The 72,089-nt window shown below is 45.1% G+C and overlaps 1 long non-coding RNA gene across 13 annotated transcripts; it reads left to right on the top strand.

Annotated features, from left to right (window-relative positions):
• Positions 1–36,517: 36,517 nt before the first annotated feature.
• On the top strand, positions 36,518–61,597 carry LOC137208758 (uncharacterized). 13 transcript variants are annotated; one of them, XR_010935752.1, is made up of 6 exons: positions 36,518–37,384; positions 39,477–39,721; positions 49,410–53,258; positions 54,137–54,178; positions 54,649–54,823; positions 55,861–57,997. It is a non-coding gene; the product is annotated as an uncharacterized lncRNA (long non-coding RNA). The 13 variants fall into 13 exon arrangements; XR_010935746.1 differs by adding an exon at positions 61,156–61,597 and having other exon boundaries at positions 49,410–54,823; positions 55,861–57,240; XR_010935755.1 differs by having other exon boundaries at positions 49,512–49,584; positions 51,024–54,823.
• The last annotated feature ends 10,492 nt before the right edge of the window (positions 61,598–72,089 follow it).

Here is a 72,089-nt window from a genome sequence, read left to right as displayed (position 1 = left end):
GACCTCTCACTGTTGTGGCCTCTCTTGTTGCGGAGCACAGGCTCTGGACGTGCAGGCTCAGCGGCCATGGCTCACGGGCCCAGCCGCTCCGCGGCATGTGGGATCCTCCCGGACTGGGGCATGAACCCGTGTCCCCTGCATCGGCAGGTGGACTCCCAACCACTGCGCCACCAGGGAAGCCCCCAGCATACTCTTATTTTGCATCTGCTCTTTGTTAGAAAGTCTTTGTGGAAGAAAGGAGGGATGGGGGCTAGGACAAATAATGGATATGACTTAGACCATCAGGAGGACGGGGGAAGAAGCTAAAGGGGGAGGGTAGTATCATGCCAGCAGAAGCAAGAAGTGGGGAAGGGCAATGTGGGATGGGGTTAGAGTGGTCACCAAGTTTGGCTGGAAGTGGGGAGGAGAGCCAGAAGGTAGGCCTTGAATGCCAAGAAGTACCTTAGACTTTGACTTTCCTTGCTTCTCCCAAAGCATGTGCAGTGGTACTCTGGTTAACTGGCATGTAAGAGGGGGTCTGGGGAGGAGAGAAATCTACTCACATAACTTTTGGGAACACTGGGTTAACCTAAATGCTTTTCTTTTTTGCAGGATTTGTCAGAGCCTTTATTATAAAAATGTGCACTGTGAATCTTCACTAGGGGAGGGTAACATGTGCAGCATTTCCCAGATTTATTCTACCAATGAACCCATTTTTTCCAGGTGGAGTTTGTGAGCACTCTAGTAAACGCTTTTCCATATGAAAGGCTTATGGGGTGATGGGGAAGCGAACCAGTGCAAAAGCAGTTCAACTCTTGGTTCACCATGAGGCCCACATAAGTGCCTTCCCTCCTCAAAGCCAATTACGATAGCTCTCCTTTACCCCTGCTGCTTGAGGGCTGAGTCCTATGCTTAGAACTCTGTGTGAACTGCAGTAGGACCCCAAGCCTTGACATGTGGGTCCTTGCAGGAAGCAGGCTACTGACTCTCACTGCAGTTTTGAAATGATCATACCAGTCAATGGTTCTAAAACGCTGAGGTCAGCAATCCATTTGGAAATGTTCTGGAAGCTAAGTAATCTGTTCCTGGGCTGGGCGGGGGGGTGGGCGGCAGGCAGACTCTCAACCACTGCGCCACCAGGGAAGCCCAGTTTGGGGTATTTTTTAAATCCAGTCTAAAAGTCTTTATCCTTTAATATGATAGCTTTGATCCATTCAGATTTATTGTGATTTCTCAGCAGCTTGGATTTATTCAAACCATTTTCTTTTGTGTTTTTTCATCAACTAAATCTTTCTATCCTCCCAACTTGCTTTGTATTGAGCATAAGGGATGAGAGAAAACGTTCTGTTGCTTTTTTATCCCACACGAAGTTTACACACGGGTGCTTCCCTGACCTCTGCAGGAAATTCTGTCCTTTGTGTCCTGAGTCTCCCAATCTGTTTGTTTCCCTGAGGCCTGGAGATCTAGTACAGGAAGAGAAAAACTGGGTGCTGAGCCAAGAAGAGAATGGGGTGCTGCTCCCTTGGTCTTTCTGTTGACATAATAATAGGGGAAAAGGACAAGGGATGAGAACAGAGAGAACAAGAAGCTGAGAAGGTGGCAGCAAGTGGCTTAGAAATCTACCAGGTAGAGCCAGATAAAATTTTACAACCTCAATGGTAGAACTTGCTTCACCTGTTGGGGACTCTGCTTGGTGACAGAGGGATTTCAGCCTTCTGAATCCTTAGGACCAGCAAGAAGGGAGTGGGCTTTCTCTCTGCCCTTGCCCTCACTATCAGCTTTTCTCTCCCATGACTGTGGAATGGCCCAGCGCTTGGAACCTAATCCCATGGCATCCCGATGTCAGCAATAGCTTTTTGTTTCCAGAAGACTCAGCCAGTCTATTGCTAGCTTATCCAATGGCTGTCCCAATAAACCAGTGGCCACACACTTGCTCCAAATTTGGCTGGGTTCTGGGGATAAGTGGTCAGGGCTGTGTGAAGCAGACTGTGTGTATATCTATGGCCCAGCAGAAAGCTCTTAAAGCATGCCCTGCAAGACACAACCTATAATAAGGAGTTGTAAATTGTCCTATTCTTGCACCACCAGCTGGAGGTCAAAAGTTTTCAAGGTTCTTTTAATGGAGGAGGAAGAGTCCAGTGCCCTGGTGCTCTCTGAAAGCCTGGGGGCTCCTCCCTAGCCTGGTAGAGCTATGTTTACAAAGACAAATACTTTAATGGACAGCATGAGGCAGAGAAACAGCAGGGCCCGGGGGGATCCAGGGTCCCCGAGCTTGCTTGTGTTGAAGAGAACAGAGCCAAGCCAGTCAGCCTGGGGCCCCATGGCTGACTTCATGCTTTAGTCAGATGGATACTGAGCTCCACTCTTGAGTGATTGTCTGAGGCAGTGGCCTGCTTCAAGCTGGCTTGGCCAAGACATAGAATACACACAGGCTGGGCCAGGGGAGGCCCCGGCAGTCTGCACACATGGGCTGCAGTTGGGACATCTACGCCTGGATACAATTCAATTCAAATGACATCTACTCAAGACAGGGATCTCTGCTGAGTGTAGGGGGCCCAGCAGTATAAAAACACAGCCCTTCCAGCCTTCAGAGCATAACGTGGTGTGGGAGAAGTGAGAATGACACATGGACATTAGGAAACAACAGGGGAGCATAGGCCAAGAGAGCAGCCCTGGAGGAAGGAGTGTTCCGTGGGCTTCTGAAGCCTGGGAGGACATCCAGAGAGTGGTTAGGACATCAGGCTTCGGTGCCCCTCGGGGCTAGACTCTCTCTCCTGTTTCTGTTTATAGATTAGGTGGCCCTTGGTAAGGCATTTTATTCACCTATAAGCCCACCTTATAAAATTTTGTGAACATTCAATGAGGTAATATCTGTGACGCGCCTAGCACCTGGCAGGACATATAGTCAGTGCTCAATAAACGAATGAAAGCTATTATTATTCCTAGAGGAAGGGGTCATTTCCGGGCCACTGAGGCCTTTAAGAGAGAAGGAGAGAGAACATTTAGGGTAAGAGGAACGGAGCTTGAATACAAGTTAATAAAAAGGACTTTGGGAGGGCGGCATTTATGCATTCAATAAATATCGATTGTTACTATTGGCCAGGCAGTGTGGACACAACGATGAATGAGGCAGAAGTAATCCCTGTTCCCACTGGTCATTATGGAGGAAGCCCTGGGAGAGGGTATTGAAATATTCTGTCTAATCCAAGACAATATTTGGGTCAAAGCTGAGGGCTTTTGTGTGGAGAGGATACACAGTGTACCTCATGTTCACCATGACATATCTTTAAAAATATCATCTTCAGAACTCCATTCCTAGCAATCCCATCATGCAGAGTGTTCTACAGAATTAACTGACATCATAGAACTTTCTGGAACTCCTGGAAAGTCATGCAACCTTGAACATTAATTACCATCTAATATGGGGGCACCAAATGGCAGAATGGTGGACGATGAGGCTGATTCCCCAGTGTCCGTCTGCTCCTCCCCTAACTGAGTAATTGTAGTGCTGTTTGTGATTTGACCACAGCTCTGGGCCTAGTCCTATCCTCCCAGCCAATGACTTCGAGCATGCAGCAGTTGAAGACCACGCAATATGAGAAGAAGTGGGTAGGGGGCTTCCAGAGAGTGTCTCCCTATGTTACCTCTTGATGGACATGACAGAGAAACACTTCAGCCAATGGCCATTGCCAGTCATATTATCAATATAATCATGAGGGAAGCCTGCCTTTGGATGCGACAACTCCATGGATGCCCATGGAGAGACAGAACGAACACAGGTCCTTCAAGATCTAGTTCATGGGCCAGAACCAGCTTGGGAGCCCAGCTACCTCTTAACATCCTGCACTTGGAGTATAATACATTCCTTAGTGGTTAGGCTCGTTTGAATATAGAGTTTTCTATTATTTGTGGCCTAACACATCCTAATGGACACACTTGATAAAACAGAACCAGGAATTTATTTAAATGATTATACCTCCAACTAGCTTCATCAGGGCTTTGGTCTTTCCCAGAGGAAACACACTCAGCTAAGCCCAATCCCTGCTCACGTACAATGCTCCTAGGAACTCTCATTCTTGTGTGAATGGAGGCTTGTTGGAAACACAGATTGTGGTGATACCAACCTTCTGGATTAAGTCAGATTTGATAACAGCAAGCTCTTTTCCAGAGTGTGCTGTGCATCAAGGCCACGTCTGAACAGTTTATAGACTTTCTTGACTCTTCTCAAAAACCTATGAAGTTGGTCCTACCATTATATACATTTTATGATTGAGGAAACTGAGATACAGAGACATTAAGTAACTTGTCCAGAGATGCACAGCTAATAAGTGGCTGAAGTTAGACTCAAGTTCAAGTAGTTGCTTGGCTTCAGTGTCTGTGCCCTTAGCTGAATTGTTGCTCACTTGAGGTGGTCCTATGATCCACAGATAAAAATATATAAAGGAAGAGGTAGAAATGATCAATTAAAATAGAGCTCACTTGAAATATAAAATGGGAAAAACACATCTTTTGGATTTCGTCAGTCTCCAGGGAAGCTTTGGGGAACAGAGTATTAGTTTTAGGCAAATGCCCATGTTTCTCGTGCTCTCTGTTCCTAACCTCATCTCTCCATCATTTCTCTAGGACTGTCTCTCTTTTATTCTCTTCATCTGTGTTAAGAACCAGTGAAACAGCCACCTACTGTATCAGACAAATTCTGCAACCTCTAAGCACAGTCACTTGGATAAGAATTCTATATTTTGACCTACTATGCAGGCAAAAAGAAAGTTCTGATGTGAAAAGAAGCCCCATGTGAGCATTCCACATTCTCTGCCAAATGGCTTGAGCTCACCCCACCTTTTTAATTTTGCAAAACGTTTGTGTTGTGGCTCCAATTCTCCATGGTGCGCAGGCGGGCCGGGTGATGGGAGGAGGGCCTGCGGGGTTGAGGTGCCTGGAGGGGGCACTGCACCGGGCTGCAGGTGCTCGGCAAGACTGGCCAATGGGAGCGACATCTTGGAACCAGCATGACAAGTTCCCGCTGGCCCACGCCTGGGGCCTCATCTCCCTCTAGCTTGGCCCCAGGTCACCAAAAGGAAATGTATTTAATTTTCAAATCCCTCCTGGAGCCGAAGAGAATTCCAACAAAACAGCCATAAACATTGAAAGAGTCTTGTTTGATTTGGGAAAACATTCCATTGGATTTAAAATGAAATATCCTGTGACTAATCTCATGTAAGACTGGGAACAGGTCTAATTGTTCAATTTGGTGGTCAGCAAGGGGACTCCAGGAAGAGACCTGGTCCCTCCCCAAGGCCACTTTGGGATGGGCAATAAATCAGCCAGGACGGAGTTTTCAAACAAGGATTGTGAAGGGTTTGCTGTTTGATCCTCAAGCCCCCTTCTTCTCAATTTGTCATTGATTTCCCATGAAGAGAGTCTGTGCAGCTGAATCCCCCATGCAATTCTGGCACTTTGTGAGCCAGTAAATAAAACCCAAATGTTAATTCTTATGAGCACAGCATTCCCGGCCAGGAAATGAATAAAGCACTGTGAAAACAACGGCATTGTGCATCGTTGGGTGAGGCAACAAGAAACAGTGGGGCAGAGCTGGGGACCAGGGACTCGTGAGGGCAGTAAAACCAGGAAGAGAGATGCAAAGGGAAGAAGAAGGAACAAAACTACCTTAGAGTGTATTCGTCTTGACTTGAGTGTAAGCTTCTATGGCCAGCACCAGGCAATGACAATAACTAAGGATTATTTGGTTCCATGTGCCTGTTCTGTATGGAGAACTTTCCAGACTTGTTTTCTCCTCACAATGATCTATGAGGCAGGTTCTGCTGTTCTCCCCATTAACAGATGGAGAAACCAAGGCTCACAGAAGTTAAACACCTTTGCCCACATGAGAGAGAAGGGATGAGGCACTTGCTGGACACCAGAGCTGACGCAGCCCCACTGTGCTGTCTGCCCCAGAGGGGAAAAGTGTGGGTGAGTGACTGACTGTCCCAAGGTGCCCAGAATTGTAGGGGCTCCCAGGAAGCAGGACTTGCATCGCTAAAACCAGGAATGTCCCAGGCAAACTGGGACGAGTTGTTCTCCTTTGGTATGGGAGTTAGACGCTTAATTCCAAGTAACCTCCTCGGGTGTTTATGTCAAAAGCTTTTTCAGAAAAGCAGGCATTGCTCTGTCTCTGTAAGGTGAGCAGGCGAGTTGGTCTAGTAAAGACAATCCTACTTCTTGCCTATAGGGCGCCCCCTAAAATACCCTTCTGATATATGACAAATGAAGAAGGAAATAATAATGATGACACATGCTACTGTTGTTTAACAAGACTGAAAGTTTCCCCTGGAATGATCTAGGCAACGACAGGAGGAAATCATCTTAAATTCCAGTTCCAGAAAGTCTGTAAGTAAATTATGATTTTTGTTTATTATTTATTAGCCAGTAGGTCATTTTCAAGGCCCAGAAGACTCTTTCTGCTTCTGTAAGGCGGAAGAAAGAATTCCTAAGCAGAGGTCTCATTCCCATTCCTGGGCCCTGCTTTATAAACGGAGATTTTTTGCTTGTGAGTTATGCTACAGTCAAGCCTCTGACTCTGGGAGGGGTAAAGTCAATCTCGGATTTCATCCAATAATAATAGTTTCTACAACAAACAAAGCTGTGTGTTGGTAAACAGAGTTTTCACATATGTTACCTGATTTGCGCTCCTGGCGACCCCGTGAAACGGGGGATGAGCTGAGCTCCATGCTCCGTGTTCCATGATGGGGGGCAGGTGATGTATGGAAGATTGCACATTTAAGGAGGGAAGAAGCTCTTCGTGGCATCTTGCTAGTATGCCATCAGGATAGCCTAATTGTTTTAATACCAAAAAAAGACTTACGGGAGCTCCTTGAAGTCAAGGGATAGGTAAAAAGTAAATATACCTTTCTATTGCCCAGACTGATCTGGGAAAGGGGCACACAGCAGGTAGCCAATTACCCACCACGTGGCCGAGGAGGCAAATGAAAGATTTGGCTCCAACAGTAACCAGGCTGAAGTTGGAATCCTAGCTCAGCTGCCTACCCGTGAATCTCCGGGTGCGTCACGTAACCTCTTTGAGCCAACCGACACCTCCCGGCAGAAGGGCAGGTGAAAATACCCTCAGAGCTGTTGTGAGAGCTGAGGAGGGCTCGGCACACAGGAAGTGCTCCGTAAGAGGCAGCTATGGTTGTTTTCAGGCCCCAGGATCCTGGGCAGGATTCCTTATGCCCAGACCGGTGATGGAAACGGACGGCCCAGGGCACAAAGCTCTAATCTCTGGAGGCAGGCACCGGGCCAGATGCTTTTGACCTCCTGTCATGTTTAACTCACCTTTTCTACCAAAATGAGAGGGAATACTCTCAACTCAGGCAACACAATCTCAGTGCCGTGGGTGACCCCTTCCATATGTGCCTGGGGCCAAGCTACAGGTGATAATTAGCTCTCAGAAAGCGGAAGGACATTAACTCCAGTATCTTGACTCCATTCCAATTGCGATAATTAAATAAATGCCCACAGGTGGATCTGGTTAATGAGGCATCAGCTAGGTTGTGCCTGAGCCGTCCAGGCAGCAGGGGTGGAGCTGGATGTGAGCTTGGCACGGCCGGCTAAGCCGTGGGCATACACAGAAGCACGGAGCATCCTCCCTTCTCCCTTCTCAGTTGGTTCCTGCTCTTCATCCCCTGGGCATTTGGGTGTCCTCAGGAGTGCTCTGCTGGGGGTGAGGGATTTATGCTCCGGGCTCTTCCATGAGCTTAATCTTAACCTTGAGCAAGTGTCTCCAGTCTCCCTGGCTCAGTTTCCGGAATTGTATAAAGAAGGAAGCAGCTCAGAAAAACGGAAAGAGGAGCTTGGAGACAAGTGAGTTCAGTCTCACTCTCTCCCGGTTTCCTTTTTTCAAATCCTAGGGAAGGACCTGATTGGTCCAGCGTAAGTTACAGGTTCACCTTGTGGACCAATCATTGTGGCCGGGAGGTGACAAGCACTCCCATTAGTCCAGAGGCAGATTATTGATCTGTCACCAGAAGCCACTCATGTTTGCATCTTTCACAGTGACGCAAGTGTCACACACATTGACTTTTCCCTCCACTAAGAAGCAGGAGCAGGTTGTGGTCCCCATGTGTGCGTGTGTGTGTGCACGTGTGTGCGTGTGTGTGCGCGCCTGTGCGCACGTGTGTTGGTCCTTTGGAGTAGGAATACAGTTGACCCTTAAACAACATAGGTTTGAACTGCACGGGTCCACTTCTGTGTGGATTCTTTTCAATAAACATACTGGAAAGATTTTTGGCGACTTGCAACAATTTGAAAAACTCACAGGTGAACTACGTAGCCTAGAAATATAGAAAAAAATTAAGAAAAAGCTAGGTATGTCATGATACATAAAATTTATGTAGATATACATGTAACATACAAAATATTTGTGCCTCGACTGTTTATATTATTGGTAAGTCTTCTGGTCACTAGTAGGCTATTAGTAGTTAAGTTTGGGAGAGTCAAATGTTGTACAAGGATTTTCAACAACACGGGAGGTGGGAGAAATTCCCTAACACCTGCATCATTCAAGGGTCAACTGTATATTTCTTCGTAGAAATAATGCTATGAATGGTGGTTATTATTCTAGATGAGCCTAAGAATAGGTTAACTGGATGACTGGGCAAGTTTCTTACTCTCTCTGAGTTTCCTCATCTGGAAGATGGGGAATAATAGTAGTCCTAGCTCGTGGGTTTTTGAAGTAACTAAATAATTCAGGTAGACTCAGTCCTTAGCATACTGCCAGGGCATCGGTGAGAGTTCAGTGAGCAGTAGCCATTGCTATTACAAAGTGAAATACTACATGCGTGTGTTTTTTTTAAAAAAAGAGTGGAGAACCTCACTTATAACAAAAGAGACCAGCAACACCCCAGACAAAAACACTTGTTTTCTTTATCTCAAGCGCTGGTGGGTGCGGAAAGGCAGGTTTAATTAAAGAACAGTGAGAAGAGTCTGAAGTGAACCTTGGGCACTTTCAAGGACCTCACACAGTGAATGTGCTCTCTTAGCTAATCCTGCTAGTCACTTTCTTTTTCCTTTTCTGTCACTGACATGACTCATTTGCTTTTTAGCAGTGTTTGAGAGTTTTAAGGGGAAGGAGAGTGCTCAAAAATAGGACAGAGGGAGAGAAAAGAGACAAGAAGAAAGAAATAGAAACAAAGGTTATCTTGATGTGCCTGGGAAAGAGTGACACAAAATGGGGATGAAGAATAGAATAGAATAACTATTAGAATAGTTAACTGATAGTGACTGATAGAATAGTTGCTGCTTGGTCCGGTACATGAGACAAGGAACCGGCTGAGATGCAGTCAAGCGAGTTCCATGTGGTGGAAAACCGCAGAGCAGGGTCATCATTCGCCTAAAGATGGGTGGGGAGGACACGTGTGGGGTTTCTGGTGCTGAGCCCCAACTGATGCAAGAGGAAGAGCAGTTTTCTTGGCTGTTGAAGATCTCAAGGGGAGTGTGTGTCAAGGGGAAGCAGTGGCATGTGTAACTGACTCTTTCTTTGTGCTCTGGGCTAGAGTTCCCTTCTTTGATCTGATGGATGCCCTGTCCTGCAATCTACTCTGTCTGGGTGAGTGTTGCCTCCTTGGCCACCATTGCTCTTGGTACCATGCTGAGCCCAGTAGGCAATCTACAGCCATTGGAGGCAAAGAGTGTTTGCAAATCAAAGTTGCCCCTAACACTCCTCTCTGTGGATCAACTAAGGTGCTCCTAATACTGATGCTGCAGAACGTCCTAGATGACACAGTAGAAGGTAAAGGGAATTCCCTCTGAGTGGTTTCATTCATTCATCAAATATTTCCCGAGGGCCTGCTGTCTCTAAGGCTGTGGTAAGTGCTGGGGACACATCAGTGAACAAGACTGGCAAAATCCCTGCCCTCCTGTAGTCTACATTCTGTTGGAGAAGAGAGAGGAGAGACCACCAACTACATATAATGCGTGGTAAGTGGTACCAAGGAAAATACAGGCTCATGTGTGAGAGGGTATAAGGGTGCTGGGTGTAACAACAAGAAGTGCATATCTTGGTCCCCGTTTCAAAATTAAGTTCTTTTCAGAACTTCGAATATTTTTATAAACGTGAAGGAAATATAGACTCATTATAGAAAACCTGGAAAATATAAAAAGCGTAAAGATACAAAAATCTCCCATAAACCGCTGTTAAAACCACACTTATTTTATGCCTCCGTGGGATCATATTGCATATAGTGTTGGAACCTGCTTTTTCACTTCAAATTACATGTTGAACTTCTCCTCCAGTTGTAAAAATTTAATTTAAAACATCATTTTAAATAACTGCATCATATGCCGTTATATAGATGTGCCGTAAATTATTTAATCATTCCCTATTGTTGAACACTTGGTTTGTTTCCACTCTTATAAATAAGCTTCAGTAACTCTCCTTGTTCCTAAGTCTTTGAGATTCTGTTGTTTTCTTAGAAGAGACTCCTAGCCTGTCAGTCTACAAATATTCATGGAGTGACTCTTCTGTCCCAAGCAGATTTCCTTTTGCTTTTCTAACCTGATCCTGGGGGTGCTGTTAGGAGTACTTGAATAATGCTACCCTTAATTTTGTTCACCTGACAAGGGGGCCCTGTTTATCCCCATCTGGTCTTGGCTTCAGTTGTACCTCTGGGCCCATGGCAGGCAGAAGCCTCTGTATTATCATTCGGTCTCTTCTCAGTATCAAGTCTGTTTTTCTCTTTGAAATTTCCTCTCCAGCTACCCAATCTTTCTGGGACTATGTGCTGTGTTCTCACACCTAAACTTTGTGTCTTACTCATTCTTATAATGTCTGGGGACTGTGGCAGGAAGTGTCCGCAGAAATTGGACCAGGGTCTGTCCCGAGTGTGTATGTGTATGGGGCTTGGGGGGAGCAGGTAATCCCAAAGTGTCCTTATAGGAAGATGGAAGATGGAAGTCCAGGTGGAGATAGCAGAAACTGGCCTGACTGCCTTCTGACCATTCATTTCTTCAGATGGACTGAAAGAGGACTTGAGTTTCTAGGGCATGTCATTAACCTGTTCCATTGACTATTCCTAATCTCTGGACTTGAAAACCTCTGGAAAAGGCCAAAGATACTGTAGTAGTGTGATTGCATGGATGGTCCCAATTATGGTCTCCCTTTGCCTTGTAACTTTGTAGTCCCTTCCCACTCAGATTGAGGCTTGGCTAAGACACCTTCTTGGCCAATGGGATGCTAGCAAATGTGATGCAAGTGGAAGTTGGTAAGTGCATGCTTATTTCCGTGAACCCTCTTGTCACAACTCTGACGCTCCCAGAAGAACATAGCAGGGCTAGACTGTTGGGGGACTGTAAGAGCTGTGAGGACCTAAGGCCATCCTAGACCAGCCAGTCCCCTGCCCCAGTCTGCCAACTGACAGCAGACACATGAGCAAGCCCAGACAAGACAACAAATTGAAGGTTGAGGCCCCTCAGATCAACCAAACTGACCCATAGGCTTGTGAGAAGAAATAAAGCATGTGTTAAGTTTTGGGTTTGTTTGTTACTCAGCAATAACTAACTGGTAAATACATTAGTATTGAAGAGTAGAGATAAGGAGGGCAATGGAGGAAGAAGACAGGCAGAGGGTACAGTAACCAATCAAAGCACTCAGAAAAACCCCAGCTCTGAATTCACATTAAGCACCACTATACAGCCAGGATTCCACTCTGTGGCTGCCCTTTGACCTCCAGGGTCGAGCTTGGCTACCCCTTCACTGTAGGCATACTCCCTTCTGGGTCTCCTATTTAGCAGTCCCAGGAACAAGAGTTGTGAACTCTTGGGAAGCAGATGTCTCCAGAGACCAGCTTGTCCTAATTTTGAGAACGTTCTGGAAACGTACAACCATCAGGAGAGAGCCCTGGAGTCCCTGCCTGAGAATACTGGGGACCTGCCCAGCAGCAGCCTGATTTTCTCCTTACGTTGTCTACACTTTTGTCTTCCCCCTCCCACGTGGCTGACCTCCCGAGCTCAGGCTTCACTGGTCATCCCTCACCTGAAGCAGCCTGCAAGAGTGTATCCCATGAGCTTCCCTGATGGCGCAGTGGTTGAGAGTCTGCCTGCCGATTCAGAGGACACGGGTTCGTGCCCCAGTCCGGGAAGATCCCACATGCCGCGGAGCGGCTGTGCCCGTGAGCCATGGCCGCTGAGCCTGCGCATCCGGAGCCTGTGCAAAAAAAAAAAGAGTGTATCCCATTATGATCCCATTACAGTCCCCCAAAGCTGGCAGCACCAGGTTGCGGGGAGGGGCAGGTGGTCATCAAGCTGCATCAGTCTGCCTCCAGCACAAATCATCCCCCTTCCCACTCCGTTTGCCTCTCACATCCTGGGTATGCACAGGGCTGCGAGAGGCACCCCTTGTGGAATTTGAAACACATAGATACAGCTCATTCAGTGCAAATAGATGGCCATCCTCTCTAGTTTCTTTTTCCTTCAAACTAGAGAAATGCAAGTCACCCTCCACTCTTCCCTCGATATCACATGGTGGTTTCAGTCTCATTATTATTGCATTATGTGTAGCACATCTGTTACTGGTCAGGAGCCAACTATTTAATTCTATTAGATACATCTATACAGTGAAGTGATAATCTACACCAGGTTTGTGGAACAAGCACTTAATACTTGGCAGCAAGCAGCCAAAGGCTGGATACTCAAGTAAGAGAGTGTAGGAGGCCCATCATAGCCGAGGGTCTCAGGCGGCCAGAAATCTCTGCGGCATTCTTCCCCAGGCCAACATTCCATTTGGGAAAGGAGTCCGTCATCAGCTTGTTCCAACATCTGCAAGATATTGACGAGGGAGGTGAGGAGGGGAGGGAGAGGGGAAACGTTTACCTAACCAAATGCTAACTCTTCCAAGGGGATTCATGTCAACGCAGACTAAATGATGTGAGAGTTTCAGGCACATGTGGTTGTATTTACCCCTCAAGAAATGGACACAGATTCGTGTCTTGTTCAGTAACTGCAGCGCCTTAGACGTGCCTTCTGCAGTTGCCCCCGAGTTCCTACACGTGTTTCCTGGCTTCATCTCTGCACATCGGGGAATGGGTTTGCTCTCAGCCCTGGGTCACGCAAATACACGCTGTGCACGGGAATCTGGCCAGGGCCCTGAACCCCTGGAAATGCCGGCTGGAACAGCGCCCCTCTCTCCCAAATACCCCATCTTGCCCAGGACCAGTCCACAGCCACACTTGTTGCCTTGTGCCCTAACTGGCCACTTTTTGTCAGCAATGTCTTTTCCTGCATTTTCACCTAGAGGGCTGGAGGGAAGGAGACGGAATGATGATAGGATCTACGTCTAGTTTCCCCTCCATCCAAGGGGAAGAATCACTTTTAAATCTCAAAATTGATGAAGGGAAGCGGGGAGGGGTGGATCGAGAAGAAATCAGGTCTCACATTTCATCGATTCTAAGTAAGATGTCATCAATTTTAAGAAGCACCATCATTTTATATACCACTAGGAAAGAAAAATGCTGACTCCTCAGGTATGATACGCCATCAATTAAAAACACATCCCAATTTCAGAGATGTTAAAGTGTGGGGAGAAAAATGTGCAACTGAGGATGCCCAGCCCCAGGGCTCCCCCAAGACTGGCCACTTATGTGCTGTGTGATGGTGAGCAAATTATTTAACCTCTCTGTGCTTCAATTTCCTTACTGTGAAATGGGAATAGTGAAAGCCCCTGCCTCATACAGTTGTTGCAAGGATTAAATATTAATGTATGTAAGTGCTTAAAGGAGATGTGTGTTTACTTATTGTGTGACCTTGAACGTGTTGTTTGTTTCCTCAGCTACAAAATGCAGGTAGCAATCCTATTGCATTTACTTCCCTTTCATGTGGATCGATGTTTAGACCTGCGCTAACCAGGTAACTAGGAAGGCGGGTGGGTAGGGGAGCCATTTAAAGGAAAGAATCCATTGTGATGAGTGCACACACATGCCAGCAAGATGGCCTGTCCCTCCCCAGTCCTCCCAGCTGTCTAGGCTACATCTGTGGGCACTGCCTTGCTGAAACCACTGACCACACTAAGCTGCCCTCCTATCCAGGAGCTCAGGGGAAAGACCTCGTGTGTCACTGGCTACCTGTCTTTGCAGTTGACATGAACTGCAATTTACATTCTAAATATGGTAAATTTATGCCCTTTGTCCCTGGGGTGCTTTAAGAATCAATCACCAGGGCTTCCCTGGTGGCGCAGTGGTTGAGAGTCCACCTGCCAATGCAGGGGACATGGGTTCGTGCCCCGGTCCGGGAAGATCCCACATGCCGCGGAGCGGCTGGGCCCGTGAGCCATGGCCGCTGGGCCTGCGCGTCCGGAGCCTGTGCTCCGCAACGGGAGAGGCCACAACAGTGAGAGGTCCGCGTACCGCAAAAAAAAAAAAAAAAAAAAAAAAGAATCCATCACCAAGCAATTTCATATTTAGCTTCATGGTTAATTTTCTCAATGGCCCTGTAAGGAAGAAAGAGTAAGTATTACGATTCCCATTTACTAAACGAAAAGGCTGAGGGCTAGAGAAATAGAATGACCACCCGGCGTCACACAAAGCTGGTTCTCTCAGAAATACGTCCGGGCGCTTATATTCATGTGGTGGGTTGGACTCTGATTGCCCGTATTCAGTGCCCCTTCCTGCAATGGCCCTCCCTGCAGGAGGATTATATACTCCTGCCTCAACTTCAGACTTGGCCAGGTGACTTCGCTGGGCCAGTGAAGCGTAAGCTCTATCCAAGAAGAAGCTCTAAGAGCTCTGCGCGATTTGCCATATGTCTTTTCCTTCTGCCATAAAGTTGGCCAAGTTCCAGCTGGAGGCTACTTCATCGGCTGGGCTCCCTGGGGCGGCCAGCGTGGAGCAGAGTAGCAGTGGGCCCACAGTAGACATGTAGCCTGAGGAAGAAGCAAACCTTCGTGGCTGCAAGCCATTGGGATTGTGGGGCTGTACATCCCCACAGCAAAGCCTAGCCTCTTCTAACTGATACGATGTATTTTCTTTTTCGTTTTTTTAAATTTTTATTGGAGTAGAGTTGATTTACAATGTTGTGTTAGTTTCTGCTGTACAGCAAAGTGAATCAGTTATACATATATCCACTCTTTTTAAAGACTTTTTTCCATATAGGTCATTACAGAGTATTGAGTAGAGTTCCCTGTGCTGTACAGTAGGTCCTTATTAGTTACCTATTTTATATACAGTAGTGTGTATATGTCAATCCCAATCTCCCAACTTATCCCTTCCCCCTTTCCCTCCTGGTAACCATAATATTGATTTCTATGTCTGTGACTCTATTTCTGTTTTGTAAATAAGTTCATTTGTATCATTTTTTAGATTCTACATATAAGCAATACCACATGATATTTGTCTTTCTCTGTCTGACTTACCTCACTCCATGTGACAATGTCTAGGTCCATCTATATTTCGGCAAATGGCGTTATTTCGTTCTTTTTTGTGGCTGAGTAATATTCCCTTGTATAGATGAACCCTTTGTGCACAACACCTACACCTTCTGCCCTCCATGAAACATTTGCTCTCTTAGAAGGTAGTTCAAGTGGCCTCTGTTTCCTGTTTCAGCACATAGCTCTCTTCTTCATAATAGCCCTAGTAGCTCTCTCTGAGCACAGAATCAAATAATTCTTATCATGGACTACAGTCATATACTTTTACCCATTGTTGCCTCTTGTTACGGCATCAGTGTGCCTCCCACCCTCCTGCCAAATTCACACGTTGAAATCCTGATCCCAAGTACCTCAAAATGTGACCTTATTTGGAGATAGGGTCTTTACAGAGGTAATCAGGTTACCATGAGATCATTAGGGTGGCTTCTAAGCCAATATGACAGGTGTGCTTATAAAGAGGGGAAATTTGGACAGAGATGTGCGTTCGGGAATGCCATGTGAACTTGAAGATGGCCATCTGTAAGCCAAGGAGAGCGGCCTGGAATGGATCTTCCCCTCAGAGTCCTCAGAAGGAGCCAACCCTGTCAATACCTTGATTTCTGACTTATAGCCTCCAAAAGTGTGAGAGATATGTTTTTTTTTGGATACTTTGCTATGGCAGAGCTAAAAAATATACCTAATACACTGCTCAATTTCTTAAGATCTTGGAGGAAGTAGCAAGTGAGTGGTAGCAAATTAGGTTAGAAGGAGAAGACATTTGGGAAACAAAAAGTAGGGGTGGGAAGAGATACTCCAGACAAGGGTATAGCATCAGCAAGGACCAGAGGCGGGAAGCCACCTTGTATCTTTGAATCCTGGAAAGTGCGCTGGTTCCGCTCGTGTATAGGGCGGGAGATGCTGGAAGAAGGAAGGTTGGGGCCAGGTCATGGGAGGAAACCTTGGTCTTGATTCATAGGCTAACACTGAATGCTTCCATTTTTGACCATCAGAAACTGTTATAGCTTTCTGAGGAAGAATTTTCTAGAGGATTTGGGGTTTGTAAATGGTCAAAATGGAATCAGGAATAAGTCTAGCTGAGCAAAGGAAATCACCAAGTTGAGACAACAAGTAATAAAGTAATGAATGGTTTTCTAGAGCGATTGGCCTTGTCTGGCTACACAGCTGAGCATATTGCTTCCTGGGGATGTTACTTTGTTGGTTAAACTTTTGATACGTGTCATCACTTGGCAGTGACACCTCAATCAGCACCCCAGGAAGTGGCAGTTGGGATCCTGGTAGGGCAGGAGGCATCGAGTGGGTTCATCTCTCCAGATTCCGACACCAGTCCCATTCCTGAGTCAGTCCGCCCAAGTCAGGCAGAACTGGCCAGAAAGTATGGTCTGCTAGTGCTGCCCTAGGGCTGCCATGGGGGAGCCCAGCCTTAACCTGACCTTGCCGTGCCTGCCCCCGGCCGTGCCCGCCCCCGGCCATGCCCATGGGACACACTTCTGTCCACCTTCCTGGTTTTCCATTCCAGCTTTCCCAGCACTCTGAATTTGGAGCACTGAGTATCAGCCTTGTGTCCTGGGCCCTGATGACCCACCACTCCCAGGTTCTGGCTGAGGTTCTCCTTCAGATGGTATGGACCTCGTGCCTGGGGAACATGTGCCACTCCCTTGACACTGACTCCATCAGGTCTGGGTTCACTTGGCCAGTTTGTAGAATACAGAATTGGACAATGAGTTACCCTTCTGAAAGGCAGTCAGCTGCCTCCCAGCCAGGTCAGTTTCCAGACAGCTCCCCCACCAACCCGGACAACCGAGGAACCTGAATACGTCACCGAAAGCCCCTTCCCCCAAGATTTAACCACGATGCCTCATTTCCTCGGAGAATGGGGCCTGCTGGCTCCCTCCTGACCCTCAAATGCATATGGAGGGCTAAGTGCCTAGTTTTGAAGGTGCCTGGGGACCAGCAGATAAGTGATGGCACTCAGAAGCCGGGGCTCATGTTACCACTGAGCTGCCCACAACTGGCTTTCCTCAGTCTACGTGCCTTGGCTGCAGTGTCTTTTCCAGCTGTATGCCTCTTGCTTAATGGGGAGCCTGTCCAGAGCTCTGGAGCGAAGGCCATGAGACCCAAATCCCATTCCAAGTGAGTGAGTGACAAGCAGCTAATTTCCAAAGCTGTGCAGCGGATATTTTTTCTCCCTTCTATCCTCTGGGAGAGAAAATGATGCAAATGAAATACCCCAAGGGGGAATAGCTTGTTGTAACGTATGATTAATCTTGAAAAACCACATGAGTTAAGCATTCCAGTCCTGGAGCTGACTTACAACCAGGAACAAGATCCTGTCCCTCACACGCCCGCTCCCTCCCTCCCTCCTTCCCTCTCTTCCCTCCTCCCTCCCTCCCTCCCTCCCTCCCAGAACTCTTAGGTGCAGATCCCCTGCCACTCAAACCAGCAGAGGGTACCTTTGCTGAGACCAGCTAAGAAAGAAGCAGCCTTGGAGTCTGTCTTGGGGAAAAGCTCTTCTAATCGGAATAATAGCCCAGTGCATCTTCATGGCATTTGATTGCGTTGTTCTTCATGACAGCCCAACGTTGGGGAGCATCTTATCCTTTCCTAAATCCAATGCAACGCTTCTGGAAGCATGTTGGGCCGCGGCTGACCCATGGCGATGGCAAATGGTGTCTGGGGGCAAAGCATGGCCATCCCACCTCTAGATGCAGGGCATCTAGGCACCCTCCAAACGGTGCTCTGCTAGGTGTCCGCCTCTCACTGTGAGCGAGTCATTTTACCCCTTAGGCTTCTGTTCCTCATCTTGAAAGTGGGACTAACATCATTTGCCTTTCTTCCGAGATTGCTCGGGGAAATAAAGTCATCGTGGCAATAACATCATGTATTTGTGCCTCAGCTTCCTCTCTCAGGGTTGTTATGAAAATTAAATGAGCTCATTCAGGTATGTAAAGTGCTTCAGATCGTGCCTGGCACACAGTAAGTGTTGAATAAACGTTGGCCATTAGTTTTATTGGCTTTGAACGAAACCACACTAAGGATGGTGAAAAAGAGAAAGTGTGGCACCAGCAACAGCGTGAATTACCTCCCTAGCGTTACAGCTCTTAAGATGTTCCCCTGAGCAATCAGTGGGGCAAGATGTTCTTTATCCCACGTACAACCGGCAGCTGCCCTCACACACCTAGGTTGCCCTACAGTGAGGTGGGACTTTAGACAGGGCTGTTTTGAGTTAGGGGACATACTGCTGTTGAGCCATCGTAATGCAGAAACATCTTTTTTTAAAAAAAGAATTAAAAGTAATGAGGACAATGTAAAATGAGATATTAGTAGTATTGTTGGGAAATTATGTGAGATAGTATATGTAAGGCAGAGCACTTAGAATGGTATATGGTTCAACCAAAAAAAAAATAATAATAAATAAATAAATAAATGTCATGAGGACAAGTGACCTTCCTCCCTCCCTGAACCCAATCTTGTCCTCAAAACTAACCCTCTTGGAGTGAAGGAGGAAGTGTTGCTATGTCCACAATTCGCGTTAATGACATGTTTTCTTTTAAATTGAAAGTTTAAGCGTTTGTTTTCTAGGCTTCCTCAGAATATCCTAGGTCGAAATGGTGATGTCAGCTGTCTGTGTTCCCCCGCAGACCACCCAGTCTTCTCAGACAGCGCAGTTTTTTGGCGCTCCCCGCAGGGTCACTGGCCTACCAGGCTCTGTCGGAATAAGTCAAGGACAGCCTTGGACAAGTTTTATGCTGAGGAGAAGGAAGCCGCGTCATTGGCCACCAGCTTGGGAAAGGCTGAGCTGTGGTATCCGGGTGTCCAGGATCAGAAGGCATTTTCACTAACTGGTACCCTCTGCAGCTTCCTTCCCAGCTCTGGTTTTAATTAGCTGCTTCCGGATTTAATCTCCCAAATGTTCTGCCTCCATCCTGTCTAATCCTGCCATCTGATGGGCCCTTATTTATGCACATCAATACTGTTTACAAACATGAAAGCCGCCCAGCAGTGTTTGAACTTTAGGCACTGCCATTGGTTATCGATAAGGAAAGGCAGCCCTGCAGGGGGTGCATCAGTACCGCTGGGTCAATATTGCAAGTGCAGGCGAGATCCAGGCCTTTCTGCACGGTCTGGGGGAGGAGGCTGTTGTTGGCGGAGGCTCTATCCGGCTTTGCTCTCTTAGTCTGACCGTCTCCTTTCCCCTTCTGAGTCGCTCGGTGATCCCCTATAGGGTGGATCTGGTTACCTAAGAAGCTTCCTGTTGCAATAGAGAGGAGAAAGCCAGCACTTTGGAAGAATATCTTTTTCCCAGCGGACACATCAGGCCATGGTTCTCCTGGGGTACTGGGACTTGGGGTGAGTTTTCTGCCAAGGCCCCACACTTAAATGCGATATGAGTTGGGAGAAGTCAGAAGGTCTTTTGGCATCCCTTTTTGAATCTGGAGAATATCAGTCTTAACAGTCAAATGTGATAACATGTACAAAAGTGCTTTTGTAAGCTGAGAAGGGTCAAACGTGTTATACAATGGTTTCAGGAAGCAGAGAGTCGTAGATTCAAACTCCAGTGCTGCCACTTACTGGCTGGATGTTCCCCAGCAGTTTATACGAACTCGCCAGTCCTCAGTTTACTCATATGATAAATGGGTTTAATAGTGGTACCGACCTCGAAGGCTGTTTCAGGCCTAAATGGGATGAAACATTAAAGAGTGTATTTAGCCTAGTACCTGGACCTAAGAAACACTTCATACATACTAACTGTTGCTCCATTGTGTTGACTGTTTTTATTAAATAATAATAATTATTGTTATTATTACAATTCCCAGGTCTGCCACTTCTTAACTCAGTGAACTTGGAACCCTTACGTTCCCTCCCGAGCCTTGATTTTCTCAGCTGTTAAATCTGATCATAACACTAACCTCTCAAGATTCCCTGAAAACATTGCGTGACGCGTGGACCGCCATATTTTAGGTCCTCAACACGTTAGTTCTCTTTCCCTAATTTTTGTTTTCTCTCTTTCCTTCTGTGGAGAGATGTAACCCTCCTTTCTTTTTGCAGCATCCTTTGCAAACCTGGAGGAGGCATACTTACTCATCTAATTTCAAGCCAATCACCCCAGCTGATAAGGGCAAGCTTTCCAATTGGTGACGTCAGGATGTGAGAACGTGGCTGATGTCCCTCAGGTCATGCCTCTGGTGGGCAACGTCCACGAGGCCCCTGGGGGATTTTTGTTTTTGTTTTATTGTCACTTAAACATCTCAGTGATAAACGACAAGGACCAACTATAGCACAGGGAGCTAGATTCAATATCTTGTAATAACCTATAATGGAAAAGAATCTGAAAAAGAATATATATATATATATATACACACACACATATATAACTGAATCACTTTGCTGTAAACCTGAAACATTCTAAATCAACTATACTCCAATTTTAAAAATTAATTAAAAATAAATAAATTTTAAAAAACCCTTCAAATATCAAAAAAGAAGAAAAAAATCTCCTCCTCTCACCTCTCTCTCTATATATATATATTCCATAATGTAATCTGTGGGGAGTGGCTTGGTTGACTCAGGACTTCCTTTTTAACAAGTTCCCACATGGGACTTCAACTTCCAAGGGCATGAGTCCCATAGCCCAGGTCCTGTGCGACTGAGCAATGCTGTGCTTCTACGACTTCGGCCATCGGCACCACCCCAAGCCACGCGTATACATTTAGCATCTGCCGATGCACTGAGAGGCCCCAGATTTTTACTGAGTTTGTTAACTTGCTGCGTGGTTTGGGATGAGCACCTCCAGCAACTGCAATGACTCTCCTAAACAAACAATTAAAACTCTGCCTTCCAGGGAGGTGACTGACTCATCCTGGATTTGCCTGGGCTCTGCCTCCTTTGAGTCCTGAAAGACCCGTGTCCCAGAACCTCTTCCGTCATGGGCACCACCACCTGCATTTGGTCACCCTACCTTTCAGGGCGGTCAAAGGATCTTCCCTTCCAGCTGATGATAAAACAAAAGAAACTTGGGGTTCATTGGGAGGTTTCTCTGGTAGAAAGGAATGGAGGTACCCAAAGAGACCGTGGCTCCCTGCTCTGAGAACTGGGACTTAAATAGCTCCTCTTCTTCAGAGAGCATATGAGACAGGTCCTTCCTAGGAGGGATTCTGTAGAAGGTTCTAGAAGGTATGACTGATGGGAACGGGGCGTACCATTCGATTTCTTATGAAACAGAACAACCCTCTCCTCCAGCTCCGCTGAGTCACACGTGAGACCCCTGGGGGAAGAGCAGTCCCCAAAGTCAACCTGAAGACAATTTTGATATCTCTGTGGGTTTAAGAGTCATAAAAACTCTATCTCTTAAAGAAAAAGATAGAAGTCACTGTATCGAATATGCAAAAGAAATTGGAGAAAAATGTAAACAGAAGCAAAGCAAACCAAATGAAAGATACTGATGGTAAGTTCCTGATGTCACTAATGTTTCTGTGGGTGTTAGATCTTGAAAGAATAGAGTAAAAGGGGAGAGCAGACATGGGAGCTGGGGTTTCCTGAGTGCGTGTTGCTCACGGCTCACATCGCTTTTCACCTTTACTCCCCCCAGCAGCCCTAGGAGACAGGTACTCTTCTTATTTGCATTTCAGAGTTGAAAACATGCGTCTCAAAGATGTTGAAGTAGCTGGTCTAAGGTTGCCCAACTAGCAAGTGTCAAGGCCAGGATTTGGACCTTGATCATCAGGGCACAGAGCCCTGCACGGCCCTGACCAAGGTGCTACACCGCCTGCCACTGTCGTGTCCTCCCGGCAAAATCAACCTCATCAAAGCTCCCCATAGACTGTTACTGTGATTTCCTGAAAACTCCTCAGAGATGCTTTGCTCAGGATGAAGCCACACAGTCAATGCTATTGTAATGCCAGGATACACACACACACGCACACACACACACGCGCGCCTACTAGTAAAAATACAGAGACTCAAGTGGAATCACTGTAAAACATGCAGGTTTTCTTTTAACTTTGAGCTTTTCATGCACGTGTCTCAGTGACTGTCCGCCTGAAGCGGGTGCGGCAGTCTACAATCCTAGGGACCTTAGGTGGGGGTGGGAGAGGGGTGACCGAAGGTGCTGGGCCAGCGGAGGGAGAGCCAGGCAGAAGGGAGAGGCTCTGTGTGGGGTGTAGCCCCTCCTTCTCAAATCTTCAGGAAAGTTAGAACCTTTCTGATTGGAGGACTTGGGAACAGCAAAGGGCCAAAAGGTGGCTTCGGGCCATCCTGAGGCATCCCCCACGCACTGGGAACAGAGGCACAGGACTTTACAGGGTAGACTAGGGACTGGAAGAACCTGGGAGGGGCACTCTGGACTCGGTGGCCGAGCCAGGAGGGCAGACTGTGGAATCGGGAACGTGAGTCAAATGCACCTGAGTCTTCCCCGGGGAAGATACTCCAAGTGGTGTCTGGGTCACACACATTTCTTCAAGTCCCCAAGCTCCTGGCCACATGTTTTCAAAATCCCAGGCTCTGCCAGCGCAAGATTGAAGGTAATGAGTGCTGTCCCGGGCAGCTTCTACTGTCCAAGTACCTCTGCCAGAACCTCAGCGGCTGGAAAAATCTGATTCTGCCACAAAGGTTCTTTGAGTTCCTCACCTTTCCCTCCCCTCCAGCTCCGTGTGTCTTCTGCCCCTCCTCCCCCACCAGCCAAAGGATGCCAACCAGCTTATTTGGGGTTTGCCAGGAGCAGTGTGAACTGGAGTTAGGAAGCCGGAACTTTCAACTTCCTTCAATGTTCTCCCCTAATTGGACGAGAAAACCGAAGACAACTCCAGAAAGTTGTGGGTGAGAATCGAGAGCTACCTCTCAGAGACACTCAGCGACAGGGCTGAATTTCTCGAGTTCTCCATGAGCTAGAAGACACTTTATTTACCTCTAAGGATATTTCTCAACGGAAGAGTGTAGATAGCTCTGAGTTTGGGGCCTGTTCTATGAAATTCTGGAAACGTTTTCTTCAACATCAACAAGTCCCTGCTGGGTCTGGTAGACTGCTGCTGCCTCTTTACCCAAACAGGAGGCAACTTCTGAAAACACCATCTTCACAAGGTAATACATTAGGCTGGAAATCTGGACTCTTTTCTCCCCCTCGCCTGTCTACCTTCTTTTTGTTCTTGCTAATTGGCAGAAAATTAATGAACGAGGCACTGATTGAGCAGATGCTCCTCATGGAAAGAGGCAGAATCGGAGTTTTTCTTGCTTTCTTTTTAAAAATTTTTTTGAACACATCAAGAAAGTAGTAACATGTGGCAGGTCAAAAATTAAGAGAAGGTAACAGTACAGATTGTAAAGAATGCAAAGGAATCGTGTGTGTGTGTGTGTGTGTGTGTGTTTTCTTTTGTTTTAACTTCCTTGCATCTTTTTTTTTTTTTAAGTTCATATTTGGCTGTAGCTCATAATTAGCAGCTAGGCCTCTGGGACCTAATTAACCAATTCAATTAACAAAAAAAGCACACAAGTCACCCTGACATTTGTCAGCCATTAGGAGGGATGTCAAACTGGCAGTTTCAGCCAGAACATTAATGGTGATTAGCTCATTTGCGACTCATTTTACTCCACTCTCCTCCTGGAGAGGCGGCCTCTAAGCCATGCTGCCCAGAGCTGTGGACCAGTGGCTTGACCTTCAAAGGTCACTAGAAGCCTCCCTCTTAGCTCCCCCACTGGGTCAAGGGGCCCCATCCTAACCTTACTAAGACATGTCTACACTTCCCCCAACTTTTCTCTGTCTCTTTGGATGAGCCCAATACTCTTGGCTATTTCTTCAGGGGATGAGAATTCAGCAAAGGCTTCTTTATTAGGGATGAAGCTTTTAAAATCTTATTATTGTTATTATTGGGGGCCTACTTCCTATGCTCATCAGGGTGGCTGTAGCCAGCTTGGCAGGCAGTTTTTTTCATTCAGACTCTGCCTTTGTTCTTGGAGTTGATTAACTCCAGTACCTTACATGATGCAGACAGGTATTTATATAGTACCGTGACTATCTTTGCCTCTGATGTCCTTTAATTTAACTCCATTTTCCCGGAAGCCCTGATTTAATAGTAAGCAAGGAAGCCTATGTAAATACAAAGCTCAAGTACACAGATGACAGATACAGGGGAAGGTAGTGAGGTCCTGATATATCAGAGACTGGGTGGTTTGCCTCCCAGTGTGTTCCTCCTTCTTCCCTTAGTCAGTCTCCGAGGAAGTTTCCAAGGGCTTGTTTTGCCAGCCTGAAGAAATAACAATCACCAGGTGTCGTTTAGAGATTGCGCTTGGCTGCATGTAAGAGAAAGCTCAAGAAATGGGACTTCAACACACAGGTATTTATTGTTCTCATCTGACCAGAGGTCCTGAGGGAAGCACTTACTGACAGTACAGCTGCTCCACAACTTCCTCAATCCCTCCCCTTCACCTCTTTATGTCCCACTCCCAACTTGTCCTCATGGGTACAAGATGGCTCCCACACTTCCAGGCATTGCGACTACATTCCAGGAAGGAAGGCGAGGATAGGGAAAAAGCCAAAAGCTTTTGAAGTCTGTTTTTTTAATCAAGAAAAAAAACCAAAAAGCTTTCCAGAAAGCCCTATCCAGGAGACATCCACTTTTGATTGACCAGAACTATGTCCTATGGCCACTCCAACCTCAAGGGACACGGAGATATTGGGATTTTCATGGCTGAATACACTGCTGCCCTGAACAAAATTGTGATACTGTTAGCAAGGAAGAAAGGGAGGATAGACATTGGGAAACTAGTAATATCTGCCTCACCCATTTATTGAATGCCCACTAGGGGAACGTATTTTCTTTGCAAGAGCCCTACAGGGAGGTGATGATATACTCCTGTTTGACAGAGGAGACAAAGGATGCTCAGAGAGGTTAAGTTGCTTAAGGTCACACTGCTGGTAAATGGCAGTGCAATGACTGAGATTCAGATGTGCTACATCCAAAGCCTGTGGGGGTTTTTTTTTCTACCAACACCACCATGCACTAGCCATGGGTCCTCAAAGACTCAATCTGCAGCCACATAGCAGGAATCCCTAATGATTAAGATTTCATCCAGCTAAAGAATTGGGTAAGGGAAACTCAGAAGATGCTCTTGCCCTTCCAGGCAGCCTCTGTTGTTTGCCTGGTTCCAAGCCACATGCTAATAACCACATATATGGGTTTTATTTCTCCCAGAGTTCGCCCAAGTAAGCCTCCAAAGCCACTTTGCTTTTCACCCTCTGCCCTTTCCTGCCAGCCCCCAACCCCAGCTCACACACAAAGTTGACCCACTCAAACTGGAGACACCCTAGGCTCTGCAATTAGCCTGGAGGAGAAAACAGACCCTATTTCAAAAGGTGACTCCCTACCATTTTGAAATGAGACTTCATTAATTGCAGGCCCCTATTGATTCATTACCATGGAAGAGCCTGGACTGCTCGCCTGTAGCATAACCTTTCTCAACAGAGGGAGCCGGACATTCTTTGCAGGTAATCTACAGGGTCCAACAGCAAATATCTAGAATCGGGACTATTCACGCATGAACAATACAGCAGCTACTTATTGTTGCATGCATTGTTCCCACACAAAGAGCAGCGGGCAGGTTAAATCTATTTTAGCTGAGAAGGCTACACAGAAATCCGTGCTGCCGACCATTTGATACAGATCACAGAGTCACCTCAGGGAACAGCAGCTGAAAGGAGAAAGTCATCTTTATTGCTGAACTTGGGAGGTGACAATCTCTCCTCCGCTCCAGCTCCCCAGGACTTAGGTCTCTAAGTGGGAGTAAGGATTTTGTTTTGTTTTGTTTTTATGCCACTCGGTGAGAGTGAGTTTCTAAAGGTGGGTGATGGTCCTGATAGTCAGGAAAAATAAAAAAAGGTTTTCGCCATGTTGCATTCAGGCAACAGATGTGAATTCTGGATTCATTCAACGTAAAAAACACGTTCTCAGGGGAATCAAGTCTGAGGGCCTGAATTATAAGGAAGGGTGTGGCGACTCAAGAATTGGTGGGGGCTTAAGTGGTACCATTTGTAACAGCGGGTCTAGTGTTGGAAAATAGGGGCTTGATTCCGTCCTGGATTTGCCTCTCTTTGGCCAAGCAGTGGAAATGCCACTAGCTCAATTCACCCGCCTCCTCCAAGGGTGAGCCCATCAGTGGTCCTTTTGAGACTGCTATGAAGGCCCCCATGTGAGGGCAGGGTGACGGTGGAGAGGAGGTTCAGCAGGGTTACATACAGAAGGGACCCAAGATGTTATTTACTCCAGTCCTCATATTACAGCAGCAAAGGCAGGACCAGGGAGGGGGTGTGGCTTTCCAGGTTGGTTAGTGCTGGGATTGGAAACCAATCCACGACTCCTCATCCGTGGTAGTTGTTTTTTTTTGTTTTTTTTTTTGTTTTTTTTTTGTTTTTTTGCGGTCACGGGCCTCTCACTGTTGTGGCCTCTCCCGTTGCGGAGCACAGGCTCCGGACGCACAGGCTCAGCGGCCATGGCTCACGGGCCTAGCTGCTCCGCGGCATGTGGGATCTTCCCGGACCGGGGCACGAACCCGTGTCCCCTGCATCGGCAGGCGGACTCTCAACCGCTGCGCCACCAGGGAAGCCCCATCCGTGGTAGTTTTGAGTAAGAAACACAGTGCTGAATTGAGGCAAGGGCCTCGAGCAGTCAGAATAGACACCAGCCATCAACAAACACTCATTCCCTACCAGTGCATGATAGAGCTCCCTGTCAGGCCAGCTCTAGACCTCAGGAACCCATCACGGCACACAGCAGGGATGGAGTCTGTGAAGGAACCTCCAGCTGTAAAACGAAGAGGTTGGAGCCGCCGACAGTCACCCATTCACCAGCTGGGGTCCCCGGAAACAGAAGTGGGAAAGTGGGGGATACCATCGGTTCCTTGGAATCGTTTATTCTGCAAATATCTAGAAAGGTGTATGGAGATAAGAAAAGATTAACCAAATGAGAAAAGCAAAGGCTATTTTTTCAGAGCTATAGCAAGGGAGTCAGCCACCATCACTTGCCTTTGGCAGAGACTCAAAGGCAGGCAGAGGGGTGGGCAAGCTTTAGAGCGGAAAAGAGGGAGCTTCACGTGTGCCTGGCGGGAGGCCGTTGGCCTGGGAGGCTGGAGGCAGCTAAATGGAAGGGGGCACCCTATCCTGTGTGGTGGGTGAGGGGCGCATATTTGGCTTTCTCTGGTTTGTCCTAAGTTGGAAACAGGGAAAAAATTAGGGAAGCTGTCAGTTACTAATCGAGTCGTGGTCATTTGGGGCCCATTGTTACAGAAGTTATGGTTTAGCTTCCTGGATTATCACTAGAGATAGCAATCTGGCTTCCCAAAAGTCTGACTCATTGCAGGCTGGCCTCCCAGGCTGTTTAGCATAGATGAGGGGTGCTGCAGGTTGCGGGTCAAAGTTCCATTTTTATGTCTGGTCCAGCCGTTGTCTGTCTGTATATTCAGTCTCCCAGGTGTCTAAGGCCCCAAGCTGAGGCTGGATTTCCTAAACTTTCAGGTTGCCTCTAGCTTGGTTCAATCCTTTCTCCCCCACCTTTCTTCTCCTCCGGAAAAATAAAAGTAACTATAGCAATCGCCTTTGATGTGCCTTCTTTCTAACCACAAACCACTCCTCGTGGATATCAGTTTGAGCGCCTCTGAGACTTCAAGTTGGAACTGGCTGTTTCCTGTAGGAAAAGCCATTTTGCTTCCTCAGCCACCTTACAAGACAAGATACTCTGGGAGTCTCACATCGCCTCCTTCTCCCCTCGCTGCACCCCATCCCCTGGCTTCCCACCCCATCCGGCAGAGTCACAGTCAGGTCCACGGAACACGCCATTTTGCTTTCGGCTTTGTGCTGCCCTCCTTACAGTCTTGGATCTAATGCTGTGTGCTGATACTGCCCACTATGTGGTCATGTGTGTGTGTCTATGTGTGTGTGTGTATTTTTTTAAAATCGTTGTGAATTCATATAACATATATTAATTTGTATGAAATGTACCCTGTGGACTCTAAGAGTAAGAACAAAGAGTATGTGATAAAAAGTGCATCAGAAGAGGATGTGGAGAAAAGGAAACCCTCCTACACTGTTGGTAGGAATGTAAACTTGTGCATCCACTATGGAAAACAGTACGGAGTTCCTTAAAAAATTAAAAGTAGAGTTACCATCTTAAAAAATTAAAAATAGAGTTACTATATGATCCAGAATGCCCACTCCTGAGCATATGTCTGGAGGAAACTCTACTTCAAAAAGATACATGTACCCTGATGTTCATAACAACACTATTTACAATAGGCAAGACGTGGAAGCAACCTAAATGTCCATTGACAGATGAATGGACAAAGAAGATGAGGTGTGTGTGTATATATATATATATATATATATATAAAATGGAGTATTACTCGGACATAAAAAAGAATGAAATAATGCCATTTGCAGCAACATGGATGGACCTAGAGATTATCACACTAAGTGAAGTAAGTCAGACAGAGAAAGACAAATATCATATGATATCACTTATATGTGGAATCTAAAAAAAAATGCTACAAATGAACTTATTTACAAAACAGAAACAGAGTCATAGACTTCAAAAACAATTTATGGTTACCAAAGGGGACAGGTGGGGGGGGGGAGATAAATTAGGAATTGGGGATTAACATATACACACTACTATACATAAAATAGATAAATGACAAGCACCTACTGTATAGCACAAGGAACGATATTCAATATCTTGTAATAACCTATAATGGAAAAGAATCTGAAAAAGAATATATATACATACACATATCTATATGGATAACTGAATCACTTTGCTGTACACCAGAAAGTAACACAACATTGTAAATCAACTATCCTTCAATTAAAAAAGAAATTAATTTTAAAAAAGTGCACAGAGACTTATACAGGGGCAAAAATAGCAATGTCCTTAGAAGATGATATAAAAATTGGTAGAGGTTGTTTAGTTTGTGACAGCAGATTTTTTCAAATAAACTTTTTATTTTAATATAATTGTAGACATACATGCAGTTGTAAAAAAAATAATACAGAGAGATTTCATGTAACCTTTACCTAGTTTCCTCCCACTGTAACATCTTGCAAAATTATAGCAAAATCACATCTAAGATATTGAGATGGCCACATCTACAGCTCTTATTCAGACTTCTCCAGCTCTACTTGTGCTTGAGTGTGTGTATGGGTGTGTTTAGTCCCATGCATTTTTAATTAAATTTTTGTTTAGTAAAATACACACAATATAAACTTTACCAACTTAACGATTTTTAAGGGCAAAGTTCAGTAGTGTTAAGTACGCTGATATTGTCATGCAACCAATCTCCAGAACTCTTCATCTTGCAAAGCTGGAACTCTGCCCAATGTTCTATACAACTTTTTCACATGTGGGTTCCTATAGCCACAAGCAAGGTCAAGATACAGAACGTTTCCATCACCACAAGGATCTCTCCTATTGCTCTTTTTTTTTTTTTTTTTTTTTTTGCGGTATGCGGGCCTCTCACTGTTGTGGCCTCTCCCGTTGCAGAGCACAGGCTCCGGACGTGCAGGCTCAGTGGCCATGGCTCACGGGCACAGCTGCTCTGCAGCATGTGGGATCTTCCCGGACCAGGGCACGAACACGTGTCCCCTGCGTCGGTAGGCACTCTCAACCACTGCGCCACCAGGGAAGCCCCCTATTGCTCTTTTATAGCCACACCCATTCACCTCTCTCTTGCCCTCAACCCCTCATCTTAAATCCCTAGCAACCATATATTCTCTATTTCTATAATTTTGTCATTTCAAGAATGTTATGTAAATGGAACTGTATAGTTCCACTTACAGTTGACTTTCTTAACTCAGTAGAATTCTCTGGAGATTCAATCCACGCTGTTGCATGTATCAATAGTCAGTCCCTCTTTCTTGCTGAGTAGTATTTCATGGTATGGACGTACCACAGTTTAAACAAACCGTTCACCCACTCAGGGGCATCTGGGCTGTTTCCAGGTTTGGGTACTATAAATAAAGCTGCTAGGAACATTCATGCACAGGTTCTTGTGTGAACATAAGTTTTCATTCTTCTGGGATAAATGCCCAAGAGTGCAACTGCTGGGTCATATGGTGATTGCATGTTCAGTTGTATGAGAAACTGCCAGTTTTTTCCAGAGTGAAGGTGCCCGTTTACATTCCCAGAAGCAATGAGTGAAAGATCTAGTTTCTCTACGTCCTCTCCAGCTTGGGTATCGTCCTTGTTTTTTTTTTTATTTTAGCCATTCTGGTAGGTTCATAGTGATGTCTCATTGTGGTTTTAATTTGCACTTCCTTAATGGCTGATGGTGTTAAACATTTGTTCATATGTTTATTTGCTGTCTGGACAACCTCTTTGATGAAGGTCTGTTCATGTTTTTTGCCCATTTTCTAATTGGATTATATGGTTTTTTGCTATTGGGATTTGAGAGTTTTTAAAACATATTCTAGAAACCAGTCTTTTGTCAGATACATGTTTTGGACATTTTTTCTTAAACGGTTTTAAGAGGCTTTAAGCTTGCTCGTAACCTCCATTTGTATCAGTTTGACACACATAATAAATGTTCTTTGAATGAACAAATTAAATTGTCTGTTCAAGGTTACAGAATGACTTACTGCCTAGGACAGTTTTCCTCAACTCTGTTCCTAGAAACAACAGATGGTAATAAGTATTTGAGATGAACAGGATTCTGTGATCAAATGAGGTTTGGTCTTGGAGATCCACAGTGCCCATTAACAGGGTAAGGCTCTGAGCAAAGCATAGTAAAGGCTCTGAGAAGTTCTGCAAGAAAAAGCCCATTTAACTTTTTCTAACTCAGCGCTTTCCAAACTTTTTTGACTACTAGAGCCTTTATTTCACAGAGCAAAAGATTCACCATCTCTCTGAGCCAGTGTTCCTCGGAGCAGAGTTCAGGAAGGTGGCTCAGGAGCTAGAATTAGTGCGGCAAAGAAAAAAGGGAGAGGATTCTGGATGAACAAAGGGACAGAGACAGGAAATCATGGGAGGCACGGTAGTGGGAGCTACAGGCACTTCGGTGTTGTCAGAGTATAAAGTACAAAGTGGAAAGAGTAGACCAAAGAGGCATGAGAGCAAATAAGGGCCCAGTCCCGTAGAGGGCCCTGTCTGCCAGGCTGGGGAGCTTGTATGTAACTGAGTGGACACACACGGGAGCTCTGACTCTCTGAATGGTAGGATGAGGTGGTCAGATTTGAGGTCTAGGCAGATCGTTCTGGTGGTTGGGTTGGAAGGTGACAAACAGGATGACCATTAGGGGTCTGCCTTGGTGTTCCCGTAGGAGGAGACGGCGTCTGATGAACAAGCCGTGCATTAATGGGGGGCGGGGGGTCAGGGTAGGTAAACTGCCATCCGGTGCATTCCCAGCCTCAAGCAAAGCCTTGAGAAAATACTCCCAGACCGGTCTAAATGGCGTCATGACACAGGTAGAGGGGGCAGAGCAGCCGGGACAGTTTCATTCCTCTTTGCCTCTCATTACTTTGCAGTTTCGAATTGGGGACTCAATAAATGTTCTTTGAGTGAGTGAACAAGCTGACTTGTTTGTTCAAGGCTGTTTACCACCTTGAACAAGTTTACCAGTTTTCAAAGAGAGACTCACAGCGAGAGCAGCCAAAACGAGATGCCGTTGGTTACTCCGGTAACCAAGGTCTCATTAGGTCCCAGCCTAAGATGATCTGTTCATTTGTTAAACGCTGAGCATGAATTAGGGAGTCTGGGACTTTGGGTGCGTGTTGCTAGGAGCAGAGTGGAAGCTCCAAGCTGGACCCGAGGCTCTCCACCCCTCCCACCCAAAGCCCGTATCGTCCCAAAGCATTTGTCCTTAATGGTCAATCCTGAGTGTATTTCAGGGGAAATTTAATCCATGTGGTTTTCATTCATTTACACTTAACTCATCAGAACAGTTTTTTTTCCCCCTGGGAGAGTTTGTTGCCATTTGGGAAGCATTTTCAGATGTGATAAAAGCCTTTAAAATGATCCCAGTGAAAAGGCTGGGAGTTGGTCATGAATCTGACATGTGTGGAGGCTGAGGGCTTAGTACGGGCTTTCTTTGCTCTGGTTCAGAGATGGACAATGTTGGTCATATTTTTCTTCCTTGATCTTGGAAATACACTAGATTAGAGAAAGATGGAAAACTTGGGAGAAATGACCCAAGGTGGAAGCAGTATAGAGCATGGAGGGTGAAGCCCTGGACCCCAACCTTCAGACTGACAGGCAGGGAGATGGGACCTTCTAATTCAGCTACCTCTCCATGTCCAGTTCTTATAGCCTCAGTCACCTTGGTTGTGACAAATGGCTCCAAACCCTGGACCAATAGATGGTTACAGTGGATGGGCCTTTGGAGAACAATAATACCGATCCTCTCGATCTACATCTGAGAAACCAAAGACCAGAGAAGCAAGTGACTTGCTAAGGTCACATGTCAGGCTTGCAACAGGGTAGAGTCTAAAACCAGTCTCCTAAATCCCACTCTGCATCCCCCCATTACTGCAGACATGGCCCTGCCCTGAAATGTAACCCTCTGGTTAACACTCTCCTCTCTGTGTTCTCCTTAACATTTGTTGAGATTTACTATGCATCAGCTCACTTGACAAGCACTTTGTGTACAATATTTTGATGTGTGACCTTGGGCAAGTGACTCAACCACTCTTTGCTCAAAAGATAATAAACATGGTGGGCAGGAGTGGAAGCTCTGAGTCACGCTGCCCATGTTCAAATCCCAGGTCTGCCACTTACTAGTTCACTGATCTTGAACAAGTTATTGTTCTCGAACAAGTTCTGCCCCTGAGTTCCTATCTCATAGGACTGTTATGAGGCCAGATATTATTTCAGATACTCCTCCATAATGACCCAATGGTGTAGCTACTCTTATTATCACCATATTGCAGGTGAGGGAAGTGAGGCCCAAGACAGTTATGACAGTCCCCCAAGGTAACTGGCAGAGCTAGAATTTAAACTCAGGTCTTTCTGACTCCAAAGAAGCAGGTCTCGGGGATTTATTAGATAATGCTGTACTGTGTATTTGTTTGGTTTTGTTTGTTTTCTCCTTGATATAATGTAGGCATAGCACAACATCTTTTACATCTTTAATATCTACAACACAAAACAATCATGATTGATATTAAGTATCAAAAACATTTCAAATGAAATTTCCCTTGTGTTCTCAGTACCCAACTTCGCTGGCATATTTTGGGAATGTTTCTACATCAGACAGGATGCTTTCAGGTCTAAGAGACAAGAACTCAACTCAAACTTGCAAAAGCACCAAAAGAAATATATTAACTTACACAACTGGAAAAGACCACGGTTGAATCCAGCCACTCAGATGTCACCAGGAATCTCTGTCTCACCAACTCTTCTCTCCGCTTTCCTGCAGTCGGGCTTCTTCTCGGGTAGCTCTCCCCAGGTGGCAGTGACGTAGCCACCAACAGTACCAGGCTGATGGGCTACCAGCTCAACAAACTCCTGAGAAAGAGAGTGTGCTCTCCCCAAATTCCAGCAGAACCTCAGCATTGACTCTCTTTTGGTCTGGCTGAGGATACACGCCCACCTCCGAAACGCTCACTCCTCCAGGGCATAAAGCACAGGGATTGGTCAGCTTTGGTCACATGCACATCCCCAGAGCCCATGAATGGAGTCAGCGCCATTCAAACCAGAAGGCTGGGTGTGGATGTGATAAAAGGGGTGGCCCCCACGGGAAATCCAGGATGCTATTATGAGAAGGGGAATGGAGGCTGGGCTGGCAGAAGCATCCGCTGTTCCCTACACCTTGACAAATGAGTGTTGAGAAAAAAAGAAAAAGCTGTTGTGTCACACCTGACACCTCAGTGGACCCAAACCCTCGATCCTCAAACAATCTGGGAACAAGGCTTGAAATTTCCTTTATCTGAGAAAGGCTTTCATCACGCTCTGCCAGGATGTCCTGAAAACCAAGGGGGCGAGAAGAGCCAGCAGGAGCACCTGTGTGTGGGCTGAGCTGCCATCTACCCTCTGGCCTGCGTTCACCGTCCCTAGCCCTGTGGGTCACTCGACGTCACCGTTGTCCCAGTGAGGTGGAGGGCGATCTTTGGAGACACTGCTGTTTCCTTTCTCCGCTGGGAACCTAAAAATAGCCTTTCGCTCGGGGGGTTCTGAACAGGGTTGACTTCACCCCTGATTGTCTTGGGACAATGAGATCTTCTTTCTGAAGGTCAGATGAGGAGGCCACACTGCCAGAATGGTCTGTGCTCTCAGGGACACCCCGTCCACAGATAGCAATCCACCCACCCCAGGCAGTTCACCCAGGGGCAGCTGAGGGTGGACTTGAAGGAAGCTAACAGCATCATGCAAGTTGGTGGAGTAGCTGTATAATCATTTCCTAGCAGCCCGTATTTGTCCACATGCGGAGCCAATGGATGGCCCACTTGGACTGAATCTGCCCCTTGGTCCAATTCAACAAGCACTTAAGTGCCTTTTGTCAGAGTGGGGACAGGCTAAGCAGGAACATTCTAGTAATTCCATCAAACCTCTCAGTCAGCCTTCAGGATCTGGGTGTAAGCCCAGCTCCGGCACATACTTGCGCATGACTTTGGCCTCCATTTCCTAATCTGTAAAACAGGGATGCTGAAACAGGCGCCTATGTCCTGGGGCTGCCATAAGGATGACACGAGGTGACATAGGGTCAGAGCTGCCACTGTGGGTCACCCCGCAAAAGGAGTGGCCTTCCCTTCTCCCCACCTCGGCCAGCTTTGTCGACCTGACTGGCGGAAGGTTGGACAGATCTTTCTCTGCTGCATAGAGATGGGCACGAACCATATCTTGAAAGCTGGGCATGGGCACGCTGCCTGGCCATCGGTATCAGCTTTCTCCACAACCCCTTCAGGTGGTACTAAGAGGTTACTGGATGAAAATGGGCCATTAATTAGCCAAACACACACCTCAACAGGCACCTGGGGCTTTACATATGACTCCAAAATGCAGATTTAAGGCTTTGATATCATGGCTTCTAGATCTAATAATAACAGACCTCAGGTACCAAGCTAACTACTTACTCTCTTTCCACACCTCATTTAATCCTCACAACAGTCACATGATGATGTCAGCATTATTACTTCTTTTTACAGATGAGGAAATTGGAACTCTGAGGGGCTGTCAAAGCTGCCACCGTCAGCCGCGTGTGTGAAGAGCACATGTGAATAGCTCCCCCTGCAGGTGAGGACTGCACAACAGAAATAGAAACAGAAACAGAGCAGGCAGCTCTCATGTGGCATTTACAATAGGCCACACGTGGCCACATGTGCTAATTCTTTAACCCTCACCACCGTCTTATGCAAAATCTCAGGGACCACACAGAGGCCCTCGCTACCTTGTCCAAGGTCGACTGCTAATAAAGAGCAAAGCCTTCCAGAGTCCCCGCCAGAACACTTTGCACTTTGCCTGCAAAGCAGTTTTTATCATTGTGATTAATTAACTCCCCCCAGCCTCCCAGCCCCGCAACTAGATGCAAGTTCTTTGATGGCAGAACGGTCCTTCTCGTATCGCCAGGACACAACAGAACGCTTGGCTCGTAGGAGGCACTGAATAGGCACTGACTGAAAAGTGAATTACGGAATGAGTGAATGAATGGAGGATGTAAGACAGATACCAGGAAGGATTTTAATAGCAAAACCTGTCCAGTCTTTCACCCCAAATGATTGGTGCAGGCATCCAGGCTGGTGGGGCTGGAGTGGGGACCTGAATGCCAGGCCGTGCAGAATAAAATCCCCCAGAGCACACGAACTGACGTCTGGGGGGGGATGTACTTCCTTAAGTGCCGCCAAGCTCCTTGACCTCCACACTACCTCTGACCAAATAACATGCCGTTCTTCAGACAAACGACCATCCAGCCAACACCCAAAGTGGCCACTGGCCAACAGGCACTTGGGTTCAATGCTGATTTTGTTGAAAGAGCTGAATGCTCACCGTGGAGCTCCAGCCCTTCTGCACCGGCTCTCTTCTCTCCCATCTCTGGCTGAGGACAGAGCATCCCAAGTTGGGACTCTTCTTCTTCCTGAACACGAGGGAGGATGTGCTCCTGACCGGGCGCCAAGGCACCCCAGCACCCTGAGAGGCGGCCCCTGGGTGGATCTGGAACATTCAGAAATGCTGCCATCTTGTGGCCTTCAGGCCGGAGCAAGATACTCTCGGGCCAACGTCAACAAGCAGCTCCTGGAAGGCTCCTCTGAGTTTTCCTTTGTTCTCATTTTGTCCCATCTTGACGTCCGTCCTCCTGCTCCAGGGTGATGACCAATCCATGCTTGCCTATCATTTGGGGATTTGGAATTTTTCTTTCTGAAAAGAGCTCAATCAGAATGCACTCTAGAATCCTTAGGAGTTTTTTTCAAATTCTTTCTCAAAAGAGAACACTTCACTGAGAGTTGGTCAGGAGACTCCCCAGTGTGTCCAGTGTCCCCCTGGGCCCAGCTCAGAGCACAGGCCATGGAGGACGGCCGTGTCTGCAACATCTTGGTCCACCAGAGCTGCTCTGTCCGGGAACCCCGTGGTGGACGTGGGTACTTACGCTCAGCTTCTGAAAGCTGGATGGCATTCCCATCGAAAGATGCAGCCTGAGTCTGGAAGGTCGTGTTCATCAGCGACCCCAGCAAACCCCTGAGGACCCCAGGTAGAAAACTGGCCTCAAGGGGATGCCGTTGAGACAGCAGATTATCCTTCCTACAATCCTCTGGCATCCTGAAAGGAAGAAGCAAAGCCTCGACTGGGTGTTTTCAGGCTGATTCCTAGAAGATGTTGCTCCCCATGAGGGTCTCACAGACTGTGCATGTTTGCATCACAAAAAGCATGGGCAGCTTGTGCCCCCAACCTGTTCTGGGTGGATTTTCTGCTTCAGGGCCAGCCTTGGGCAAAACTGTCAAGGGGAAAATAATGATCTTTGGCACATCCCAGCTCTCCTGGAATTTATCAGATCCGTACAGGGCAAGCCCCTGAGGGAAGCGGGTGGAACACAGGACAGGTAAGTTTTGCCGGGAAAGGGATCTGGGTACGAGGTCTAGGCTGCTTCCCAAAAGGGGGGGATGGTAAAGGAGGGTGCTCAGTGCTGAGCTGAGCGGTTAGAATCAAAGAGCAGTAAGGGGCTGTGAAATTGACTGACAGCAGTCCTGTCCACTGGGTTAAGTTGAAGCTGTCACGTAGGGCCTGGCAAAAAAGCTACAGGCTACTTCCTGAGTTCACGGAGATATATAGCCTTTGTCCCGTGGGAAGGTGGGCATGGACGAGGCTTGCTGGGTGCCTGCTGACTCTGCGGGGATGGGGCAGAGACACACATATGTATGTTATTGTTTAGCTGACTTCACCTTTAACCATGGGTTGTCCAGGCCTGGACTGTTTGGGGTTATAAAAAGTGAATCTGTCCCCATTTTACTGATGAAAGCACCAAGGCTTATGGAGTGTTCAGTGGCATGGCCAAATGTTAGGGCCAGTAAGGGGCAGCATTAGAGGCAGGCTATATTCATCTTCTGTGCTGCTGTAACTAAGTACCACTAACTTAGTGGCTTGGAACAACACAAATTTAGTATTTTACGAGAGTTGGACAAGGGTCTCACTGGGCTAAAATAAAGGTGTCGGCAGGACTGCGCTCCTTCTGGAAGCTCTAGGAAAGAATCCGTTTCTTTGCCTCTTCCGGCTTCTGGAGGCCACTGCCTGCCTTGGCTCATGGAGTCCCCCTCCCCCTTCAAAGCCAGCAGCATTGCATCTCGCTGACACTTCCGTCGGGCACACCTCTCTGCCCACTGCCAGGAAACATTCTTCACTTTTTTTTTTTTTTTTCATTCTTCACTTTTAAAGACGAGTTGCACCCACCCGGATAATCCAGGCTAACCTCCCCATCTCAAGGTCCTCAACCTTAATCCCAAAGTCCCTTTTGCCAGGTCAGGTGGCATATTCACAGGTTCTAGGGGATTAGGGCGTGGACATCTTTAGGAGTCATTATTCTGTCCATCCATGGTGGTCTCCACTCACTGGTTCCTCATTCAGAGCTCTGGGCCAGACACACCAGCCTGTGCTTCCTCCCTTTTCCCTCCACCCCTTTCCTGCCTCCCATTAAACACAGAGAGTGACTTCACCTCGGGCTACATCTGCTTGCAAACTGCTTGCTCAGGTTCTCACCCAAACCCACCGTTTGACTCAGAAATTACTTGCAGGACTAATTGTTGCTTGAGGCTACTTGTGAAAAGGGGATAGTTTATAACAAAAACCCCAGCACAAGGCTTCAAGGTATGAAATGAATTGTTCGGGGAGGGGCCAGGAGACACACACACACACACACACACACACACACACACACTCCATTTGAGCGCAATACTGCACCTCCCTCTCAGAACACGCCTTTAAAATTGTTTTCTAAACCCAATAATAAAATGGAAGCAGAAAGGCAAAACAAAAAAAGCTGTGGACTTGGTCTGTAACATGATTATTCTTTCACTTGTCAAGTGAGTTTGAAGAAAAAGTTGGCCGGATAAAAGAAGCAAGGAGGAATTTGACCAACTTGTTTAAAGATATGTAAGCTTTTGAAAAAGAGGAATTTATAAATTAGAAATGTTTGTTGTTGATTTTCTAAATGAACCATTCAGGGTTAATCCCCAGTTGAATGTGGCCCAGTGCCTGTCTGGTTTACCCTAGCTGCCACGTAAAGTTAGGGCTCAAATCCAAATATCTTTCCTGAAAGAATTCTTTTACCTCTCCATGCAATATGTCTCATAATCTTGTTAACTTTATTTGTAAGTGTTTTGCTTCTAACTTTATATGTTCTTCTTTTATTATCAGCCACGTCACAGAGTTTGGTACAATTTAAGTTATGTATAATACAATGGGTGGGGAGTCTTAGCTGGAGTCTGAACTGCTTTCCCCCAAGGATGCAGGCACGTGTGGACCAGCCCCAGGGATGTGGAGTCCCTCTAGCAGGACTCTACCTACCTGAGAGATGGGGGAGCCTCCTGAGAAAGGACTCATCCTTGAGGAAGGGAGAATGGACAGTGTTGGAGAAGATGGGGGTTGGTACCCCAAGTGCAGGCTGTCACTCGTGTTAATCTCCATTTCACCCATCTAAGTTGGACCTCGAGTTCTCAGAAGGGGCCTGTGACAGAAGGAAGTGAATGGAAGCTGAAAGGGCAGGACAAGTGGGTAAACTGACAGAGGCTACTGCTCGCTTCCCAGCCCTGCAGATGCCATGGAGGCCAGAGGAAGGTGGATGGAACTACCAAAGGAGAGTGAGGATGTGTGGAACCAACCCTTAAGAAGAAAGAAGATGATGGGTCTCCAGGTTGAAGAGTGGGAACCCCCAGAGTAAGAGAGGGTCAGTTCCAGGGGTGTGGGAGAGTTTTGAAGGTTTGCTCTTTTCACTTTCTCACATTGTCCGGGCAGACCACTGATCTTTATCTCCTCTGCAAGGCACAGCAGTGCCCATCCAGCATCCCTTGGAGGATGGAGGTCAGCAGCAAGTTGAGCTTCAGCCTAGCCAGGGTGGTGAGCCACCCTCCCCAGGGGAAGCTCAGCTCCAGCTGAAAATGCAATCTTACTCTACATTCCCTCTGCCCTGTTCTGTGTCCCTCATTCTCCTGAGAGCTCTCCACTAAGACATCACTTGAACAAAAATCCCTGCTTCAGGGTCTGCTTCTAGGAACTTGACTTAAGACAGTAGAGTAAATGGAAATGGCTAAAGTGGCAGAAATTAGTCCTAGCATAATAGTAATTGTAAATAGGTTAAAGTCACTGATTTTAAAAAAACAGAGATTCCTGACGGGATCAAAAGTCAAAACGAAAAAAATGAATAAGAACCAAAGTCCAGAAATACACACAATTAGTAAACTCACATTAATAGGTGTTTATAGAACAACGTATCTAACACAGAATATACATCATTTTTTGAGTGCACATAGAACATACACAAAAACTTACCCATAAACTTAGGCATAAAAGAAACCTCAATAAATTCTAAAGAGTTAATATCAGACAATGTTTTCAGATCACGCTGGGAAAAGAAGAAACTGATATTAGCTTAAAAAATTACATCCATTAGCTAACTAAAAATTGTGCTATTTAATTACTCTTGGGTTGAAGAGAAAATCATAAGGGGAGTTCTAAAATACTTAAAGCTAAATGCAAATGAAAACACTGTATACCATGATTTGTGCACCACATGAAAGAAGGAACATATGGCTTTAAATACATTTGTCCAGGAAAAAAAAAACAAAACCGAAACAAATCATCTAGGCTTTGAGATCTAAACTTTCACATTTTTTTCAGCAGCAAAAAGAAATCTCAAAAAGGCATGATGGAAAGAAATAATAAAAATAGGATAAATAGTAAGAAATAATGGAACTGAGAAAAGAAAAAAATTAACAAGACTAACAAGATCAAAAGCTAGCATTCTGAAAAGATTAATAAAAAGAGACAGATGGCTGGTTAAGTTTATTTTTTCACTGAAATTTTGGTTGAGAGAATTGTGGATTTACATGCAATCATAATAAATAGTATATAGAGATTTTATGTACTCTTTTCCCCAAAGGTAACATTTTGCAAAACCATAGTACAAAGCACAACCAGGATATTGACAATATTACAATACACTGATTTTATTTAGAATTTTCCAGTTTTACTTGTACATATTTGTGTGTGTGCATGTGTGTGCACTTAGTTCTCTGAAATTTTTTCAACTTATTGCACCCAATTTATTCGGTTATTTTATTGATGTACAGTTGATTTACAATGTTTCAGGTATACAGCAAAGTGATTCAGTTATACATACATGTATAGTTCTATGCAATTTTGTCACATTTACATACGTGTATCTGCCACCCCAGCCAAGATACTGAATAGTTCCTTTATCAAAAGGATTGCTTGTGAAAAATTGATTTTGGAAAGAAGGGAGAGAAGATACAAATAAATAGATACATCATTAAAGCAGATAAATACCTATAGCTGCAGTAAAAATTTAGAGAATAATAATAGAATATTATGAACAGCTGTATAGCAAAAGATTGGAAAACTTAGGCAAAATGGATAAATTGTCAGAAAAAAATAAAAAGTCCAAACTGGGATAAGACAGATAGAAATATTGAATAGAAATAGCTAATAGAGTAATACAGTTGATTCTTGAACAACATGGGTTCGAACCGCATAAGTCCCCTAACTGGTGGATTTTTTCACTAAATGTGTACTACAGTACTGCACAATCAGTCCGCAGTTATATGCATGGATGGAACCACGAATATGGAGGGCCAACTGTAAAGTTATTTGTAGATTTTTGACTCCATGGAGGGTCGGCACCCCTAACCCTCATGTTGCTCAAATATCAGCTGTAGATATGGTGATCAAATAGGTTTCCACTCTAAACTCCAGTATCAATTTTAGAAGTGAGTTCTATTAAATTGTCAAATTAATGGTAATCCTTACCTTACACAAGTTGTTTCAGAAATCAGAAGGAGGGAAAGCTACCTAACATATTTTATGAGAGGAATATGCTAGAAAGATATTAGCTAACCAAATTCAATAATATAGCTAAACTAAATAATGTCAAAGTATAGCTCAACCTCAGAAAATCGAATGAAATTCACTATATTATGTACTTAAGAAGAAAAATTACATGGTTATCTCAATATATCCAGAATATGATTTTCATAAAGTTCAACATCTAATTATGATTTTTTAACTCAGAGAAAAGGTACTTTGAAAAAGCTTTCCTTAAATTGTTAAGTGCCCAATACATATACATGAGCAAAAGCTAAACTTAATGAAAAAAATTCAGATATATTTCATTAAGATTGTTAATGAGACAAATATATACTTTATCCTTTTAAACAACATAGTATAGGATATTCTGTCCAATACTACAATAAGAAAATGAGACAAAATATGGAAAATTGAAAGAATTTTTTTAAATTGTACTTATTTGTAGATGATAATGATCATTCCCACAGTGAATCCAACAGAATCAATAGAAAAAACTCTTAAGACTCCTAAGTGTCTGGCAAGATTGCTAGATGCAAGAGTAATTTATATACCTCAATGAAAAAAAGTTGTCTCTGACTTCTACTTATGGTTATGTTGAAGTCCTGGGACAGGACTTACCATCCTACCATAAACAACTAGAAAATAGGATAAAATATATGAAACAGCTGTTTTCAGGTATTGAACAGCAGGTAGCACAGGACTACGATCTTTCAAAAAAGGCAAAAAATGAGGCAAACCCTACAATCCCTGACCTGCCTGGAAGAATATTCTGGAATACAGTAGGAAGAGGGGGCTTCTCAAGCAGTTCATGGCTGCCCCACTGAGCTGGGAAGAAAGATATCAGAGTTTGATGAGGCTGAGGAGACTGGAACTTGTGGGTAGAGAACCAGAGAGGAAGGAGGTTAGATAGAGGAAGAACTCCATGCCATATAAAGGAACAAAATAATGCCATTTGCAGTGACATGGATGGACCTAGAGACTGTCATACAGAGTGCGGTAAGTCAGAAAGAGAAAGACAAATATCATGTAATATCCCTTATATGTGGAATCTAGAAAAATGGTACAGATGATCTTATTTGCAAAGCAGAAATAGAGTCACAGATGTAGAAAACAAACTTATGGTCACCAAGGAGGGAAGGGGAGAGGTGGGATGAATTGGGAGATTAGGATTGACATGTATACCCTACTATATATAAACTAGATAGCTAATGAGAACCTACTGTATAGCACAGGGAACTCTACTCAATGCTCTGCGGTGACCTAAATGGGAAGGAAATCTAAAAAACAGTGGATATATGTATATGTATAACTGATTCACTTTGCTGTACAGCAGAAACTAACACAACATTGTAAAGCAACTATACTCTAATAAAAATTAATAATAATAAAAAAAGAACTCCATGAGTTTCTGCTGACTACTAAAATGTGCCCATGTAGAATGAAACTCTATGTAACCAGGAAAAGAAGGTTGGGGAACTGTAAAGTAAATAATTTCAAGTGTTTACACAGGGCAAGGAGACACTTGAGTTCTGACCAACTGAAGGAGAGAGTTCTTCTTGAACATCTGAAATTTTCAGTAGAGTCACTAGAAAAGTCATACCTTAGTAATAGGTTAAAATAGCCCAGAGTAAAAGTCACTTTAAATCTACCCTTAAAAATGGTTAAAACAAGCCTCAAAAGGACAAGTTGATCTGCACATTACTAAACTGCCTGCCACACAAACCCAACACTCCAGAAAAAAAACAAGAAAATCTAGCACTACACAACATAAAATTCACAATGTCTAGCACCCAAAAGATATTACTCAAAATGGCAAGAAATAGGAAAATATGACCCAGAGCCAAGAAAAAAAATAGTCAAAAGAAACAAACATGAAAATGACAGATGATGGAATTTGCAAACCACGTTCTTATATGTGAAATAGTATATTATTGCTAAAAAGACAAACTGTAGGAAGTTACATGTATATATGGTAAACTCTAGAGCAACCAAAAAAGAATCAAAGAAGGATAGTTAATGAGCTATTAATGGAGAATTAATTTAATGTGAAATAATACCCAGTTGATCCACAACAACATGGGATATGAGAGAAAAATAAATAATAGATGGGAGGGGAAAAAAAGGAAATAACAAAGCAGTATATTTAAATCCAACCATATTGTTAGTTACATTAAATGTAAATGACCTAAACACTCCAACTAAAAGACACATTTGTCAGACTGGACCCAATTATATGCTATTTCAAGGGAAATGAGAAAATATTTTAACTTCATGAAAATGAAGACAAAAAAATGTGAGATGCAGCTAATGCAGGATTTAGAGAGATATTTATAGCCTTAAATAACCATATTAGGAAAGAATAAAGGTTAAAAATCAGTAATCTTACCCTCCACTATAGTAATCTTACCTTTTGCTACATGACGTTAGAAAAATAAGAACAATATAAACTTAAAGTTAGTAGAAGGAAGAATATAATAAATATAAGAATAGAAATCCAAGAAACAGAAAACAGACAAAAAAAGGGGGGGGAAGAATCAATGAAACAGAAAGCTGGTTTCTTAAAAATGTCAATAAAACTGATAAATTTCTAGTTAGAGTCGTCAAAAGAAAAAAGAGAAGACAGAAATTACTAATATCAACTATAAATGAGGAGACATCATTATGAATCCTACAGACATTAAAATAATAATGGAATAATAAGGGAATAGTTTGAGCAATGTTATCAAATAAATTTAACAACCTATCTGAAATGGAAAAGTCACCTAAAAGACCCAAATTTTCAACAAAAACAACAAAAAATAACTCAAGAAAAAAATCCCTCAAGTATCTTAAATCAGTTTAAAAAATAAATTAGTAATTAAAAGCTTTCCCACAAGAAAAATCCTGCCCCTGATATCTTTACTGGTAAAGTCTATCAAACAGTTAAGGAAGAAGCAATATCAATCTTAAGTTTTTACAGAAAATAGAGTAAGAGGGAACACCTCCTAACTCATGTTATGAAGCTGGTATTACCTGAATATGAAAACAAGGCAAAAGAACCCCAGAAATTCTAAGAAAAGAAAATTATAGACCAATACTTTCCATAAAATACCTGCAAAAAACATTAACAGGATTTAGTAAATCTAAGCCAATAATGTATACAATGGATAATACATTGTGTCCAAGTGGTGTTTATCCCAGGGATGCAAAAACAATAAAAAAGATCAATAAACACAATTCACCTTATTAATAGAATAGAAATCTTACATGATCATCTCAGTAGACGTAGAAAAGACATTTGATAAAATTCAATACCTATTCATGATAATAACACTCAGTAAATTAGGAATAAGAAAGAACTTCCTCAGACAGATACAGGTTATCTATAAGAAATACCTACAGCTAATATCATACTTTAGAGTGAAAAATGAAAATTTCTTCCTTAAGGTTGGAAATAAGCAAAGCTGTCTGCTCTCACCATGCCTGTTCAGTATTGTACTAGAGGTCCTAGACAGTGCAATAATATAGGAAAGAAATTTTTTAAATTGAAGGCATACAGATTGGAAAAGAAGTGAAATTCTCTTTATTTGGAGAATTTATTTGATTGTCTATGTAGAAATTACCAAGAGTCTATAAACATGAAACTGGAACTAATATACTAATTTCACAGTATTTTATGATACGAGGTCAATATACAAAAATCAATTTATTTCCAGACACTATCAAACAAAAATTAGAAAATAAAATTCTTAAAAAGGCAATTCTAATTTATTGTGATGGAAAGCGAATCAGTTGTTGCCTTGGGTGAACAGAAGTTGCAAAGCGGCAAGAAGGGACTTTTGCAGGTGATGTACATGTTCTATATTTTGATTGTGGTGGTGATTACATAGGTGTACACACTTGTTAAAACTCATTAAATCCTATAATCAAAATTGGTGCATCTTACTGTCTATAAATTTTTGTGTTGATAACGTTGAAGTTTAAAAAAGTTAAAAAAAAATATTGTGGTTCCACTACACCAGTGATAACCTACTAGAAAAATATAATAGAGATCATGTCACTATTCATAATAGTCTACCATCACCCTCCATTACCAGGAGTATCTAGAGATGAACCTAAAAGTACACAAGATCTTTACAGAGAAAACAATTTAAGTAAAATAAACCTAAATAAATAGAGACATAGAACATGCTTATAAATAGAGCAACTTAAATGTCAATTCTCCCCACATCAGTTCTTAAAATTCTATTCAATTCCAATAAAATTTTATCTTTTTTGGACCTTTATAAATCTTCTGAAATTAAGAAGAATAAAGCTGCATAAATGGCGAAGATAATTTTGAAAAATAAAAAGGAGCAAAGAAAGAAAACTTTGCCCTTTTAAATATCAAGATATTCTACAAAGACATGGTAATATAGATAATGGGGCATTAGTGCAAAAGAACAGACAAATTGACAAATGGAATAAAGAAGGAAACTCAGAAAGAGACCAATAATGTATGATAAAGAGGCACAAGGATTCAGTGGAGAAAAGAAAGCGAATTATTTAATAGATTCTGTTAGGGTAACTGGCTCAGTGGATGAACATAAATAAAGTTTGACTCTAATTCAAACCATGTTGAAAAATAAACTCAAAAAAGGCCTAAATGTGAAAGAAAAATGCTGTGTATTCAATAGAAGAATATGTAAAAGAATATCTTTTTGACCTTAGGGTGGTAAAGCTTTCTTCAATAAGACACCCAAAGCATAAACCACATGGCAAAAATTGGTGAACATGACTACATCAAAATTTAAAATATCTGCTCAAACATGGCCACTAAAGCCCTAATTAACTGATGGGTGGCATATTGGGAGGAGATAATAAACACTGTCTAAAACTAACAAAGAAGTAGACTCTAGAATATAAGATACTGCAAACTAAGAAGAGAAAGACAGAAAATCTAATGGGGAGATGTGAGCAGCTCCTAGAAGGGGAAGCTAAATGGCCAATAAGTTAATGGAGAACTGTTCAACCTCATCAGTAATTAGAAAGATGCAAATTAAAATAGCAATGAGATGCCAATTGGCAACAATTAGAAAAGTCAGAAGAAAAGACAAAATGTTAGTGAGGATATGGGGAAACAGGAAATTTCCAATCACTCAATTCTCCAGAAATACAAGGCCCCCAATGTCCCCAATGAGCTCTGGGCTGCTAGCTGGGTGCTTGGGCAGGAATGGCGTGGAGCCACTTCAAGTGACGCAACGTGAGCTGTCAATGAGCTACCAGGTAACCGCCGAGGGTGGCCTGGATGCACGCCAACAGGAGAGACCAGGGTGGCATCCAGGTCCTGGCACTTGTCCAGATCGGATGGGAAAATTCAGGAGAGGGTTAAAGAATACAGTATCTTTCTACTCGGAAATGTACAAGGGAGTGTGGGAGAAATAGAAGCCAGTTATGGGGTGTTGGAACATTAATACCTGCCCCCTGCCTCTCATTCTTCCAAGGAGGAAAGGAAGATAGCAGATATGAGTGAGGTCCGTGGGTCTGGCTCCTCTGGTGCTTTGAACATTCTCTGGGACCCTGTGTGGGGGACTCTCCCTGCCTTAGAATCCTCGTCCACACTGTGGGAGGGCTCCCTGCCCCTGCCTACCTCACAGGCCAGGTTACATAAATACGAAGACCTGCAATTTCAAAATGCAAGTGGTGGGCTGAACCACTAGGAAGAGTTTGCTGGGCTGCTTTGAGGTTTGACCTATTTCTTTTTTACCAGGAGCTTTTTTGGAAACTGTCTTTGTTAAGGCTTTTCCTTCCTTCTTCCTTTCTTCCCTCTGATTTTGACATCAGCACAAAAGCCAGCGTGGGCAGAATTTGGGCGTTTAAGGACACTGCAGAGCAAGGAGTCCATTCCCGACCCCTCCTCCCTCCCAGGCCCTGGTCTCTCTGCAAGAGTCCCTCTGAAGTCCCAAAATGAAGGACAAGGTTCTTCATCCTCTGGAGGTCCCACTTTCTGGTCTCTCTATTCAGCAGCCCAGGACTGGGGTCCCAAGCAGAAGCCTCAGGACCCGAGGTTTGTCCAAGGCCATCTAAGCCCAAGACTTATCATACTTCCCCAATCCATCGCTCCAAAAAAAAAAGAACTTTGGGTCTGCAAAGTGTGTCCCCAACAGAACATTTAGGAGGCAGGATAGACTTGTCTATGGGATGAGACTCTAGCCACTAGCTTCACATCCCCTAAAATTTTCCCTACCTGGCTGACTGTGGTCTAAGAATTTGCCATTAGCACTAAAATCAAATAAGGAAAACTTGAACCCAGCCAGGAGTATCCCATTAAGCTTTATCAGTCATTTATGCCTCAGTGTAAATGAGATGCTCAGAGCCTGAGGTAGAGTGTGAGAAGATTCCAGAAGCCTGCCACATAAGATGGAGACTTTTAAGGGGGAAGAGGGCACAGGTAGGACAGGTGAGGGTGCCAGAGAAAAACTGATGCACTCCTGCTGGCTCTGGTTGGGACTGGCTTGCCCAAAGGCTATCCAACTCCCTCCCACCCTGCCCCCAGGATGCTAGTCCTGGTTCCCTCTCTTCCCAGGCTGGTACCAGCTGTCAGACCCACTAGCATCTCCTGACCCTACCTCTCCACTCACTCCTCTTTCACCTTCTCTCTCTACAGATCTCTCTATCCCTTTTTTCATTTTCTCTTTCCATTTTTTTCACTCTCTCATTTTTCTTTCTCTTTCACATTTGTCTTTCACTTTCACATTTTATCTTATTCATTTCCCTGTTGACTTGTCTTTCACATTCTCTCTTTTACTTTCATCCTCTTCTATTTCACTTTCACTTTCTCTAACTCCCTTTTCGCTGCAGTACTCAGCCTGCCCTTCGGGAGCATGGTGTGTCCTTCCTACGCCCTAAATCTGTTTTGATAGCCTTCACTAGAAAAGGGGGTTTTGTTCACGTACATGCCGTACGTCTGCTGAGCATCCACACTCCCTTTTTTCTTTTCCTCTTTCCTTTCTTTTTCCCTTTCCCCATTTTTGCTCTTTTCCCCTCTCTTGTCTGCGTCTACCTCCCCCCTCTCCTTCTCTCTCCTCCCTCTCTATCCTTCTCTCCCCCCATCCTCTTCCTTTCAACTGCATGAACATCTCAATTGCACCATGTCGGCAGATCCTTGCCGGTCTGATATTTTATACTAGGTGCGTCTGCCTTAACTGTTCTACTTAAAAATTAAACCCATCTGCCCCAAACTGAAAACAGCCTCTCCCTCACCAGGGACAATAAATATTGATGACTTGAGGCAGGATTGGCTTTATGATGTTTGATGACAACTGATATCAGTTACAGAACTTACATCATTTAATAAAAAAATGAAAAGCCCTAGCAGGGATGTTGCATGTCAACAGACATTATTAAATGTCAAAAGAAATACATTTTCTTCAAGAGCCTGAAATCTAAACAATGTGAGGGTGCTGGGGGAGGGGGGCTGGGCTGGGGATGTTTGGACAGCTTTTATGTGCAGTTAGGGATATTGTTTCTTTTTGTGTCCACCCTAATTTGTGCCAGTTGATTTTTTTTTCTAGAGCACTACTATAGCCACCAGTACAAAACCTTTCTCAAGAAATCCTCCTCCTGTTCATTATTTGAAAAGCTGAGTCCATTTGAAGACTCTCTCCTTCCCCCAGGGGTGACCTCTGAGATGCTCCAGAGAAAACTGGATATGCTGAAGGGCAACCAGAGCTGGAAGCCGAGGATGGGGTGAGAACACTTGTGACTCTCTTTATTTTTATTGTCAGTACAAAATCAGGACTGTCTGGCTCTGAAGTTGATAGCACATAAACCAAAGTCTGGTATGTATGCCTACTGTGCTTCTATTTCTACCCTGATAAGTTAAATATAAATAGCGTTATTAAAGGGGTGACTGCCAACATTTCTATTTGGGGTACATGCAGTCATAAAAAAAATAGAAGGGTGGAAACATTTACTGCTGTTTTAGATGTATTTATATGCTTTATGGAGCTGGATTCTGGCTACCTAAGATACTTCCCGAGACTCATTTGGGTATGTTTAGAAGGATCATAAATTCTTGTGGTCTTGAGGGTGGTTTGGTTAATTAAGTCCCTAAAGTCTTTTGTAATTGAAAAGGTTAACATGGCGCCTTCAAGTTCCTAACTGACCCCCTCCCACTCCCAGGAGCTTATGCAGTGGGAGAATCAGACACCTTTTTAATCACTGCAGTTGTCGTGGTCTTCCAAAGAAGGTTCTGGAAGAAGAGAACAGAACTGCAATGGGAATGCAGGGGTTTATGCTACTCGATCCTGCATCTGTAAAACAGGGTTATTATTCATACGCATCTGACAGAGTCATCGTGGAAGTCCCAGAAATATTGTTTGTGGAAGTGATTTGAAAATGGTGAAGGGCTGAGTGGTATCTCTTGTGGAGAAGCAGCACGTAGCTGGGAGATCACTGGACTTTGGATATCTAACAGTTGGGGAAGTCACATGCCCTCTCAGAGCCTCGATTTTATCACCTGTGAAATGGAGATGCTAATACCTGCCTCTTAGGCCTTTAGTGGAAATTAGACACAATGTGTGTCTGTTTAGACACAGTGGAAATTAGACACAAAGGGTGTGAAGCTGTTGAGTAAACAATGAAGTGCTGCATTCTTTCATTCATAAATACTTCTCAACACTGACTGTTCCTAAGATGGGCTGCTGGGAGCTGAGGGTGGAGACAGAAGTTGTCTGAGGGGCAGTTTTGACCTTGAGGTTAAAGGTCAGAGCTGCTGACCTTTGACCTCAGCAGCCCTGGCCTCGGAACCTAGAGGCCCCCTGCCAAGGCTGTGGGGGGATTTCATGGCTATGGGAGGAAGTGCCAAGGAAGGATGGGAAAGAATAACTGGGTCTAAATTGTCTGAGCTATGGAGGGTGGGGCATGGGCGCACGAGTGCATGGGGAGGTTGACCTCTACTGGTTGACTGGTTGTCCAAGGCCAGTGGATGCACAGGAATGGCGCCGAAGGGAAAGAATGATGCTGAGTTTGGATAAAGGAGGTATATGGAGGCTGGAAGGATGAGTTTCAAGACCTCGGATGAGGAGAATGGCGAGCCAAACACAAGGTGTGTTAGGATGTCTGTAGACATCACCATTGCACTCACATTCACAAGATTTGCCCTGTTTCCTCTTCGTGCGGTTAAGGTTGGAAGGAAACTGGAGTGCTTCGAAGGTCCCACGTCCAGCTTCAGACAGGCCTTCTGCCATCCTGCCCATCACCCCACGATCTTAGTCTCCAGAGCTGGGAAGTGGGAGTGGGCACTGACAGGATTCTCTCAGAAGTGACCTTGATTTGTTCAGCAATTCCTTTCCTCAGCCAAACCAGAAAAACCGCTGAGCCTGAGGTATCTGGCATGGGTTACGGGGTTCTGGATCCTTTAAGGGCAAATAACTATAAAATGAAAATGGTTCCCTTAAAAGTTCACTTAGTCCTTGGAGTGTGTGTGAGTGTGTGTGTGTGTGTGTGTGTGTGTGTGTGTGTGTGTGTGTGTGTAGGGAAGGGGGTCTCACTTTTTCCAAATGAACTCCCCCTGATTAAGAGCAAGTGCGAACAGATGGGGAGGGTGTATGTCATAATAGAAACAGGCTTTTCATGACTGACCACCAGCAAATTAAAAAAAAAAAAATCGCTCTCTCCCTGCTTTATTCCTTTTGGACATCTACTCCTTTTGGAAGTTGTCCCTTTAAATGAGGTAGACAAGCTGGGGTTGTTTTCCTCCAAGGAATTTAAGAGAATCAACATGTTTCCTTTCCTGGTTGCATCTGTGGTTCAGTTGCTTAAAATATTTCACTTCTTAAAGTAACCTCCGATTGTTACCATGGTGGATTTGTTTTTTGCGTCCCCCACCCCTTGTTTTGGTTTTGGTTTTGTTTGTTTTGTTTGTTTTGTTTTAAGGTAGAGAAGACCAGCTGCAGGAGAAGAAAACAACAACAAAAAAAGACAACTTCTAGTTGTCAGAATTGGAATGCGTATCAGTTATGCTGGGAGACAATGAAAACATCAAAAAGCACATGCAAGCCATAAAAAATTCAGGTCCTCTGAAGCAATGTGGGACACGCTTGGTTGTGCTCCTCATTTGCATGTCAGTACCCACAATGCTCTGCAAGCTCCCAGATCCTTCTGAGCAGGCCCAGTGTCTGAGCTCTAGGGAACGAAGTGAAAGTTTCGCATGTGCTGGTACGTGAGGGAGGTACTTTGGTATCTGCGGGGGAAAGGCAAGGCGGGTGCGGGGCTGTGGTGATTAGCAGCCAGCCCTTTGGGGCTTAATCACAGGCTGGGGAGCCGTACCTTGCCTTTTGTGTTGGTTTTTTGTTTTTTGCTTTTTGCCTTCTTCTTCTTCCCTTTCCCCAGACACGCTGCGGTGGTGAAGTCACGCTGTGCAGGAAGAGGAGGACGTCAGACTTTGGAAGTCCTGGCTGGCTGGCTTGCTACAGCACTCGCCTGGAATTGGAGATTTTTGTGCAATGTGTTTTCTGACTCGAATCCTCGCCCCAGGATGCACTGGCGTTTTTGGCATTTGGGCTCCTGTGGACAGTCCTTGCCTGGTTGATGCAAAAGACAGTGGTGCCACCATGACCCACTGGGGTCGGGGTTTCCCCTCGGCCCTGCTAACAGGGCTCCCTCTGACCTCACCCTTCCCACCCAGACATGATGCTTTTCCCTCCAAACCCTGCTCCGCAAGCCATCTACCAGAGCCATTATCTGGATATTCCAAATTCCAGGGGTGGCTTGGGAATACATGCCTCAAACTAAGAGCTGGAGAAGGAGGAAATAATTTTTTTTTTTTTTTTTGCGGTATGCAGACCTCTCACTGCTGTGGCCTCTCCAGTTGCAGAGCACAGGCTCCGGACGCGCAGGCTCAGCGGCCATGGCTCACGGGCCCAGCCGCTTTGCGGCATGTGGGATCTTCCCGGACCGGGGCACGAACCCATGTCCCCTGCATCGGCAGGCGGACTCTCAACCACTGCGCCACCAGGGAAGCCCGAGGAAATAAATTTGGCCCCTAACTAGCCCCTGCCCCCAGCCTCCTGGGTGGTCTTGGGCGTGTCACTTCGCACCCTCCATTTCTCCCTTCCTTCCCCAGACTGTCCCAGGAGCTAGAGGACCGTGACTCTTATTCCACTTGTGATTTTAAAATGGCCAAGCATTCCGGGACATTATAAAATACATAAAAAAGAAAAGTAAAGCTCAATCTGTGAGGCTTCTACCCGGAAGGTTTTTGTCTGGGTTTGTACTTTGATTTTGGAGCTTTGCTTTTCTCAGTGCTGCAAAGGAGTTCTTAGGCTAGATTAATTTAGCGGTAGGATGATCCGGGCAGCAGAGTGAACGCAGATACATGAGGGCTCTCAACCCAGCTCCTGAAACCCCAAGCTTCAGAGGTAAGATAAAAGTCAGCCCCCATCCAGAATGCCGAAGCGGGCTCCCCTGCAAGCCAGATCCAGCCGACAGATTTGTTTTCTCCAGTCTGTACACAGTGTTGTCAAATGTGTTGAATCAGTTGCCAGCATTTGAAAATCAGGAGCTTTTATAGCATCTCTTAAAACATCTGAAGATCTGGTCGCTCTCCGCCTACATTTCTTCCTAGGAACGGCCAGGCAGGGTTGCACAGACAGCGCCCCCTGGGGGAGGCTCTCTTCTCCTGCAGGGTCTGCTGTCTCTGGTCCACCACAGGCCCTCAAGCCACCCACTCCACTCACCTATGTTCCTGTCTGGATTTGCAGGCTTTTGCTCAGCCTCAGCCAGAATCCCTGAGTTTTTCTACTTTGTTACCAATGACATTGGCATAGGGATGACCCCGCCCTCAGCTTGGACAGCTTTTCACGGCGGGAATAGAGGGGAGGCAGGACCGAGGGCCTAGTCTCACAAGCACCCCCAGCTTTTCTGTCCCAATCCCCCAAATGTGCTCTGCTTTAGCAAATGTGTTTTTCACCTGCTGCAGCCTGAGGAATCCGCTCTGGATTCCCGCCTCCTCTTGGCATGCGTATTTCCCTTCACTTCTGTTGCCTTAAGTAGTCTGGGGTGAGGGGAGGGTTGCAAGGTTTGGATTTTTAAAAATTCCTTCCCAGATTTGTTGTGTCTAATTTGGGCTGCAAATGGTTTTTGGTGTCAACGACTAACCACTGTTTGGTCTGCACAGCCATCTCTGTTGAACTTGGACGACAGCGAAAGCCCAGGTTCCCCAAATAAAGTCTAAATACATTTACACATTTATTCCCACATGCATCTTTATGTTTCTGCCTGTCTCACCACACCTCAGACACATCCATGGATGGGAGCATCCTGGGAAGAAAACGAGCAGGTAATTTGACCCTTTACTGTAAACTTCATAAAAGAAAAAAACCCGGCAAGTTGACCCAACGGATAGTGAGTAAGAAAGATGCTTCAGAGCAAGGATGTTAGAATGAGAACTTAGACTGCAATTTGGTTGTTTCCTTATGACCTAAAGGACAAATGATATCACTAGAGTGAAGAATGGGAAATAAAGTAGAGAGTAGAGAAAAATAAGTGAAAAGGTCACTTTTAAAAATTACCCCTCCCCCTGCTAAAAAACAATCGAATTAGGATTCTTTACCAATTTCGGAACCTTAAATATGTTTAATATTCACCAAGTTATGAGACAGTTCTAACAACAGGTGATGCCAGGTTTTACTAATACTGATGATGACAGATGATGACAGTTACCGTTGACTGAAAGCTCACTGTGTCCTAGGCACAGGGCTAAGGGCTATCGCACTTTGACTCCTTTAATCTTTAGAACAACTCTTTAAGGTCGATGTGTTGTCCCCATTGGACAGGCGAGGAAACTGACAGCATTGTTAAGTAATATGTCCACAGCCCCAGAGGTGGAAAAGGATGGAGCTGGTATGCAGACCACACCACCCTGCAGCATAATCTGGGCCTGGACCCCAAGACTGATGCCCACCCCCCTCACCAGCTGGCCAGAGTAAGGATCTAGCAGACAGCCTGCCTTGGTCATGACGGGCCTGGGAACTGGCACACTGGAGAGTCTGAGAAGGCTAGAGGGAAACAAATGTGGGTGTATTTGACCCACAATCCCATTGCTAAAAATGACCCCCAGGGATGTACCATGGGAAGCCCACTGGCTCCCCTTCTATGAAACCCTTGATCTTCAGAGATTATCCCACTCTAGACCAATTGATAGAATAAGGCACTGCCTGGCAGATTTGATGGTTTCTTCACCCTGAATATATGTGGCTGGGCGGGGGGACGCAAAGCGTTCTCATTACCTGGCTGAGGTGACAAGGCCATACCGGAAGCAAGGCCAGGATTGAGAGGCAGAGGCAGAATTGAGAGGAAGCCCCATCTTCTACTGCGTCATATCTGAGGAGAATGGTGAGGATGAAATGGGGGTCTGAACCCCAAGGCGCATGGCTGGAGAGAGACGAGCATCATCAATGAACCCTGAGTCAGAACAGGGCAACTCTTTATATGGTGACTGCCAAATGTGGGCAGTGGCTGAAACAAGCTGGGAAAGACTGAAGGCTCAACTTTTATATACCCCTGCCATGGACATTGAGCACGTAAGGAGAGGCATTGGGCCAGGGACTGTGGGAGGGAGATACCAAAATGAACAAGGCAGGTTCTCTGCCTTTCAGCAGCCTACACAATTCCTCTGTTGCAAGGCAATTCTAACAGAGACACAAAGTTCAGTGGGAGAAAACAGATCATTCTAATGGTAAAGTGGGGAACTGTGCTCGCAGGGTCAGGGACCATGCATACTCGCCTTTCCATTGCCCCATGTGGACCACAGGGTTGGGCCTTCATGGGCATTAAGTAAACGTCTGTTGATGAATGACTGCCTCAGTCAATGATTGAATTTTTCTAGGGGCTCTTAGAAAAACTTGGGGGAGAGGTAGAAATTGAATGTGTGTGTTAAAATTAGACTTGCTGCTAGAAACAGATAATTGAATTAATAGTTGTGATAAATAAAAATTTCTTTTTCTGTCATGTAACATGAAGTCTAGAGGCTGAGAATCCCATGGCAGCTTCATGATCATCAGGGAGCCAGCCTCCTTCAATCTTTCTGCTCTTCCATCTTAAGCTCATGAATTCCACTCCCAAGATTGCCTCGTGGTAACAAGATGGCTGCTGGAACTCCATTTATCACATCCATGTTCCAGGTAGAAGGAGAAAGGAGAGAAGGACAGCTTTCCCAGAAGACTCAGTTGACTTCCACTAATATTTTATTGGCCATTTGTAATTGCCAAGGAGACTAGGAAATTTTTTTTTTTTTTAAATCCAGGCACATTGTCAATCTGGGTAAAGTCTTGTTTCTGATAGTAAGGAAGAAGGGAAGAACGGATAGTGGGTACACAAGAGCAGACTCTGTCTCGCAAGATTCAGCCTTCTCTACCGAGAAGGAGAAGGAAAGGAATTCACCAAGGTAACTCCTGTCTCACTCCTGTCCTGTGAGACACACAGCTGTGAGACAGTCTTTACTGTGGCCTGATGATGTGGCAAGTACAATGCATGGGTGCCCGGGACACATAATTAGTTCCTTAGCTATTTAAATCCTACTGCCAAGGGCTTGGCTAATTGCTTTGACTTCTCCTTCATTATTTGCAGCTGTTGAAACTGCCGCTAAGAATGCTCAGCCTCTATTTCCTAATGAAGCTTCTGGTGAAAAATGGAATCTGACAGGTATGCGGACAGAAATGCCCTGCAGTGGCTGGCAGAGCTGGACGTGTTCACTGGGCAGATAGATGGACAGATAATCTTCAGTAAGCACCGAGTTTTACCCAACAGCAAACTGATCTCCCCTCAGTGGCTCAAACAGCCTCTTACAGCATATTTGCCGACTTCTGCTGAACAGAATACTAGACTTTCTCACTTTTTTTAAGGCTACAAAAATTATAGCTACTGTGTAAGACAAGTGCCAAATTTCCACTCATATGTTTGTTCAGCTTTTCTTTGCTTTTCCCCCAAACGCAAACCAAAGAGACGTTCTTGGTTTTCCCTAGATGGCAACCCAACAGCCAGCCCTGTGTTCTTAGATAAGGAGGGGTCCCTTGACACAGAGAGCATAATGAGGCTGGGATACTTTCCAGTTTTCTTTAGCCCAGGGCTGGGGAAACTGGATGGAAATTGCTCAAGAGGAGCGGCAGGAATGTGAATGGAAATCCTTGGAGTTCTCCTGCCCATCGTCGTTAGCCTCCAAGGACTGCTGAAGGGGCGGACCACCTCCTGGTGAAACCTCAGCTTCTACTAAGGCATTAGGAAATGACCAGTCCTTGAAGGAGGCTGAGATTATCCAAAACCCCGCATCTCACCGATATTCCCATTGCCATGGAGAAAGACTCATAGAAAGGAGAGACTAAATTCTTCATATCATTCATGCCGGTAATTATGTACAAACACCTTCCTTTCTAGTTTCACTGTAAACTTTATACAAACAGAGAATATGTCTTTCTTGTTCTCTGTTCTAGCTCCCTGCTCAGAGTATAAGTAATGCTCAATAAGTATTAGTTTAAGGACCGTAGAGATAACGCTACCTAATTCTTTCTGGAACAATGTCTGATTTGGCTTCTTTCATCTCCTTTTTTTTCTTTTTTTTTTTTGCCAGGCTTTTGACATATTTTCTTCTGGGCATTTTCTTTGTGTATTTTTTTAGTCATTGAGGTTATATTGTATATACAGTCAGCCCTCTGTATCTGGAGGTTCTGCATCTATGGATTCAACCATGTGCAGGTCGAAATATTTTTTTAAAAATCCAGAAAGTTCCAAAAAGCAAAAGCTTGAATTTGCTGCATGCTGGCAACAATTTACATAGCATTTCCATTGTTGTTTACAAGTATTTGCATGGTATTTACATTGTATTAGATGTTATAAGTAATCTAGAGATGATTTAAAGTAGACAGGAGGTTGTGGATAGGTTATATACAAATACTGGGCCATTTTATACAAGGAACTTGAGTATCTGCAGATTTTTGTATCCATGGGGCATCCTGGAACTGTATACACAATTGTGTGTAATGTAATACACAGAATAGTGAAACATAATGTGATCCGCAATTATGTGTGACGCTTTGTCAAGTGACATTATAGTATAAGCATGTTCCTTATGTGTTTGTATAAGCTAAACTGCTATAATAAAGAGACTCGATGCAGAGGGTTATCTTCGGATTTATTTATTCATAGGATTCATAAATCACAAGATTTATTCATCTCTTATTTTATAGTCTAAAGATAGGCTAGGGCAGGTAGACAGTTCTGTTCCACAAGGTCATCCAGGGAACAAACTGGATGAGCAGCTCTTTCTTCTTTAACACGTGGTCTCCATATCTTGGTCCCAGGCGGCTCCTCCAGTTTTCATCATTTGCAGGTCAGGGGAAGAGGGAAAGAGAGCATGGAGGGCAAGCAGCTTCTTCATAAAACATGATTCAGTAGGTGTACCCTTCACTTGGGCTTACATCTCATTGGCCAAAACTTAGAACATGACTATAACTAGCTGCAAGGGAGGCTGCAAATGGTAGTCTCTAGTTGAACAATTATATGTAGAATCAGTGTTTCCAAATACCCAGTGGATATGAATCTTCAGGGTTTACAAATGAGAAGTTGGAATTCCTGGGAATTCTTAGACATTCCTGAAATCGTGTTATTCTTAAAGGACTTCCAGTATTCCTCACAGTCTTTACTCATTACTATGGATAACTAACAATGATAGCTTAATAAATAAGAAATATTAAGTTTAGTGAATTTACAAACAACTAGAGCCTGTAGTAAATAATCAAACATTGGAAAATACCAGTGAACATTATTGGGTAATATTTAAATAATTTAACATTCAAACCTCAAGCAGGTAAAGCACTATATAGAATCACAGGCCAAATTGCCCACTTAAGGGCTTATTTTGCTCCCCAAACTTGTTATTTCTGAGAACATAATTAATAAGATACATATATATATATAAAGTATACATGTACATAAACAATAATATTTATTTTATTTGCAAGAATGACTTGCGATTAGCAGCAGTCACAGCCACAAACACACACTTATAGCAGGACAAGAGCTACAAGTATGACTGATTAGGTCATGACCAGTTCTCGCCTATGTGTTCCTGTTCTGGTTCCCAGAAATGCCAACCTTAACCTGTTTGTGATTCTGCTCTAGCTTTTGACTTGACATTGGTGGATTAAAACCAATAATGTCTCTATGTTGATTGTTAAGCTTCAGTTCTTGAAGGAGGATTATTATACTTCTTCCTATTACTCCAATTTCTTTTTATTTATTTTTGGGTGTGTTGGGTCTTCGTTTCTGTGAGAGGGCTTTCTGTAGTTGCGGCGAGCCAGGGCCACTCTTCATCGCGGTGTGCGGGCCTCTCACTGTTGTGGCCTCTCCTGTTGCGGAGCACAGACTCCGGACGCGCAGGCTCAGCGGCCATGGCTCACGGGCACAGCCGCTCCGCGGCATGTGGGATCTTCCCAGACCAGGGCTCGAACCCGTATCCCCTGCATTGGCAGGCGGACTCTCAACCACTGCGCCACCAGGGAAGCCCTCCAATTTCTTTACTGATTTTTTTTTTTCAGAATTTGGAAAAACATGAAAATTTCCCAAGAAATACTGAAAAGGAATTCTCATGTGGAGAGTTTAGTCAGGATGAATGTGTATGTGTGTTGGGTTGGGGAAGTTCTACTTCTAGAAGTCAGGAGAGGATGAATTTGGGGAGATATATCTGCTTAGGATCAGCTTCATAATTTCTGGGCTCAGTGCAAAATGAAAATATGGGCCCCCCTTGTTCAAAACTTATTAAGAATTTCAAGATGGTGGCCATGGAGAATTAAACCAAGTGTGGAGCCCTTCCAAACACAGGCCCTGTTTCACTGCATAGGTCCCACACCCGTGAAACTGGCTCTGTCTCTGCTGTAACACGTTATTTTTTAAATCGTTTTTAATATCATTTTAAGTGGCTGCACAGTATTCCATTGTACGGATTTATCATAACTGATACAACGATTTCTATGTGTTTGGAAATTTTGGTGGCTTTTGACTCAGCAATCTTTTCTACCGGTTTCACTTTTCATTCTATTCTCAGAATTGGTTTGGTCTCAGAATATGTATGGAAATTTGGGCCATTCTCCCCAAGATATAGAGCCTTAGCTTTGACATCCTTTAGGAACTGCAGACCACTATTGAGGCATAGCCTCTTACCCACAGAGTTCAAGTGTGAGCCAAGGTCAGACAGGCAGAAACCAGGACCAGATGGGAACTCTGGACAGGAGGGCAGCATGGCTATGAGTAATACCAACAGGCAAACCAAGGCGAGGCTGGGTGAAAAGACATCGGCAAGGGCAGAATGGCAGGGCCTGTCCCCAGGGCTAGGACTAGGGATAAGCTCTCCTGGGGTGTTGCCCAAGCAAGGGCAGCTGTTGTCCTTGGCTTAGGGGCTATCTGGTTCTTCTCTAGTTCTTCAGTCAGCAAATCCCTGAGCTGATCTCTTGGACTTTAAAGAGCTATCTCTGTCCATTTTGGGTGACGGTCTCTCTTATAAACCCTGGGCAGGCTGGGAGCCCTGATGTTAGGGGCTGGGAGAGGAGGGGGTGGGCTGGATGACCACCTCTCTGGGACTCCAGCATCTCCTGCAGGCCTCTCTGTGTGATGGTCAGCCTGCGACATTTTGTTCAGAGCAAATACGCATGTCTTTCTTGGGTGACACATTTAGCAGGAAGAGACCAGCATGATAGAGTAAGAGGTTCTACAGTGTAGGGTGGGGAGAAGCACAGGAAGAGTTTCTCTGGGGCTGGGGACATCTCTGACACTCATTTCTAACCTAAATGATTTTAGGCGACACAGCCTTTCTGTGCTTCTGTTTCCCCATCTATAAAGTGGTACCAATGACCCATTTCAGGGTTCGACACACTTTTTCTGTAGAGGGCCACATAGCAAATATTTCAGACTTTGCAGGACATAGGGTTTTTGTCACAACTACTCTCTCTGTCCTTGTAGAGTAAAAGCAGCCACAGATGTAAATGAATGGCACTGGCTATGGTCCAATACACTTGTATTTACAAAAATAGGTGGCTGACCATTGCTTGCCCACCCCTGACCTAACTCATAAGATTGTCAGGAGAAGTAAACGAGACAAATGTGTGTAAAACACTTACTACAGGCCTTCCCATAATGGGAGTTACTCTCATGCAGAGTGGGGACAGCCAGGGAGGAGAGGACTGGAGGGCTGTGAACAGCTCCTTGAGCTACGAGGACTATCCCTCATTTGTTAACAAGATACCCAAAGGGTACACTTTTTCTTCGTAGGAGCCGAAGTGCTGAAAGGAGGAATCTTGACATGCTTCTAAACAGACAGAAGGGCACACTTCTCTACACTCTTTGTAATGATTTTTGAAGATGAACGCTTTCCAAGATGTACTGACACACATGGCTGCAACTATGAGAAGAGTCTTTGAGAATTCTCCAGCTCTTCTTTTCCACACTCTATGTTCTGAAAAGGACGTTTCCTCCCCAGTGGTGTCAGCTTGCTCCTCCAAGAAGAGCGCTTGGGGAGAATTCCCTCGAGCCTGGGACCCCGGCTGAGCTGAAAAGTTTGGAGGTAGCTTAGAACGATGGGGACTCCAGGACTGAGACAGAAACTGACTCCTCCAAGTGCTTTCATCATGGAATCTCCAGAAGAGGATGTCAAGATGGAGACCATGAATCTACTCCAGGGCAGGACCCAGGAATCGGTCATTAAATAATAATGTAGGGCTTCCCTGGTGGCGCAGTGGTTGAGAGTCCTCCTGCCGATGCAGGGGACACGGGTTCGTGCCCCGGTCCGGGAAGATCCCACATGCCGCGGAGCGGCTGGGCCCACGAGCCATGGCCGCTGAGCCTGAGCGTCCCGAGCCTGTACTCCGCAACGGGAGAGGCCACAACAGTGAGAGGCCCGCACACCGCAAAAAAAAAAAAAAAAAATTAATAATAATGTAAATACTACTAATAATTTAAATGAAAGGTCCCCAGGTGATGCTGTAGCTCGGTCAAGCATCTGCTTAGCTTTTGGCCAACCTTCCAGCTGCGCTTAACTCCCCTGCGATATTCCGAAACCCGCTCTCCCACAGCAGGAGAAAACCCCAAGCCCCACAGCTGCTCGATTTGCCTCCTTTTTTCCTTGTCCACTCGCTACATTAGCCAGGAGGCAGCGGGCTTGGAAGGCACACTAATGCCTGCCCCGCGTTCCAAGAAGGAAATGATTTCACACTGGCTGGGCCGCTGGGGGTGCTGGAGCCTGAGTGATCAGCCTTTGGACTCAGGAGAGCCTCCGGCCAGGAGGATTTCAGGGTTTCCAAGTCAATGCCGAAGGCTCAGACGCTGGGAAAGGTATTGATTTTTCTTGTGATAAGAACTCAAGTGTATCTGTTCAGTGTCTTTCAGAACCCAAGCCTTGCCTGATTTTATTTTTGTTTTGTTTTGGTTTTTGTTCGTTTGTTCTGAGAAGAAAAAGCTGCACTGACTAAAGCCAAGTCTTGGTGTTTTATTGTTTGATGGCTCCTGGGGTCAAGTTGGTCACATCCCTCTATCAAATACATTGATTCTTCAACAGGTATAAATGAGCACCTACTGTGTGGCAGGGTGGGCACTGGAGGGCTTTGAGAGAAGCATGAGACCTGGTAGCTCCTGAGATGTGTTGCTCCTGGAGTCCACAGTCCACTGGTCCAATGAAGGGCCTCTCAGTCCTAATCCCACTGCTACACTAAGAAACCAATCACAGACAAAAGTATGTTAAGGGAACTTGGGCTAAGTGCTCAATGAAGCAGGTTTGTGGTCTGGCCTCGATACTTTACTTCCTGCACCCAATTCGTGCCTCATTCCCAGTGAGCAAGTCTTTCACCCTCTCATTTATTGAGTGCCTGCCCTGTTACATGGTGCTAAGTGCTTTACACCTGTTATCTGATTTGCTCTTCCCACAACCATAGCGGGTAAGACCCATGATGCTCATATAATGGATGAGGAAACTCAGGCTCAAGAGAGATGTGCTGCCTGGGTTTTTTTGTTGTTGTTGTTGCTGTTTTCAAATTTACTTATTTTTTTATTTTTGGCTGTGTTGGGTCTTTGTTGCTGCGCGTGGGCTTTTCTCTGGTTGCGGTGAGCGGGGGCTACTCTTCGTTGCGGTACTTGGGCTTCTCATTGCGGCGGCTTCTCTTGTTGCAGAGCACGGGCTCTAGGAGTGTGGGCTTCAGTAGTTGCAGCATGTGGGCTCAGTAGTTGTGGCTCATGGGCTCTAGAGCACAGGCTCAGTTGTTGTGGCGCACAGGTTTAGTTGCTAGGCAGCATGTGGGATCTTCCCGGACCAGGGCTTGAACCTGTGTCCCCTGCACTGGCAGGCGGATTCCTAACCACTGGGCCACCAGGGAAGCCCTGTTGTCTGGGTTTTGAAGCCAGGTTGTCTGACATGGAAGCTAGTGCTCCTTACCCGTGTCCTAAATGAACTCCTACCTTGTACTGTAGCTTCTGCAACTACATCTAATTGTGCTCCCAGAGCAAGATCTCATCTGCTCCTTTAGGGCCTCAACCCCAGTCTTTAAAAATCAAGCATCCTTCCATCATCATGCCTTTTTTTTTTTTTTTTTTTTTCGGTATGCGGGCCTCTCACTGTTGTGGCCTCTCCTGCTGTGGAGCACAGGCTCCGGACGCGCAGGCTCAGCGGCCATGGCTCACGGGCCCAGCTGCTCCACGGCATGTGGGATCTTCCCAGACCGGGGCACGAATCCGCGTCCCCTGCATCGGTAGGCGGACTCTCAACCACTGCGCCACCAGGGAAGCCCACATCATGCCTTTTATGGGGAAATGGGACACATATCCAAAAGCGCTAGCTGTGTGACTAGAAAACCACTTTTTTCCTTCCCGGTCACCTGTCTTTCTGGGGAAGCACGAAGTCACTCTAAACCAGCAGTTCCCAAAATATGGCCCCTGCACCAGAAGCACCAGCAGCCCTTAGGAACTCAGAAATGCAGATTCTGGGGCCCCACCTTGTCCTACTGAATCAGAATCTCAGGAATTGCGTTTTAACAAGTTCTCCAGGTAACTTTGATTCACGCTGAAGTTTGAGAACCACTGGCCTGGACCTGATGCTCAGACGTGCTTCAATACTAACAATGTACACTTTTCACAGACTGTAGCTCTAGGAGGTGTCTTAACAAAAAAACAAAAAAGGATAGTGGGCAGGGGCACCTCTGGGTTCAAAATTTGGAAACATTGTGTATTCTTTTCTCCTCTTGGAAATTCATGAAGATACATACTGCCGGCCTATTCAAGACCAGGAAGAGTCCTGGAGTCAAAAGCCCTGTTGCACATCACGGAACTGGCCTTTCCTAAACTCATTTTAAATTTTATTTTATTTATTTATTTTTAAAAGAAATACCTTTTAATTTGAGAAAACAAAGCCCCAAGGGACACCCTGTGGGAAGGGAGCCCCCTGGAGTTGTGCATCACTGCAGCCTGGACTTATAGCCAAATCTGGAATTAATGAGGGGCTTAAGAACTAAAATATTTCCATTGTCCAGAAATAACTTAGAATTAAGGGGTTTGGGGGAGTCTAGAGAGAGGGTTTCCAAGATATTTAACTCTTTTAAACTGCATGGAAAATATTTCAGGATGAACTTTGCCAATTGTAACTATTCCAATACATGAAATTTCATTGAATATAGTCATATTTCTGCTCCTTTAAACCTAGCTCATTGTGCCTTTTCACAGCATTTGATGAGAACACTTTGTATTTAGGTCACATCTTTCAGCCTCAAGTCTCAAGAATCTATTAGAGAGATGATTGGCAAGAAATTCCCCAACATGGTGGTCGCCTCCCTATAGTGGGATCGTGAGTTTCTACCAGTAGCAGAAAATTGGTGACTCTGAAGTTACCGGCAAACTGTTGAAGATGGCATCAGAGCTAATCAGTGCACAGAGGAACCAGCCTGGACAACATAACGGAAGTCTTCATATTCCCATGAGTTAATTTAAGAAAAATAAAAGGAATAGATATTCGTTGTTCTCTTTGCAGTGCCCTAGAACTTCACATTTCATCAGGGGGTGCTTGCTACCTTCAGACCCCAGTCATGCCTGAGAAGTGCCCCAAATTACTTTGCATTAGATGCTGGTTCCAGATTCAGCAGGGAACCAGAAATGTTAGACACATATAAAAGTTGGGCACAGGGAGAAGGTGAGAAGGGCCAGCTTTGAGTTCCCTTCTGCTTGGCAGGTGACTTCTTTTTCTCTTATTTTCAGATAAAGTTTATTATTTTCTCCCTTATGAGAAGAATACATTCTTATTATAGAAAATTTGGTGAAAAGAGAAATGCAAGAAGCAAAGAAACCCTCATCACCCAAATAAAACCACTATTAACAGTTTGGTGTACTTCCCTCCAGTCTTTTTTCTATGCATTTTAGAAAACGGAATTAAGGTCAAGCTGTATGTACAATCCTGATTCCAGTACAACCCAGGCATGCCCTCATGTTTTTTTCAAATCCTGCTTAAACAAACGAGATCATACACTCCTGGAGGATAAGAATGGGGTCTGTCTTTCTCATCATAGTGACCTGGTACACAGTAATATTACTGAACAAAATAACAACGGGGAGTATTTCATGGAGTGGGTATACCAGAACTTGTTTAACCCTCCCTCTGATGTAGACATTAAAGTTGCCTCTAATTTTGCACTGTTATAGGTCATGATGCAATTCTGATGTGCGTATTTGTTTTTCTATATTAGGATTATTATCTGTAACAGATATTGTCAGCATCCCATCCCTAGGTCTTTCCCACGGGAAACTGAAGACTCTCCCTGGACTGTCTGCTGGATTCCTAAGTCACCTGCCTGAACTTATTCTCTGGCCATGGGGGCGTGCTTGTTCTACATGCAGGTAGAATAGCCTGGATGTGTCAGCCTTGATGTCCCTAAGCAACCCTCAACAAATGGGGATGGGGATTTCAGCTTCCTTGCTCCTCAGGATGACCAATGAAAGGTGTGTTCTGCACAGTGTGTTCTGCACTATCCCACAGATTGTCCCCACAGGGTTGAGCTCTAGCTGCCCACAGTGGCTAGCTTATTAGCATATCATCACATTGGCTTTCCTCTTGTGAAAATGGAGTCAGGAAGCCAGAAGGGGAAGTACTCATGTGGTACCACTCAATGTCAATTACAAGAAGAATTGTCAATTACAGACCCCAACAGGAGAAGATGTACATTGCACCTCCTATAGGACATCAACTACCTCAGCAACTCAGCCAATGAGAAACCATCATCAACCCTAAACTCTCACCTTTCTCCAACAGACTTTTTTTTTTTTCCAAAACAACCCCTCCCAACTTCCTCCTTTTTCTCTATAAAAAAGCATTCTTCTCCTTTGTTTGTTGGACTTGTCTATGGCTTTTGCGATAGCTTGCTTGTCCCAAATTGCAATTCCTCTGCTATTCCTGAATAAACCCCTTTTTCCTGGTAAAATAACTGTTTTATTTTTAAGGTCAACATTCTCATCCCTGTTTTCCACAATCCCCACTCCTTCACCATGCTTCCCGGGATAACGTCCCAGGAAACCACCCACGTGTACCAAATCCTTATCTCAGGCTCTGCTCCTGGGAGACTCCAAGCTAAGTCATTAACTTTGGATAGAATCTCAGCAGCAGAATTACTAAGTCAAACCAGATGACTTCTTTAAAGATCCAGGATACATATTGATGGGCAAGTCATTTCCATGTGGGGGTCTTCAGAGCTTTTACCAATCCTCAATTTTATTCTAAGGATTTTGACCACAAACTGGACATTAAGAAAAAAGAGGAAAAGAAGTCAAAGCATGCCCCTGCCGGGCTGGCGCTGTACAATTGTCAAGCAGCTTCATTTGAGTTTGTTCTTCTGCTGTTCACTTTTCTCTGTTGTTTGCCTTGCTTCATTTTCTTCTGTATTCCTGGACAGAGGCCAGTGGTTACAGAGTTTTCTCTTTTGTCTCTACAAATAGGAAGGGAGGGGGAATTGAAAGCAGCAGAGAAAAGAACCTGGGAGAAAGGATGAGTGAGAACTTCCTTTGGAATATTTTAGCCTTGGTTCTCTGAAACAACCAGAGTTTGGTATTTTCAGGGGAAATAAATAGAAACAGACTGTGCTTTAAGAGGTTTTTGCCATTATTAAACCCCTGCAATGTATGAGAAGTATGCACAGTTGTGTTCCAAAATAAAACTACATGTTTGGGGATTGTCATAGTGACCCAGAAAGCACAGCTTCTCCAGGGAAACAGAGGAATGAAGTTTCCTACCAGCTTTACTGCTGAGGCCATGACTGCACATGCAAAGAGAATGGAGGCTGTTCTCTGAAAATGAAGGGCAAATCACTCTTTTCCCCAAGACTGACTGGATATTCCAAGAGAGCATGGTCAACCTTAGCTGGATGGACATTGGAGATAGAAATTTGAGGAGAGTTAGCACTCACTGTTGGTGTCCAGGTGAGGAGCCCCTTTCTGCCCAGTTTTTACACATGAACTTTAGTGGAGTTTTTGTTCTTTTTGTTTTTTACAGAATAAAGGGAAGGATGCCTGGTCAATGTCATTTTAAAGGCATTTATTAAATTGAATATGTCCTCCCTCCAACCAGAAAATGTCAGGTGCCTCCCAATTGTCTTAGGTCCATACAGCCTTTTTCAAAACTCCTCAAACAATTCTCCCCTCTGGAGACCTCTAGCTTACTCATAAATCCATGTGGGGGGAAAGAGAATCACACAGTACCCACAAACTTGATGCCCAGCTGCCTGCAGAAGCAACTTTAGCAAAGTTCCAAGTTTGGCTGATGAGGGAATACCTGGTGTTGAGGAGGAGAACCCCAGGTAGCTGAGACTCTCCTGTGCTTATTAAAACAGATTTCCTTTTCCTTCTGGACACACAGCTAAACAACACATCTTGGCCACCCTGGCAGTTAGGTGGGACCCTGCGTATGGCAAAGTGACATGTATGACACTTCCAGGCCTGGCTCCTGGCTCTTGTGCCATTCTCCACCCTCCGTCTTTCTGCCATTCTTACAACTGGATGTGCAGGACTCCAAGGCTCCAGAGGATGGGGGGAATAACAAGACTGTAGAAACCCAGCCCCTGAGTCATGGCTAGGGGGTGACCTGCCCCAGAGAACTGCTGATCAGGGACAACAACAGGGGACATCACACGAGTGGGAAATCATCTTTCATTATATCAACCCAATGGAGCTGTTTGTTACGACAGTTAATCTACCCTGACTAATACATCCCCGCAAATGTTGGGTTGCCTCCTGGCATGTGTTATTTCACCTGGATGGCAGAGATAGTTATGCCGCTTGTCCTGCCGAGTCTCACCCAGGCTACTCCCAAGAAGCAGCGTCTATCACAAAACAGTTATAAGAGGAGGTGAATGGCATGTGAGCAACACCCGCACTATATACCACGAGAGCACAAAAGCTCAGCCAAGGTGGGAGGGATGCCAGGCAACGAGGCATGAAGAGAGCAGAGATGTGCAGCTGACAGATGTGTGGCTCACAGAACAAATGAAGTATCAGCTGGCTTCTGCCTAGCATTGCACTTAGGAAGCATCAGTCTGGCACCCAAAAGCAGCTCAGAAGCAGTTCAAATCAACATTGCAGTCCCTTAAGAAACCACATCACAACACAAAGCAAAACTTAAAATTCTTTTTTCCCCCATCTCTCTGTGATATGGTTCACACATGCATGGCAGCTGCGTCCCAAGCCTCTGTCCTCCTCTATGCCAGACTCATCCCCCTAAAACCTCTCCCTAAACCCATCCCAAGTGTGGTCCCTCTCACCGTCCCCGTCTCCCCCTTCCGTTTTAGAGCTACTCTTTTGTCACCCCACTCTCTAGCTCTCTAAACTGAGCCAGGCTGTCTGCCATTCCTGGCCTGAACATTTCCTGTTACAGCTCATAGGCTCAATTGATAAGTTGATCATAGACCCAAAAAGGCCCAGAAACAAAAACAGAATTCTTAGAGGTAGCCTAGGGAAAGGGACTGTGAATACAATAATACTACTATTATAATTACTATTATTACTATTACTACTACAAACAGATTGTCAGCTCCACTACTTATGAGTTAGATGACCTTAGGTAAATTCTTTACGTCTCTCAGCCTCAATTTTCTCGCCTGTAAAATGGGGTTTGTAGACCTTCACGGGATTCTCGTGGGGAGTGAATGAGACGTAGCACGTGAAAGCTGCTAGCACACAGCCGGCAGTAAGCAACGTGGTTTGTTCTGTCCTCCCTGAACGTGCAGCTCCTTTGCTCTCTGTGAGGAGAATCAGAGGTGTGGGTCCAGCCCAAAGGCACAAAGGGTGGTAAACTGAGGCCGCAGCAATCAGCAACGCTGTGTGTTGATGCCAGCCTCTCTGGATCTCACTCCAGAGTTTCCTGGTCAACTTTCAAGTGACCTTGAAGGAAAAACTGCTTTTCCCCATGCCTCCGGCTGAGCATTTCCACCACAGGGGAAACACGCCCACACTTTGTCCCCCAGGGCTGGTTGTGAAGGTTAATGAATTGGTATTTGTGAAGTGCTTTGAGATCCGTGTCTGAAAGGCCCTATGAAATCAAAAGCGTTCGGATGATTATTAAATTGCCTTGCCTGAGGTCAGACAGCCCAGGACTAGGGGACCCAGAAAGGGGAGTCTGTTCCCTTTCTTCCAGTCCCTTCTAGAACAACGAAGACCACAACCCGTTCTTGTTAAGATAGGCCTGTCCCTCTGTGGGTGGATGTCTTCAGGCCTTCACATCCTGTCTCCTTTATGCCCGGCACCCTGGTTAGGACCAGACTTGGGCTGCTCACCAGCCCCACTCATCAGGATGCCAAACAGCTCCCCTGCTCATGGGGAGAGCTCTGGGTTGCAGTATTTTTAAAAGTTCAGGGAAGCTGTTGTGTGAGACAGCAAGAGTCACAGTTGACCCTGAGGGTCTTCTTGAGAAAGAAGGGACAGTCTTTCCTGTGCCAGCTGGGCATCCACACTCAGGAGGAGCTCTGCCCTGGCTGAACGGGGGGCCTGTATTCCACACTGCCAGCAATTTGCTATGCTATTGCCTCATTTTCTTTTCTCTCTCTCTCTCTCTCTTTTTTTTTTCCTTTTCCATCCAATCAGCCTAGCAGTCGCAATATTTGTTTTACAAACATCTCCTCCATACCTTTGTCTTTTCCTTCCCCATGTTGGCAGTTGTATAGACACCTCATTACGATTCAGACACCTGTCACTTTTGGATGTCATTGTAGCTGTTACCACACTGATTAGTTAAGATGAAGAAAAAAACTACAGTGTCATATAAATAAAAAATTAGAGACTGTCACGTCGTGTAAAAAGGGCCCACCTTCCAACACCAGATCTCGGCAAAGCCTCGTTCCTTTTTTCCTGGGTATCCCAGCTAAAGGGAATGCTTATCATGTCTCATTTTAGTGATCAAGTGGTTAATGATTTAATGAACTAGGAAAAAAAAAATCTCATTTGTTGCTTCCCTTGGACTTGGAAAAAATTTCAAAGAGCTGATTTTCTGTGTACCTCAGTCCAATATTGCTACCTGCTGGGATACGAACACAGCCTCTAAATAAATTGCTAGTGGCCTTAGGCGGGTGGAAGAGTCTCTCTTTGATCCTGCTCGAGCGGATGAAGTCAAATGTTCAATCAATCAATCACATTCATAACTTGCAGCTACAATCGGGCTGACAACAGCCTATTATTTATTTTTAAAATCATATATTTCATTATTGCAAAACACACAGGCTCTCACGAGGGGGAAGAGACTAAATTATTGATAGGACGTACAGATGACGGAGTTTGTTGCTTCTGCCATGCTTGTCACTAACTATTGTCAGGAAGAATTTACTAAGATGTAGAGTCAGGAAAGTTGGCCAGGAATGTATGTCGCGCCAAAGCAGAGATGGCGAGAGGAAACTCTAATGGCTTCTCTCTCTCTTATTGAGTTCTTGCAGGTAAAAGGCAGCTGAAGGCAGAATCTATTGGAAAGCAAGACTGGAAAAGCCCCCAGTTTGATTGCTGCAGAGCAAGAGGTTTGATTCTCAAAATCAACCTCTGGGAAATGAATTTTTGCTGGGGTCTGTGCATTCCTGGAAATAACAGTCGTAACTCTTCAGAATTCCCACATGGACCGGGGCCAGGCATATTTATTCAGTATTGTGTGTCAGGGGCCGGGGGTGGAGGTGACGTGCAGATGCAGACTGAAGAAGAAGGCATGAAGGAGGCTGGCTTCGGGCTCTGATGGTGGGACAAGAGGGGGCGCCCTCCTCACTCCCTCTCTGTCCTGCTCCCCGAGTGGCAGGGAAGTAGCAATGGAGGCGCCCTCCCTATGGACCTGCGATTGAACTTCTGTAACGGGCTTGGAGAAGGAAGAGCACGTCTTTCTTTTTTTGTTTGTTTGTGTATTTATTTATTTTTGGCTGTGTTGGGTCTCCGTTTCTGTGCGAGGGCTTTCCCCAGTTGCAGCAAGCGGGGGCCATTTTTCATCACGGTGCGCGGGCCTCTCACTGTCGCGGCCTCTCCCGCTGCGGAGCACAGGCTCCGGACGCGCAGGCTCAGCGGCCATGGCTCACGGGCCCAGCCGCTCCGCGGCGTGTGGGATATTCCCAGACCGGGGCACGAACCCGCGTCCCCTGCATCGGCAGGCGGACTCTCAACCACTGCGCCACCAGGGAAGCCCTTGTGCGCGTCTTTCTTTTCCGTTGTCACTGGCCCGGGAGGGCGTGGCGAGCTGTGAGCCTTGACGGTGCTTAGAGTCGCCACCAACCTCCTCCTCTGAACAGTGAAGGGCTGGACTGGAAGGTCTCCCAGCGTTGTAACCTGGCTGTCACCTCCACAATACGGAGAAAGTTGCTCCTGGATTTGCTGGAAGAAAGAGCCCCTGGACTGTAGGAGTGGAAGATGTTTTATTAAGAGAACTTAAATGTTCACTCATACAGATCAAATCCTATTAGAACAAATACCATTATATTTGAACAAAAACAGCTGTGGAACTGAAGACTTCTCATGCCCACCCACCCCTGCTTTATACCCCCTGGAACACAAGTACAATGTAACTAAAATGCAAGCTTCCGTGGAGGTCCGGTTGAGATTGGACATGTACTCCTAATTTTTTCGCTAATTCCAAGATGATCTCCCAATGGCAGGATGGAGAGAGACAGTGCTACGTATGTGCCCTAGAACCAAAGTTTTCTCAAGGCAGAATGGCCCTTCTGCGTCAACTC

The sequence above is a fragment of the Pseudorca crassidens genome, chromosome 16 (genome assembly GCF_039906515.1).
Source record: "Pseudorca crassidens isolate mPseCra1 chromosome 16, mPseCra1.hap1, whole genome shotgun sequence".
Taxonomy (NCBI): domain Eukaryota; kingdom Metazoa; phylum Chordata; class Mammalia; order Artiodactyla; family Delphinidae; genus Pseudorca; species Pseudorca crassidens.
Note: the sequence above shows the minus strand (reverse complement) of the source record. Positions and strands in the feature narration are given on the sequence as shown.